The sequence below is a fragment of the Limanda limanda genome, chromosome 3 (genome assembly GCF_963576545.1).
Source record: "Limanda limanda chromosome 3, fLimLim1.1, whole genome shotgun sequence".
In the NCBI taxonomy this organism is placed as follows: domain Eukaryota; kingdom Metazoa; phylum Chordata; class Actinopteri; order Pleuronectiformes; family Pleuronectidae; genus Limanda; species Limanda limanda.
Genome location: NC_083638.1, coordinates 30416417 through 30488505, shown reverse-complemented (window position 1 = coordinate 30488505; position 72089 = coordinate 30416417).

The window sequence follows — 72089 nt, the reverse complement described above, 5'->3', positions numbered from 1 at the left end:
ATCTGGGTTTATTCAAATTATGAAAAATTAAAGATGACAACTCACGATATTGGACTTAGAGCTCTATTATTGTCCATACACTATTAAAAAAACAGTGTGTCACAGTGTTTTAGTGGGAACTCCGGGATCAGGGAAATCCATTGGTTGGTAGTGGATGAGAGGTCTTGAGGTGAAGCAGGATTCACCGTCACCCTGCCCTAGCCAGAGGCTGAGATCCAGGATATTTAAAAACTGATCAATATGAATTAATATCTGTGGTAAACGGGTTGAACACACTTATATAATAAGTGAGTCATAGTTTCAAGGTCCTCAGGTACATGCACTTAGTCTTTATAGCATGTTTCTGCCCTAATTGACAAAAACACTTTACCCATTCACACACAATTACAAACAGTCACTAGGGGTGTGTGTGATATTTATCGTCTACGATAATATCTTCATTGTGGGCTAGGGACGATATGCAACCTCACGGTATTGGATTTTTAATGTAAATATTGAATCTGTTGACCGGAGGAAATGTTACATGTTACTTTGCTGCTCTAAAGTCTGATGCTTTAGACAGGCTGGTGTTTTTGTCAAGCAACATGAGGTAAACGTGAATCCCCCTGCACACAAAGTAATACCTCATAGAAGTGAATATTTATCCAGATTCTAATGTTCAATTATGAGTGTTATAATTATGATTATAATTTTGGGGAAGTGTCTGTTTGAAATGCTTTACTTTTTTGTATTGAATAAGTAGTAAATAAGACCTGCTTTCCTTTAACAAGTTTTCAACACTCTCATTAGTAAGCAACAGTTAATATTAGAGCTGTCAAACGATTAAAATATTTAATCGCGATTAATCGCATTTATGTCATAGTTAACGCAATTAATCGCAAATTTGTATCTATTCTAAATGTCCCTTCATTTATTTTTTTTCCATAATTTTACTTTCGTTTTAATGCTCTTATCAACATGGAAAAGCGGATTGGCTTGCTTTATGCAAATATTTTATTTTATTGAAAAACAACATTGCCAAACAGGGTGGTACAAAATAAAATTATAAAGTGCACATTTCAGGTAAACAAGGACTCAGCCTATAGTGCAGTTAAACCATGGCTTAATATTTAATTTTTTTCAAGTTTGCTGTGAACATAGCAGTCAGGCCTCTTATTTCAGAAACAATGAACCATAACAGTTAGGTTACCAATAAAAGGTAAGCGTACTACTTCTTTGCTTTCAGCTAGCTACTCAAACAGACAAGCAACAAAATAACAAACAAACAAAATACGCAGGCAAGTGTCAGCCTACTTTGAAATAAATTAAACACAGAACTTTGTAGGGCTATTTGAGTCCTCCCCATATTTGTGGAAAATGTATGAAATAAGAATTACCCTACTTTGAAATAAATAAGAACATATAGCTGCAGCCTAATAGTGTAACGGACTGGGTTTATGTTTATGTTTGGTTTTGACGTATGTTCAGTAAAACACTGTGTTGAAGGAGCGCTCTGATATCCTAAGGGTCAGTGAAGGGGTCTGGGTGGGACATGTGACTGTTTGGACCAATAGGATGGGGTTTTATTTCGGGATCGTGGATCAATGAGGAAGTGAAATGTGTTGATGTGTGCGAGTGACGGAGTGCACATGTCTGTGTAGAGGATAATAAAAGCTACTAAACCACAAAGAAGTTCTGTGTCCTGTGGAAGCGGGGACGCTACGATAGCTTCAAAATCTATATTTAAGTTGGCGAAATATTAAAACAAAAAACGAGAGCAGGTCAGACCAGAAGGCGAACACAGATACTGAAGCTGCAGCTGCAGCTCTGCTTTAACTCGCGTTAAAAAAAATTGACGGCGTTAAAATGGGTTTGCGTTAACGCCGTTAATAACGCGTTAAACTGACAGCCCTAGTTAATATCCTAACTTAACAAGAGCAACCTAGTATAATACCTTTTACAAACACTTTTAAAGGATGCCAAATATCATCTTATCGTTATCAGCTAAATCCCAGAATATATCTATTAATTTGTCAATATCGCACAACCCTAGCACTCACACATCCACAACCTTGACGCTGAAACGAAAGGCACTAGCCTGTCCATCAGGAACAATTCAGTGCCTGGCCCACCTCCTCAGCCACAGCTGTCTGAAGTCATTATTCTGGTTTGAGTGATTTGGCTGCTTGATACAAACCATTAACATTACTTGGCTCAACTTCGATATATTTACAGTTAATTGTTAATATGGCGAATTACCAGTGTGTTTGATGCCTGATAGCGGCTGACATGTATTTTTGAGGACATTTATTGCATAGGGCAGAACATAAGTCATTATTTCATTATGTGAATCTTCTTTCAACAAAAGAGTTGTTCATAAAGTTCATAACATATTCTAATGTCAGCAGCAGTGAACCAGGGAGTCCAACAGGACATAGTGAAAGTGTGAGACACAAATGTTTCTTCATTTTGACCATCAGACAGATATTTTATGTTCAGTACTTTCCAACACCTGTGGCTGGCTCAGGGAGCACCTACAGGCTCATATATGTATATTACATAATATTGCTATACTTTTCATCGTAATTATTTATTTTTATATAGTTCAACTGAAGTATTCAATCATTAAAATAGATCTATTTTGTATACGTTTACATATTGTGCATCGCCGTACACATATTGTCTACAGTTTCAATAGAAAACAGTAAGGTTTCCATTTCACTGTTACCTCTATGAATAACTCATTAATTTCCACAATTGTGTGTTCACGTTATATTTAGCTCAGTTACACAGAGAGTGGTAGATTTCAGGGTACTAAGGGTAATAAACGCCTGCACAGTGTTAATGACAGTTATTGTACCTGCTGTGTGTCGGTTGATGTTTTTGTGTGACGGAAATTGTGTCTGAGGTGGCGATCAAAATATAGCAAACCAGGGTCTCCACCCATCCCCATTTGTGGGAGTGAACAATCACCCTAGTTTGTCATCCTCCCTGAAACAGTGGCAGCGTTGCCTCTGGTAAAAGATGAGTCTGTGAGATCTCACCTCATTTACACACTACCAGAGAAGCGTAGCATATCACAGCACACACTCCAACATACTGCCCCTCGGTACAGGAAAAACAACAGAACTTGAATCTCAGCAGCCAGCGTGAAGTGTCGGTTGTCTTGGACTGATGCATGACAGGAAGGGTTTTTCTGTACATTGAACATTACAATCAAATATTCTTTCATATCAATTTATTAGTATACATGGTAATAATTTAGGTCTCATATTATCTTTCATTAGACAATAATGGCTTTGATTTCATAGTTTAATTATTTCTTGATTTTAGTTTATTCTCTTTATTTTGTTAACCTGCTTTTGTATGAGCAAGACAAATAATAAGAAACCTTATGTAAATAGCAATATCACAGCTTTAATTTATTGCTAATTCTTAATTTAGATACTGTCATTATTTGGTATTGGTCCCTTTTGTATTCCTCTTTGATTTGTTGTATCTTTGGATTAGTCACTTGATTTATGTATTTTCCTCTTTTCAAAAAAAGAGAGAAGAAATATTTCTTTAATGGCATATATGTCACAAGCATTTGACATTTCAAGTTTCATGTGGTGTGGCTTAATCTGTACTTTCATACTCTTTACATACACTTTGACTGCATGTGTTATTGTGATAGGTAACATGCGGTTAGATATGAATTCCTGGATGGTACACTCAAAAAGGTCAAAAAGTTAAGAGTTAAAGAGTGTTAAACTTCTCTATCTCAATCATCAAACATCTTAGCTACATAGCGGCAGTGGAGGGACCACCAACATCCATTCAAATTTGTGGAAAAGGGTGTCTGAAAAAAAAACACTGTCATGTCTTCCACCAGACCCCCAACTAAATTTTTGTTCTTCTTCTTATTGGGTCCTGCCATCTTCTCTTAAATTTTAACGTTTTTTGTTTTACCCACAGCATTAATTTCTGACAGATACTCTCCCATATTGCATTTCTTTGAGTTATATTAATATTTCTTTGCTGTAGCTCAACAACATGTTTGTTTGCCTCTTCCACTAACACCTCAAATTCCATGGCAAAACTTTTTTGCTTTGTCTTGCTGTCACTCTGTTCTCCGTAATGCTCCATGGCGGAAACCAGTAACGTACCAAAACACTCTTTGAATAATACTGCCGCTACCATGTTTTCACCTGTTATCATTTTCCCAATTATTTTTAGTAGATCAGCTGCAAAACGCACTCAATCCAAACATGCAATCTGTGCACACGCAATTTAGCACTCTTTATTTGGGATCTTATTAGATCAGGCCCTTTGTGTGCTCAAAGAAAAGTCACTCCACTGACTGTGGTAATGTGTGCTCAGCATACAGGCTTCTGAAATCAAAATACTTTTAGCTTTAACAAAAACTGTTGTGCTTCCAAGTGGGTGTAAAGTGTCAATGCTAAAGCACCACAAAGAAAAGCTTTCAGGTATTATGTAAGTACAATCATGAAAGCTTTGATACTGAAACAGAAGCAGGGGGGTTCAGGTAAATGGATGTCACATTGATGGAGCCGTCTGAGGGGATTGCATGGTTGTGTGAGCTTTGATCAACCTGCTACTATTGATGCTGAACTTGAAAAGATGTTATTAAATTTAATACAGCCTAGAACGGATATAATAATCACAAGTGTGTGTCATTATACAAATACGTATTACAGTTATAATCACAAAATATCCTGGGGTTGGGGTTAACTCACTTTCCTATCTCTGTCTCCATGTCTGATTGGAAGAGATTTAATAAAACAAATTAACAAGGGATTAAAATTTGACCTGGATTTACCATATGACTTAAAAATATTTTTGTACGTTCAGTATCCTGGATCATCTTCAGACTGAAAATGCAGACATGATCACATGATAACCCCATACACTCGGTCGGCTCCATATTAATGATATATGTATCATTATTAATGATATATGTATGACACGTTAGGTTCCGGGTGCTCAGCACAACTGCATTTTGTTTCTGTAGTTTGTAGGCAGGTAGCCAATTCATTTCATAAGCATATTTGCGATTGCAGTTTCCCTGTATATATTTCAACATCTTTTTTTCCGAGATTCATATAAAGTCACTGTGACCTCTGACCACTGAAATGTAATCGCTTTATCTTTGAGTTCATGTGACAAGAGATCAAAAGTTGAAGAAATTCGCTCAAGATATCACAAGAGGCCAGATGTCCCAGATGTAATGAAATTCCCTACTGGCAGTTCTAATATATCAGATTCACAGGGATGTGAGGTCACTGTGACCTCGACCTTTGACCTTCAGGCACCTACATCTAATCAGTTCATCTTTGAGTTCAAGTGAAGGTTTGTACCACATTCCCTCAAGGTGATCTTAAGATATCAAGTTTTAGAAAAACAAACATACTTTGTTTTTACAAACATACAGGACCTTGACCTTTGGCAACCAAAATGAAATACAACTTCAAGTGAATGTTTGTGCCAAATGTGAGAGAATTCCCTCAAAGCGTTTCAGAGATATCGCCTTCACTAGGGGAAAAAAGGTGCTTTGTGAGGTCACTGTGATCTTTACCACCAACAACAGTTAATGTTTGGATCTAGTGAATATTTGTACCAAATTTGAAGACAGTCAGTCCCTCAATCTGAACTTAAGATATCATGTTCAAACACTGTGAACTTGACCTTTGACCAACAAAATCAAATCAGTTCAACCTTGAGTCCAAGTGAGTATTTGCAACAAATTCAAAGAATTTCCCTCATGCCATACTTGAGATATCTCATTCATGAGAATGCGACATACAAGCTGAAAATATAATGCCACTGGCTCAACGGCGCTGAGGCATAAAAATCTGTCATCGTTTGAAGCAATAGGGCTGTAAACACTTCCTCCAATTGTTTAATTTGTAGCAGATGAAATGATTGGATAACCTACCTTCCTGCTAAATCTTTTTTGTTCAGTTGCAAAGACAGACTCCGATTCATTGTTAGCCATGTTGGTAATGACTTGGAGCTATCATGTCTGTCAGTACATTCACTGTTTGGGGTGAATAAACACAGGCTGAAGATCACTCCAGTTGTCAAATTAAAATGAATAAATTCACAAGACAAAAATGCTCTTTGTGCTCAAAAAGAATGCATGCACCAAACAGGAGCAGGGCCAGTGCAAGCCATATTTACCATCTCCCTGTGTTTTTTTTCATAGTGTTTCAAGTGGCAAAATCAAGAATAAGACCCTAGCATAGCCAAATCTAAACAAACCAACCACACCAAATACTAATTAATGTAATACAGAACATTCTGAATAAGATACATATCAAACGTGCATCTACTTTCCCAGTTATGTTGTCAAACATCGTTAACCTCACATTTTATCCTTCATTTTCTTGCTACCTTCATCTCCCAAAAAAAAAAGATATATCTGCTGTTGCCCTCTTTTGCTTGTGTATTTCCTTGCTGTGCCCCTCACTCTACCCAGAGTCTACCCCCACCCCTCTGCCCTAACAGCTCTGAAGGGCACCCAGGTGCCCAAGAGGTTGCTATAATGAGCGCTAATGAGCCCATTGACAACCTTAGTACAGGCTGATTGGTGCTGCAGGCTCTCACCATGTGCTTTACAGAGAACTTCCTGGCACAGGCCACCAGCCTGCTGGATCTCTGCCCTGCCATGCCCTCTATATTTGCTTAATGTTGTTACAAGAGGCAGGGTAGTGCTCTGATGTTGAAACTGTGAGGGTCACACATTTTTTTGCTGCAAATAATTGTGCTTTAAAATGTTTTGTTTGCAACTATGTCAGGAAAGTACGCACTTAACGACTTGCTTAGCATAGTTCTTGAAATGCAAAACTCCAATAATGACCGTGGGCGTGGTCAACACAAAGAAAAAGCCAGGAAAAAAACAAGGGTGGATAAACTTCTGGTTCCTGTCATATAATATGCATGTCTGTTAAACATAATGTACATTTCTTCCCCTTGTTATTGAAGAAATTCAACAATACATAATTTTATCTTTAACAAATTAGTTCAGCATTGGTATTATTGTTCTATTTCATGTTTATACCTTTTTGTTTTTTATAAGTAAAGTCAACTTTTTAGAGTTCACAATGGGAGTAATTAGCTCACGTGACATTCACACATTTGGGGTTAACAGAACATTGTGCAGCCAAATGTGTAATCAAGCAAACGAAGAATTGCTTGGTTACTAAACTATTGCTAATGATCTGTGAGTTACATGTGGAGCCCTTTGAGATAACGTCTCGCCATATATATCACTGTTATTACTCAAGAACATATATCTCTGTGGTAATTACAACTACAGTGTTTTTGATCAGGTCAGTTAAATTTATGTTGAGCAGCACAGGACATCGAAGCAGCACAACGTAAGAATTACCATGTGTACTTCCAGGCTCCCCCTACAGGTGGGAGGCGTTTTCATGGTTGTCGTAAAGTCTCAGTTGGAAACTCTTAAGCGTTTTTTGTGCCGCTAAAATAGATTAAAATAGAAACTTTCCATCTGAAGATTATTTCAATTGCTTAACAAACCTCTGAAAAAGGTTGACATACAATGTGTGTAAAAATAACACAGTTTTAGTAAATTCAATCTTACATTTAAAGGTTCAGTGTGTAGAATTTAGTGACATCTAGTGGTGAAGTTGCATGTTGCAGCTGACCTCACCCTTCCAAACATGAAAGAGAACCTATGGTAGCCCTCAGTTGTCATTAACTTAAAAGGTGTTTAGTTTGTCCAGTTTGGGGTTCTGTAAAAACACCCGCTGCCAATTTAAACATAAAGTATTTCCATATAAAGGGCTCATTGTAGAATAAAGAAAACAACAAGTCGTACAATTTAGATGAAACACACTAGGGAAACATCGGTAGGAATATTTTATATTCAAGTTCTGCCAAAAGATCCCTTTCACCTGAAACTTGCATAGTCGACTTTTAAACCACACACATAAACAGTAATAAAGCAAAGTCAGAACAAATTTCAAATGGGTGAAGCACTACAGCAGTTATTTCTATTAAATAAATAACATAAATTTATTAAGTGAATCTGCAGGTCAGTAGGAATGCAGTGTCTGTTTGAGTGGTGAGGAGTGAGTGCATGGCTACAGAAAATACAAACAGAAGATGTCAGTAGGCAGGCCAGCGGAGGAGTGAGAGCAACTTGCAGGTTTGTTTCACAGTCTCACCACGTTCAGGTGTGCTAAGCTTAATTTCCCTAAAATCTAGAACATACAGAAAAACTCAAGTTAGGGTCACCCCTAAGGCCGTCACACTGGGCAGAGGGAGATCTTGGCCTTGTAATTAGTTTTTACAAATTTTAGATACCCATTGGAAAAAATGAGCTTGTTACAAAGGTGGATCCATTCTAACCATTCGTTTGTATGTTTTTGAATTGCCTTATTTAAAAGGTTGCATTAGTTGTATAGATGTGCACGACTATGGAAAACCAGCTACTTAAAAAAAGGTCCTTTAATCATCTCACAGTTCACATTTTGAATGTGAACAGTTCACATTTTGAATGTGAACTGTGTGTAGAGATTTTGCAAAAAATACTAAAAGTTAAAAGGATTGCTGCTAATTTTACTGCAGACTTGAAATAAATGAAAAACACCTCATAAACACCTCATAACTGCAGAATTTGACTCCATCATGCGTCATACTGTAGTATTCCTGTAAGCCCTTCACACCTCCTGACTCCATTTGAGTTCTAGTGCTAGTGTCGTACAGGCAGAACAGGTTCACTCTGACTCTTTCTCATTCTTTCACTTTTTAATATTGTTTGATATGCATCTCAGTATAAAGTAATGGCAGGTTTCAAATTGTAACAGATTAGAATGAAAACCTTTTTAAGTCTTCACTGGCTTTTTATGGAGTTTTCTTGCAGGAGAGCTGTGGATAGTTCAGAGGTAGTTGTTGAGAGTTTGTTCAAATTGAAAGGATCATAAAACAGAAGTAAATGTGCAAAGAAAAACAACACAGGAGTTCTGCTCCAACAGATAAGCTGACCAACAGGCCAGTCTCTCACAAACTTTGAGAATTCCCAGAAGTCCCACAAGCATGGAATCCACTTTATTAGCGCTTGTCAACGTGGGTTGTTGTGTGCTCTGAATTTGATTGCTCCCAGTTATTCCACTGTAGTGCTTGTCAGATGAGGGATATTCCTCTCTCTCCATCCCTCCACTCCTCCTCTCCTCCTGTCCTTCCTGTCATCGTTGTGGCAGCAGGAGACATCTGGACGACTGTCACGGTTGACACGGTTGGTTGACGAGCACTGACAAATCCCCATGGACCCCAGAAAACAGGAGGAGAGGACTCTCACTGGTGATGATGGACTCTGTGTGTGTGTGTGTATGTGTGTGTAGGTGTGTGTGTGCGTGTGTGCAGGGAGCAAAATATGTGATTTTGCAATAATGGTAAGATTGTCCCTGTTACAGGAATTTAAATGGTCTTAATGTGTGTATACAATCAAAGACGTTTAATGGACACACTGTTAAACACAGTGTTAATGTAACTGGTTAAGTTTAAAATTACTACCTTCTGGGAGGACTGTCACAGCTGGTCCTGCCTCTGATTGGCTCCTCAGGCTGAAGAAACACTTAAGTCCTTTCAGACAGACCGATTAATGCCATCAGTTAAACTCGTAATATATTCAGTTGCAGTTCCAGAGGCTGGGCAGTCTTGCAAGGTGCTATTTCTGAGTTCCTGGGACACTGGTACCACCTGATTGTTCACTGTGGGTATCACAGTGAACACGGTCCCCAGACCAACCACACTGCGTGTAGACAAGTTGCTGTTACCGGCAAAAACCCAGCAAACAAACTGTCCCCTAGGGCCCAGGCTGAGGACTGAGGTCGACCTGGCCTGTTCATGAGGGTTGATAGTTGTGATTGTTCACTGAGGATGCACATAGTTTACTCTGATGAGCAGCGGAATGATTAGAGAGGAGTGTTATGCTGCTGATGGACGTTCCCACTTTGACAGCAACAGGACAAAACACCAAGTTAAGAGTGGGGTTACGTACAGTGTTGGGAAGGATACTTTCAAAACGTATTCCGTTACAGAATACAGAATACATGCCCAAAAATGTAATCTGTAACGTATTCCATTACATTAACTAATCTGAGTAACGTATTCTGAATACTTGGAATACTTCCGGTTTGTATTGCATTTTTTAAGTGTATGATTGCGGCGTTGTTATAGTCAGTGGAGCAGCAGCAGTTTAAACTCTCTCTCCGCCGATGCGGCGGGCCAGCTGAATGTCCGGCTCCCATCCTCTCCCACCTCTGTGCGGGTCCCACCGGAGGCTGAAGGACCCCCCCCCCCTGCGCCAAGGCTGCCTCGCGCCGTGCAGCGATCGTTTCGGCGTCGAGTCTATTTTTTTTGCGCTTGACGCGAGCGTATCGCTCCAGGAAACACACTGAAAAATGATTTTAAACGATATTGATGACATTTTATATGATATAAATGATAAAGTATGCATCCCATAGTTTGTATTCCCCTTCTGTTGTCCTGGAGTTTTAATTTTACCAATTTTACCGATCACATTATTAAATGCCCCCCTCTGCCCATCCACTACAGACACACAAGCAGTCATAAAGATAAAAAGAGAGGGGGGGGCGGAGAATACGTAATTTACCCTCGACACCCGACATTGAACGGAGCAAACAGCGGAGAAGTTCTTGAAGATAGATGACATTAAATTGGGACGCTGTTGCAGTTAATGTTGGAGCAACAAGTGACCATATTCTTTTATACTACTGGGTCAACGGGTGATATTATTAGCGCTGCCCGGCGCTTCAGCGTCCGGTGTGAACCCGGCGTGCCTCGCTGGCCTGATGAAAGCTCTGGAAGCGCAGGTCGGTCTTCTCTCACCAGGTGCTGGAAGGGCAGCTTGCGGATCAGCAGCTCCGTAGATTTCTGGTAGCGACGGAACTCTCTCAGAGCCTCGGTCCCGGGCCTGTAACGGTCCCGAGCCGGTAGCGGTGAGGCTCCTTCACACCGCCGGGGCGCTCTTACGGCAGCCCTGGTCTCCAGCTGCTTCCTAGGGGCTTTGCCGCCGGTGGATTTACGAGAGAGTGAATAAACTCGAGAAGTACCGTCATGTAATCCACTGATTTCAACAATGTAACTGTATTCTGAATACCATCTATTTATTTTGTAACTGCAACGGAATACAGTTACTCATAATTTGTATTCTAAATACGTAACGCCGTTACATGTATTCCGTTACTCCCCAACACTGGTTACGTATTTGTTTTTTTCCTTGCTGCACATCCCAGTGTCAAAATCCTCTTGTGTGAAACACAGCCACACTATCGATCTTTAAGCTTGTTGTTGTCGTGTGGAGGTGGCTACTAGCTAACTGTAGGCTAACATTATGTGCTGTCAGAGCCATGTAAGTGTGTTGCCACCAGAGTTATGTTAACATTAAGCTCAGGCACCGAAATTAGGCACGCTAATCTGATTGGGTCTGGGAGGTACCGGACGTGTCTGATTGGCACCGGATTCCAGGGCCAATCCCTAGTTAGAAGATCTTTTATGTTATTGGAAAGTATAGGAAATATTTCAATTTGGAACAAATGAGACAACATAATTAATGGTGGGTGAATACTGTTATATTTTTCATCTTGCTATTTGCACACGTAATAATTGACTGACTAACTGATGCTTGGCTAAATTACTGACCCAGCTCATCATTCTATCAGCTTCTGGGTTCTGAATACATCCTCTATCGTATGTCTGGTATCAATCAATCAAATTTTATTTGTATAGCCCATATCCGAAAATCACACTTCGTCTCATATGTGCTACAGTCACAAAATTACATGTCATGCCACGTGGTAATTTAATTCTGCTGTGCTTAATTGGTTTATAATACAACATTTTCCATTAATCCAATACTTTTGGCAACCTTTTATAGAAATATTTTATACAAAAAAATATCTCTTTAATAGCAACCAAAAGAAAACATTTAAATGTGAGAAAATTAAAACTACTAACGCACAAATTTGCTAAATATCTTCCTGTAGCCGTTGCGTTGCTCAAGAGACATTGGCCTACATGGAAAATCTATTCATACAATAATTTGAAATAAAGTGGTGGAGGTGGAGCTGCTTTGAGTGTAGCTGTATTAAACCCTCCCCCTGTGGATTTACTGAAATACCCCTCAAAGAAACAGTGTTTGTCATTTATAGCTCTAGGCACAGAGTAATGCTGTATAAAGTTGCATTGTAATGACATATAGAAACAGTGATTACAGCCTAATTCAATTGCTCCATAATCTCATTTCCATAATGGCCTTTATTTGGAACCTCAATTTATTGTTTTCCCAGAAATCATTATACAATTTAGACCTTCAATCCATTTTGAATATGTGTGCCCACTGTAACGGGCAGGAATAAGAGGAGATGCACAAATATCACAAGCCGTGCACAGACGTACAGAGCAGTGACGGCACATGTGAACATTAAATACAGAGAGAGAAACACACCCAAATCTCATACAAGAAACTACACATGGCAAGACGTACACAGAAACACACACACACACACACACACACACACACACACACTGATAGCATTATGGTAATGCCTAGGAAGGCCCAGCTGGTATATCTGGTGGCAGCAGTGTGAGAAAAGAGGAGGGTTATAATGTGCAAATATTAATGATCCTGGGTCTGGGACTCTGGACACGCATGCATCTTTGTGTGTCTATCTGTGTGTATGCATACGCGTGTATATGGTCAAGTGCCAGCGGGTGGGATCCAACAGCCTGGATTTAATCACTGGGACCCCTCTCCCTAAGATGACTATCATGATCTGCCAGCTTCACTGAGCTCCTCTGATATGTCTATCCCTGGTGACACAGCTCGATCTGGGCTCCAACGTTTGGCCAAGTCACCAAGATCACCATAAGTCCGTGGTAGGCATCGGACCAACCCTGGTCTTAGAGATTGAATGCTGCCTGTAACCCTGTACAAAGCTTCAGTTCAAATAACCCCCAGTCCCCGTGCAGGGGGCTGAGCTGCTCTTCGTAGGGTGTGTGTTGGGGATTTCAGCGACTCCGGGATGAAATATCGTCTTGGTACTTTTTCCAGCATCTTTGTGCATGACGGAGCTTGTTGTATGATATCTGCTGTGCAATTTCTGCAAGGATAACCTGCGCTCTCTCCCTGCCCGTGAGGTACTATGAGGAGCAATCATGCGAGACTGATTCCTGTGCTTTGTTAAGAGGATATATAATATGGTTCACCTCTGCATACTCATGCTGCTGAGAACCTCCTGAAAAGAGTCTTCAACAGCCGCCACCAAGGAGGATCGTGTTATCGACTGACGCAAAATCAAGCAGAACTAAGTGAAATAATATAGAAACTGGGCAAAATATCAGAGAATAGAAAGGAATAAATGATTACAGCAATATCTACTGCTTATCTTTTACACACAGCTGTTGCGCCACCATGATATAGGTGGAAATTCCATAACTGTATAAAAGCCAGGTGATAAATCACTAGCTATTAACTGAATATAGTCACATTAGCGTTGTAGTAGAAGTCATATGTATTTTTATATCAGTGATCGTGACATGACAGAACTGTGAAGTGTAAGCCTCTGAGGGCCCCAGCTCTGCCTTCGTGGGTCGAACATTCTTCTTAGATGCATTAGGCACAGATGTGGTAAAGCTGAGCGCATCAGTAAACTGTTCACAGGCTACTTATTTCTTTTCTGCCAACATATTTTTGAACAATATCCAACTGAAGTGACTACAGAAATATTAATCTGTCTGAAGTTCATGCGGTAAAGGTTAGGCAAATATCATGCTAAGCAAGTGTCGTAGCTAGTGTCAGTCCAACACAGCTGTCATTTTCCAGTACAGAGCCCATGTTGTTCCAGTAGTTAATGCATCCATCTGAGCATTCATGGACGTGTTACATTATGGGTGCGTTGCTATCATGACCAACAAAACATTATTTCATTGTGATTTTAAGTGCACATTATCAAGATCGTAATATAGACCTACATAAATGGGTGCACAAGGGTTGAAACACGTCCTCAATGTAGACTATGAGCTTTGATTATATATGGAGCCCAAGGTGTCTACTTACATTTATCCAAAAGTCCATGTGCTCCTTCCAGTGCAAAGCACCTCTTTGTGAATCCTTTAATAAATGGAGAGCTCGTGTATAAAGGCAATTTGTTGGAGACAGGGATGAAATACAGGGATTATGGCCCATATGTTCAGACATTCTCCTCTGGAAGGAATTCATAGTGTACATGAAAAGCACCGGAGCTGAGAGTCATGTAATGAATGAAAACAAGGGAGCTTGAGAGAGCAATTCAAACTCAACTAACTTTCTCACCCCCCACATGGCTAATCACTGTGTGAAGTGGGCATGGATGTCGCATTGTCGGTTTAATTTAGTTTCAAACCCGTCCTTCAGACAGATACTGGATAGGTAGGTCTAGCTCGTTTGAAGCAGATTTTGGGAGGTGCATATGTTGACTCCTCTGCAGACGTCATGCTGTCTCTTGGTAGATCTCCTTTCAGCTTTACCGATAAAAGGTCAACCTTACACGGTGAAATGTTGTCATCCTAGAGACAAAGATGACAAGCAGGGTGAAGGCTATGCTGAAAAAATAAACAACAGAAAGAACAAGTGCAAGACCGTTCAAGATGACAAATAAGTGTTGTTACAATGCACAGAATATTGTTATCCCATTCTAGGTAGAATAGAGTGAGTACACATGTCCTCCAGCATATTTGATCAGAGATGGTAACAATTAAATGTCCTGGCACACACAACCTCTCACACACACACATACACACACAGCAGTGTCACAGACTCAGATACCGCTTGGCCACCAGACGTGGGCCACTGTTGCTGCCGACTGGTTGGAGTTCTGTCAGATAGCCAAGCTCTAATGGAAACGCTACAATGCAGCCAAAGTATGGAAATCATTTCAGTGATAAAGTTATATGTTCAGCCTCGAACAACCGGCGGAGATAATGTTTGGCCTCATTATAATTCCCACCATGTTTAAACAGGCGGCCGCAGAACGCAAACAAAAGCAGATGAAATTTGAAAAGTATTATCAATATTGCAGATAGTGGATGCCCTTTCCAATCACAAGCTGCATATCTCTTACGGCAAATATATGGTTGAGTAGTTCATTCATTTCTATTAGGCTCCTTGTATGTTTCCCCGTGGCTCATATATATTTATGCAGAATTGATGAAAAGGCCAAACAAGCTACCATTAGATATGGGTTGAATACACTAGCCCGGCTACGCTAAAGGTACATTTAAAAGGCATTACTTCGCAGTGACGGATCTCTCTCTTTGTTCTGCTCCTTCCAAGGGATCATTCTTCATACGTTCCCGGCCACAAGTCCGCTTTTTGTTGCTTTATAGTACAGTAAGTGTAAGCTAAGATGTGTGTGTGCCTGAGAAACGGCGAGAGAGAAAAAGAGACATAAAAGAAAGCTGTACAGTGGCTGCATATATGCATGGCTTTTCATGTGTTTTGGTTCATACTTTGTGTATGCAGTATTTACCTATATGATTTCTATATATCCATTAGTGTGTGTGTGTTTGTGTGAGTGTGTGTGTCTGTATGCATGCATGCGTCTTGCACTGCACGCCACTCCATGTATTCTTCAGCTTTCTTAATAGCTGGCTGCTGGAGCAAAATAATTGTCATTTTCCAGCCAGTGGGTCTAAAGTCATACAACATAATGAAATGTATAAAAAAGAGGGGGAAATGGTAGACAGGAGGCATGCTAAATCAAATGTAGAGAGATCTGAATAATTTAAGGCACAGGAAGCAGGAGGAGGAGGAGGAGGTGCAAATGGAAAGATGGTGAAAAGTATCATTTAGGTTGACAGCGCTATGTGCTAATGTGTGTGCATCTATGAGGGCAGCGCAATATCCCGGGTAATGGTGAATAGAGAAATAAATATGAAAATATCATGTGGGGTGGGCTGTGTAGAGTGATCACCGCTGGCTGTTAAGCAAGTACAAATTTGATGAGTTGTTCTCTGATTGATTGATCGATTTGCTCATTCACCTGCCCTCTGTTATCTGCACTCCCTGATGGTGCTTTCTTTCACTGGCAGGTGTGTCTGTAACTAACACATTAACTAACCAGGCCAGAGCACTCAGTGTCCTCTGACAGCCTGTCATTTAAGCTCCACAGCCGCAGAAAGGTGGAAAATAGTGGGGAGGGCAGGAAGGGTGAAACAGGGGGAGGAGGGGCGCGGATTAACATGTAAAAGAGAAAGACGGGGGAGATTAAGAAAGGGAGGGGGGGGGTGTGTGAGGAGGAAGAGTGTGATCGGCTGTTATGGGGGTGGTGGTAATGAGGTGGGCGTTGAGGGGCAGTGAGGACGGATGATGTTGACCTTGTCCAGACAACTCAGACACACATGCACAAACACACACAAACACACACACACAGGCACACACGGGCACAAACATGCACGACTGGTGATCAGGTAGGTTGAGTCAGATACAAGTTTCTGAGGTAAAAAATATCAAATACTTGGCTCCGTCTCTCTTTGGTTTTCTCTCTTTTTTCTTCACCCTCTCTGTCTGCCCTCCTTTTATTAGCACACACACACACACACACACACACACACACACACACACACACACACACACACACACACACACACACACACACAAACACACACACACACACACACACACACACACACACACACACACACATACACACACACTCTCGTAAATCCCTGATTACCACGTTGTACACCTGTCCAACATTATGATGGTATCTGGCACAAACTGCAGTTGTCTCTAGGAAAGGTACAAAGCGCCCTCACTGGCACAGACAAGCACACACTCACACTCACACACAAAATGGCAATGGACACACTACCTACATAGACATTTTCTGCATGTGCGTCCATTTGTACATTTATGAGCATGTGCCTGACTACAGTTGCGTGCGAACATGGCTGTATGTTTGTGTTTGAATGTTATGTGTGTGTGTGTGTGTTTGTGTGTGTGTGGGGCCTGCAGAGGCCGGCCTAATGAAGACACAGTTTTATTGTGTGTCAGGCAGGCAGGCAGACAAACACTTTGCCAGTTTTTCTGGAACTGAGCTGGGCTGCAGCTGGTGATGAAGTGGAGCCAGCATGTGGTCAAGGCTGACATATACTATCTACTGGTGACAGCAGCGTCATGGATACACACAGAGACAGTCCCACCGAGGCGGGTCTGCACCTTACACACCACAGACACACATCTATCTACCAGAAGCACATGCCATATGCAGAGGCATCGTTTAGATATACTTATCAAAAATATTCCAAAGTGAGTGGAAATCACAGATGGTGTTGCTTCTAAATACTATTACAGCCACAATATATATATATATATTACTTAGAAAAAATATTAAGTTTAAATATTCAGGTTGATGTATTATTATTATAATACCCCAAAGCTGAAGTGCAGTTTAAGCATGCTGACGTTAAAGTTTTGGTTGTATTTTTTCACCTTGCCTTGTGGTTTTAAAGCTGATTATGGTTTCTTGCCATCATGAGGAGTTATGGTCATTCACCACTAGCTTCAGCCATTGTAGTGTTAACAAGACAAGAGGTTAGAATTCACCCTCTGAGCAGAAATACATCTCCAGGGTAGACAGACACTACAGTTAATCTCTAGTGGAAATTGACAAACTAATGACCCGTCCATGGGCTAGTTGGTTAGCATGCTAACTTCAAAAGTGAGCAGCATGTTAAAAGTAAAACAAACACACGGGCACACCATCGCGTGGCTACGTCAGCTAGCATCACCACTTTCAGTGGACTTTTAGGTTTGAATGAATATGAATGTCGGGACTTATGGACACTTTGATGAAACCCCACATGAGCAGTATGGAGCTGTTTTATGTTTTTTCTGTTGTTTTATTACGTCTGAAGTCACCGGTTACTTCAATTGTATTGGATTCGTCTCCAACACTGTTTACCCCTGAGACTCCAGAAGTGTTTTGTGGACTCAAACACTTCACCAACCCTCCATCAGCATAGTGGTGAGGAGATGATGAGTGAATTTAAATTTTGGGTGAACTTTCCCTTTAAAAGTTAGATGAGAAGATGGATTTCTCTTTTATTGGCCAGGTGGAGTCACTTTCTGGAATCCAAGTCATCTGCATAGATCAGTTGTTTCCTACTATTATTAAACATGAACCTAAAGCTATGCTAACTTTGCTTTGTTCAACTTGTGCACCCTGACCTCCTCCCAATAACTCAGTACAGAATCACCACTTTTCCTTAATTTATAAGTTGAACCAAAGAACATTATACAGAGATAAATTACTTTCTTCTAGTCTTTGAACACATATTGTATTTTGTAGAGACTAGATATAATGTGTGATGTGTGTTGAAGAATATTGTGAAAGATGAGAAATGAGAAGCTCTTTATTTAAGTCTAATTCCATTTCCTCCCACACTCAGACCTTGATGACCATACAGTGAAAAACCATTTATTTTTCAGTAGCTACATGGAGAAAAAAAAATCAAAGCGAAGACAAAAGATGAGGACTAAAATGATTATTCCTGTTAAATATGTGACTGTGTGAATTACTGAACTACTTGGATCTCTCAAAATAGTCCCAACAGGCTTATTTGAGATAAAAGAAGGGTTGGGAGGGTATTTCCACTTAATTGTGTTCCCTTTCAACTGTTTCTTCAGCTTGACAAAGCTTACAAGAGTATCACAGTTTGTAAGGTCCACAAATAATATTAATTGACATATCTAGGAATACCAACATATCCCTCAATAATTCTTCAAAGGGTAAATACAAAATTTAAATTGAGCTCTTCAGATTATTGAAACATTTCAATACCTGCATGTTGACAAAGAATTTCACTCAAATAACCCCTAACATTCTGACAGAATCTGCCTGTACAAATAGTCACTTTCCAACCAATGGTTATCAATGACAGGGTATTAGATGAGGAACATTCTTCTTGTAAAGGAGATATGAGAGGATAGAAGCCAAATGTACCTAATGACCAGATTCACACCACTCCTGCAGTGCTGCAACACACTGAATATATATCTATATATCTTACACACAGCAGGGTTTGTATTTTCTCATATTCTCACCTTTAACAATCCAAATGATATTGGTGAATCAAAAAGCTGTATTTGACTTTGCATTTTGTTCATAGGAATTTAGTTTGATTTTATTTTGATTTAGTTAATTAAATGTGTTATTCATGCAGTATAGTTGCACAACAATTATCCAATGTCAGTCCCTAGATGGATCTTTCAAACAAGACGTAATCATGTTCACTAAACAAATTTTGAGTGAGCTATTTTAAACCTTTAAAATTTTAACCATAGTTAATTATAATCTGTACCAAAAACTCAAATAATTATCATTCAACAGCTCTACACCTTTTAAGTCTCTTTTAACTAACTTTTTTGTTTTGCAGCCAACCAATGAATTAATGTTTAATTAATTAATTTCATCAACCTACCAACACCAGCCCTGTAATTTTGGCAGCTGTTGGCATTTTAAAAGCTCAGCGTTTAATACGTGGGTTTGCTCCAGTACAGTCTGTATAGAGATGCTAGTATGAGGTTGTTATTAAAGTACACATGGACTTCTGACTGATCTCAGAAATCACCAGGGACTTAAGTTGGTACTGTTCCTTTCCTCCGGTCACTCTCCTTTTTCCATTTGTCTCAATACACCTCATGACAGCAGCCATAGAGCCCCGGCCCCCGGGACACAAAGCTTTTCGATCATGTTGAAGCCTCGAAACTAATGTGTCACTGCCTCATATTAGCATGGTGACTTCAACACTGTTGATGTCCACGTTTTCTACATGAATATGTTATATGTATCAACCCACTAAGACCAAAGGCGCTGTATAAGAAGCATTCAATAATCTGAGCATGGTTTGAAAACAAGCTCCTTAAACTTGGAGCTTTTCTGCTAAACTTGACCTTCACCAAAATCTTTACTTCTCATGCCCTTTTTTAGATCAACAAAACGTTTTAACTGCAATGGCTGGTTACTAGTGGTTTGTAATAGTTATAACTGATCATGCCTGGTGTACTTTGTGTATCTTTTAAAACTCTTTGGCTAAAACCAACAAAATATCATTGTTACCGTAGAAAGAATATATGCTGTCCATCACACTTCCTGAAATCAGATTCTTTTTTTGTTTTTGTGATGAAAAATGATATGTTTTCTATCCGTGGGTTCTTCTTCTTAAATATGTATATATGTATATGTATGCCCCCAGTACAAGTTAGTATGTTTTACAATAGCAAACCTCAGAAAGTACTGCAAAATTGCCCTTACAAGCTTATACACAAAGTTGAACTTCTCAGTGGACAGCTTCGGTGCCCCAGCTGCAATCTGGATGTACAGTAACTTGGACAATCAACTGGGAACATTTAGTGAGACCGACAAGTAATCAGCCTCAGTAGGGGAAATGATCATTATCAGCAACAGAGGTATCTGCTGGCAGGATGAAACAATAAGCTTCATGTGGTTGTGATTTCAAAGTAGAAGTGAACTGTCTGCTTGCCTGTCATCCATCGCTCCCTGGGTGTTCCTGCAGATCAGGGAGAAGTGGGAGAGGAAAGGAGGGGGAAGGGGGAGAGCAAACCCTGTCCAAGAAGAAGTATTATTGTCCAAGAAGTATTAGTTCTCTTTTTAATTTTAGCAAGACGAGGAAGTCGGAATTCAAATGAAAGAATCGGTTTCCATCCAGCTAATAGTAATCCATAATCCCACAGACGTGTCTAAAGCACAATGTGGTCGCTGTGATTAACGTTAATGCCTCCCCTACTCAATTTATTGAAATGTTGGAATGAACACATTTGGTTTGGAACCAATGCGCTGGCTTGTGTTTAAAAATGTGGAGGGGTCGGGGTAGGGGGGCTGGAGGGATGAGACGAAAGTGATGGAAACACTGTAAAAGTGAGAGAGGGGGAAAGAAAAGAGGAAGTAAGGAGAGGACAGAGTGAGAAAAAAAATCTGTGCTGGATACAGAGGAGGTGGGAATGATTTCAGGGGGAAAAAGGAGAATGAGAGTGATAAAAAAAAAGGCAATGTACAAGCAGAGAAGAGAGATGAGATGGCTGCGAGGAAACAAAATAACTCCACGGGTGAAAATTGGTCCACCCTGGTCTCATTTTAAGGCTTGCCTGATGATTTTAATTTCTCGAAATGGCACACTTTGCAGACAGACACCAAAAAAAGAATGAGAGCAAAAAGAAAGTGGTATTAGAATAATTAAACGCGGGAAGAGGGTCGCAGTTTCATTTTCAGCAACACTTCAAATGAATTCCTGTAATGATCCTGAAACCTTGAAAAGGCAAAATCCAATCAAACAATATCTACTGGGCTTCATTTTCTGTGCTGGGGGAATGACCCCTCTTTGTCAAAGGGCGAGTCATAGAGGATGTGGGTCGCCATAGACATACAAATGAAGGGCGGACAATTTGGTCTTGTTAAAGCTATTATGCCTACAAGTGCGCGTGCGATAATGTCGAGGCACACACGCACACGCCAGGAAACACAACTTTGTGTGTGTGCCTGCAAGCATGTGTGGGTAATAAAAGAGAATGATTATCTATGTGTTTGAGCATGTGTGTGTATGTGCGTGCGTGCATGCGTGCGCTGCAGCTTTAACACTTTGCGGCTGTGATATGACTCATTGTAAATGATGCCATGGAAGGTCAATTGTGGAGATCAAAATGGATGTTGATGGAGGGGAAGGGAGAAAATGTGTCATGTTTTTCCCCCTCACTGCATACCACTGCAGAGGCATTTTGATTTAAAAGAATAAATGGATCTGCTCAGGGTTATTTCTCTCTGACTGGCGCCATCCAAAATAACACCCCTGGCCCATATTTCTTGGAGGAGCCTCATGCCTTGCACCCATTGTTTTTATTCCCTCCCCTACCTTTGACCATTGGAGAGGTAATCAGGCATGAGTGCCGTGGATTACGGCACGAGTGGATGAGCAGCTGCAATGCTCCAATGACCTTTTGTTACTCATTACTGGACCTCCAAAAAAGAAGGGAAAGAGGAGGGAAGAGAGAGAGTGATAGAGAGAGAAAGAGAAACATAAAGGAAAATCCCAAAAAAAGAGAGGAGGCCCTCTGAAATCTTTAGGGATATTGAGTTCAATGACCGTGATGTGTTATTGTCTGCCTCGCCTTACCCAGAGCAGATGTTAAATGGACTGATTGACAGACAGTCATAATCTGGTCTGTGGCAAAAGATGAGGGGGGGGGGGGGGGGATTTGTGATGGAGAAGGATAAGGGTGTAGAAGAAGGGTAAAAATTGCGAGGAGGGTAACTAAAGAGGACAATATAGAGGATTGGCTCGGCCAACTTGGAAGGAAAGAGAAGTGGAGGGGAAGAAAGAAAGGGAGGGAGGAGAGAGAGAGTGGGGAAGGTATTTACGCATGGTAATTGCGTCACCGGAGGGGGCAGTCTCGTATGTTTGACCTCCAGGTCCTGCAGGTGTTTATGCCCTATGCACACACACACACACACACACACACACACACACACACACACACACACACACACACACACACACACACACACACACACACACACACACACACCTCCCAACTGTCTTGTCTCCTCACCACAAAGGAACATAGCAAACATTACATGCATTTGGCAACACTCCTGCTATAAAGTGCAGCAGCAAGGACAGCTCTGGCACATGCATGTTCCTAAAAAGACACACACACACACAACACACAAGTATGCACACATACTGGGAGTTATGCCAAACTAACTTTAAAAAATAACCACTTAAGAATTGGGTGGTGCTCTTCCTCTGATGTCATCCACGCAGATGCTTTGAAACCTTCAAGCCCTCAATGCTGAAAGCAATTCAGATGTGAATATTGAGTGATTGAATGCATGCCAGGAGGTGGAGGCGGACCCCCACACCCCCACCGCCGCCACTGCCTCCGCATCCAACCCTCCCCATTCTCCGCACCCCCCCAATGAAATGGTTTCTCCTACAATTAATGCAGAGCACCTGTGATGCTCGATAAAGAGTGCCGCGCTGTGCACAGGTGTGGAACATTAGTTCTGGGGGTGTTCCTTGAAAAAGACAAGCTTCTCCCTCTCTCTCCTGTAATAACACTCGATGACACACACATTCACTGGCGGAGTGCGCGTGCACACACAGTTAGCACAGAGACTTTTGCAAGGGGTAGGTGGAGAGCTGTGCTGATGCTTTGAGAAAAGTAAAAATATGCAAATGAACTTGTTGCCCAGGAACCAATCCTGTCCTTCACAGTACTGCACCCATCAGAGCTAAGGTAGCCATCTTTGAATGTGTGAGCATGTGTGTTAACATGAGTGCGTGTAGAGGCCATACGTTGTGTTTGTGTCATCGAACCCATTTGGAAAGTGGGACAGAACTGCCCTGAAAAGTCACTGTGCTCTCTTAAAGCCCCGCCTTTCATCATGCTGGAACATTTAAGTAGGTACCAGTTATGGGCTTTCATAGATTGGATGTAAAGTTCAAAGAGGAACTCTTACAGAAGGGGAAAATAAGACTTTACACTTAAAATCTGACTCGAAAGAGACAGAGGGAGCGAGAGAGAGATGCCCAACCTTAGAAGTAGATCCTTGAGAAGAACAAACGGACTAACAAACATATTAAAACAGAGGAGCAGCAGTAAGGAACATACTAAAAAGTAATGTGCTTGTATTTCTAATGTCTGTTTTGATGCTCTTAGCTTAACCCACTCTCTAACAAGGTCATTAAGTATAGCCTACCAGACACAGTCCCAGATAATCCCTTAGAATTAAGTGTTTCTGCGTGTTCGTGTTGAATATTCAACGGAGTAAATATAGCTGCAGCTCACTGCCGCTGCTGTTCTGAACAGTAAGGAATAACAGACTTAAGTAGTTTTTCATCCTTGCTACTTACATTGTATAGAAAGAGCAATTTTGAAATGAAGGGAATCACAATTTGTGGCAGAAAAGAGATGAAAGGATGGAATCAGAATAGATGTCTTCATGAGGAGACTAAATAGAGAATTAAGCCAAAGAATAACAGCTTCTTTCTCTTGTGACCTGTTTCCATCCACTCACCTGACCTCTGTCTTTATTGACTCAAGTTGAAACATGAACGACTTTAAAATCATGTTCAGTCCTTACATACCTCACTGATGACAGTTAAAAAGTGGTGCTACTGAGAAATGTTTTGATGAGCAGGTCCTTATTGAAGTTGTGTTCACGCTGAAAAGGGTGTTGGGTATGAACATTCCTGCCAGTGGTTCTACACTATTCCAGCTATGGATAGGTGATGGGAATACACAAAGAAAAGTAAGAATGTGCCAGTAGACTGCAGAGAAGAAGATCTCGAACATGGAGGGAATGTTAGGTTACTGCCAGTTGTTGTCAGAGCAAAAGTTTTTTTTTTACCGTTAAAGTATATCAGTGTCTTGGAAAATGATACTGTTAGGATAGGATCCACTTAAATTATGACCTCAGTGCCAACCCCTAATGAGCTGTCCTGTCAAATTAATTATTGATCAAGTGAAGAGACCCGTTACCCCACCTGGGTTTCGGACAGATGGGACCATATTTCAAAAAAAAAATTCCAAAAAGCCTGTTCCAAGTTTTGATGTGATTCAAGTGATTACTAGTTTGTCAAATAACAACCAAAACCACCAAAAATAATTAAGTACGTTCACGATAAAGTACATTAATTGCTATTGTGTCACAATCATGTTAGAATAAATTGGAGCCTCAGAATCCATGTGTTTTTTTCATGTATATTAAGGAAAGCAACATTCTACTTCAAATGTCAGCAATCATTTTTAGAGCAGGTGTCACATTTTTCAAATGGAGAAATAGCTCATCTGGGTACAAAACACTTCCTTTATGTTTTCATTGCTGAAAATGAGTTTAGTGCCTCAGAGCTACATCATTAATTATGCACTTGACTTGAATCTGGATAAGTACAGACTCTGACCTTGGGCTGTGACAGTCCTGTTGTGACCTTTTTCCCTCTCTGTGAGAACAAGGGCCCACACACAGTATTCCCACATCGTCATCTGGAAACATCATTGTCCTGTCTTCGCTTTTTAGTTCATAAGAAGAATGAGTGTATTGTTGCATTCACGTCATATGGAAATAACTTCTTGAACAGCCTAAGAGTTTAAAGGAATGGATTTACATTGGACGTACTCTCAAACTGGTGCCAGGATGCCACGTTTTCTATGTAGTTTTCTTTGTTTTCACAATATTAATATGGAAATGACGAATGTGAAAGCATTTGCCAACATTAGGCAGCATTCCCATGCTAATATTCGATGGATCATTACAGTGACGTTACCAGCTGTGGTAGTCAAATGTACTGTCCTTTATTTGCCTTATTTGATTACATAATTTCGATTTTAGGATTGTAATGTGAACACAGAGCAAGAATATCGGAATCATTGAGTGTAAAGAGCTTTACAAAACAGCCTCTTGGGGGCAGCGGAGCAACCTGAAAACAACGCTCATTTATTATCACCTTTTAAAGCAATTGGCAAACATTTGCCTATTTATACAGCAGATAATATTAGCATTCCTTGTGAGGTTTTTACCTACCTAACAAAGAAGTCCAGTGTTCACTCCAGTTTTACCATCCTAGTCTCTACTAACTCCTGCGGAAAGTGTCTTACTCTTAGGAACTAAATGCTCCTCTGTGTGTATACAGTAGTTGCTAACTCTGTATACTGTTGGGTCGGTAGTGTACAGTGGGTTTAGCTGTAAATAGCTGCCAGCTGCAGCTGGAGAAAATTTTAGAGGAGAAAGTGGGGGAAGCTTGAAATCTAAACAATAAGGTGCTAAAAGGTCCTAAAAAGTCACATGGTAAACCTCTGTGGATTTGAGATTAATGGTCCCTTTACACATAGTACAAATAGTAATGGAATAGTATTTAAATGAAAAGAAGACAAATCCCTAATAGATTAAAAAAAAAAAGTTTAACCCATCTGTGAGTAATGAATGCAAACAAACATTCATTAGGAACAGGGAGCATTGGGCAGCCTCTAGGAAAAGGTTGGCCCAGATAATAAAATGATTTAACAGTAAATTATCAATAAATAAATTATACTGGGAATAAATAAGTAGATACAGAGGAAACACAGAAACCTAAATACAAACCATCAACAACAAGAACAGAAAATAATCCTGAATATAAATTCCTGATTATGAAAATTGATAACAGTATCAGTTACAATGGACAACCCTGACTTAGGCCAACACCAACAGAAAACGTGCTTGGCTTGCTGCCGAGAATACAAACACAGCTCTAACACCAGGACCAGATGGCTGGTACTAGTGGTCCTGGTACTCCATATTCTTGAAGTACCCCCTACAATACCCCTTGAGAGACATGGTCATAAGCCTTCTTCTTCAAGTAGGCAAAAAACATCTAGATCTGATGAGCAAATCCCAAGCTTGAAATTCACATTCCATCTCCCGAATCGAAGGTTTGACAATAGTCTAAGCCTCCTCACAAGCACCCTAGCGTAAGCTTTCCTGTGTAGGCCGAGCAGTATGATACCCTGGATCACACTCTCTGGTCCCTTTTATTATGTATGGTAACAACCACCCCAAACAGTGCACACGTCAATCCATGTCCAGAGCCTCTTCATCTCAGGGCAAAGCCCATCCATACCAGGCACCCTTCCAATGAGGAGCTTTTTGACTACCTCAGTGGCCTTTGCCAGGTTTGAGTAAAGGCTCCTTTATGCTTCTGTGTTTTTTAGGATACGGACAGATAGGACCGCCCTATCCGCCATGGAACACCCTCCCCGAGCGCCTCGGAGAGCTTTTCGTGCACCTCTGATTTTTCTATAAGGCTTCCGCCGAGAATTCAAACTCTGCCTCTTCTTCAGCGGATATGTAGTCCCTCAAAGTATTCTTTCCACTAGTATCTCCTGTCAGCAGTTCATCTCCCCTACTGAAATCAGTTTGGGCCAGGCCCTATTTTCCTTTCCTGAGTTGTCTGAACCAGAACTTCCTCAAGGCCAATGGAAAGTTCTTCTCCCTAGCCTTCCCGAACTTCTCCTACAACCAATTGCTCCACTAATGGCTGTAGCCACAGCCATTCTGGCCAACCATGCCCAAAATACCCTTTTCACCCTGACAGCCTCCCTCACTCCTAATGTCCACCAACAGGCACCTGCTCTGACTACAGTGCCAAACTCATTTGTTTTCCATGTTCCCAACCTCACCTAGGATACTTAAAAAGTTTTTTTCAGGGGTGGGAGTTTAAGACCTCGATTCCAGGGGCCCCATCCAGGTGTTGTCAGGTCACTCTTACTACATGTTTGAGTTTATAAAATCTGGCACTCTCCCTCACCATTTTTCCAAACCCAATACCAAATAATGACAGCTCTGCTCCTCTTTTCATCCGTGTAGAAGATATGCGCTCCAGCTCTGTTGATATGACCACAAAGTCAGGTGTTCTGATATCAAATACACTCATGAACCACCGTATGCTTGAACCCCCCAAGTCCGATCACCAAACATCATACTGGTGTTTAATGATTGGACTTACGTCTACATAAGTTTCTCCATAATTTCCCATTGGAACATTGAAATCCCCAAGGAGGACTGTAGAGACCCAGGGTGGTGTGCTTTTCAGAGCTTTCCTCTCAGCAACAGCACTTACATGGAGATGACACTCTCATTCTCCTGGAAGAACTCTAGCAATCGAGCACAGAGCTTGAGATTCACGAGTATCTCCACACTTGCCTGGTGCCGCAGACCCTTTGCAACTCCAGAAAATGTAAGAGCCCAGCTTCTCTTTAGGATTTGGTTCTAGATCGAGCCAGTGCTTTGCAGGTGACAACATTATCTAGTTCTAGTTCACTCCACCTTTTGCACCAACTCTGTCTTATTCTTGCCTAAGATGGTGATCAAGTCCTCAGGACCAGTCGATGGTGCTAGGGATCAGCTCACCTAGGGAAAGCCCTTGCCTGCCACCTGGCTTGCATTGCAGCCAACCCTGGTACATATCCCTGGTATGGCCACCAAACACTTGTCAGTGAATCCCCTGGCAGACTCAAGGAGGAGGGCCTGTTTACCTGGTCTCAGTAAGGTGACACTTCCTGCACCAGTTGTCAGTAAGGATTGTATCTGTCACTGTATGTCTGGTCCCTCAACTCTGACCAACTTGATTTGGTAAACTTTACCAAGGGTTGGTCTCAGCAACACAGTTCCCAGGATCACCCGAACTCCTTCAACGCATTAAGGTGGCAAAGTTTTACGCTTACATCAATATATGACTGCCAACTGCATCATAACACTCCCGTGCAGTTTCTACATCAGACCATATACAGCTACTATAGTACTGCTACAATTTACTGAAATACAGTCATGACAAATTTCTCCTTGTTGTGTGTTTTCATTCATGATAATTCAAAAAGTAGCAATTGCTTGATTTGAAGACAGAATGTTTGTTTAGTGATCACAAAAAAAACAATGCTGACCAATAAGGTAACATTATTAATCTTCTCCAGCTGTCAGCTTTTAAAGATTCAATTTCCATTATGGCCTTTTCACTTACCCATTATTGTCCCAAAACAGCCATTTTAATTTAATTCAAAAGAAGAAGCCTGTTTTGTATTTATACAATACGATATTTGCATGTAAGACGAGCATTTGAAACTGTATGTTTAACCATGTGCAAGTCTGTCTTTGAAGTTTCCTGCAATCTCCAATGGCACATAAAAAAAGAAACTTGAACCTGCGTCTCGGTTTTCTCAAGCTGTCTGATACATTAAAAATGCTAATATAAGACTAAACTGATTAATAATTAAACAATTACGGTCATGAATCAATAACTTCTGCACATATTTTTCATTAGTAAATTGCACAGAGTAAACAAAGAAGCAGTATTACCAATTCAAATGCGGATGAAGAAGAGGGAGGGGGGGGAGCATTCTAATCGTCCTAACTTTGATGAAAAATAAACATTCGAGACAGTCACTCAAACAGTGAGGCCTCTGGTACAATTTTCCAAAGTAGATCATGTTGTTGCCTTCGATACACTTAGTTGGTTGATTATTCAAGTAAACATGGTTGGAACATTTTTAATGAAGTAGTCCAATATGAGAAATTCATGATAAATCTGGTGCGCATAGTCAATGTACAGAACATTTGGCCAGATTTGATGCCCATCTGAGCCTCTTGAACGTTGATCTGATTCCTCTGGCAATCTGTCTCTAGTTGGAGGAACTCAGTACAAAGGATAAAGGGTATTTCTCTCTGCAAAACCTTTGTGCTCCTGTCACGTTTATCCATTAATGTCAAGGTGACACATTCATGGATCTCTCTTGTCTGTGGCTCGACATGTATATGCATCTTACCGTCTCCCCTACCAAAATGCCAGTGTGGTAATAGCTGATGCCATGGCTGTAAGTGTAAAGTCTGAGAAACAAGGATAAAAGCATAAACAAATCTGTGATAAAAAATATGACATGGCTATCAGCATGCAGAATAAGCCCGGCCCTGCGAGCACAGGCACCCAGATTAATGATAAATTACGAGGACCTGGGCTTGTTTATAGCACTCATTTTCCCCGCTGCACCTGCTCATATTCTCTTGGCCTAGAGCAGCCCCCTCTCTCGTTTTCTATTTTCTCTCTCCATCTCTCATACTCCTTCATCTTTCTTTCTCTCCCCCCCGCCCCCTTTTTTCGGTTCTCTGAGTAGGTGCTTATTTAAAATGATCCTGTGTTTCTAAAGCAGTCTGCCAAAACCGGTGGGACACCCCATGAAAACATAATCTGTGGGTGTATAATTGATGTCTTAAAGGAGAGAGGAGGGCAAAGAGAGAAAACAGAGGGATATCAAAAAGGTAAGTAAAAGAGAAGGGAGAAAGAAGGACTGAGAGAGGGAATGAAAGACAGGAAAATACGAGCAGGGAGGACACAACCTAGAGATGGAATAACACAGGAGTGGGGACTAATAGTTTGATGCATAACGAAACAGAGCGAGGAAAAAAACAAAAAAAGAAGCCAGAATGAGATGAGAGCAGTGGGCAAGCGCAGCAGCCTTTTGGTAGCAGCTTTTGTAATACACCACCCAGCATCAACGCAATGCTTAATTTTAATATTAATTACAAATATCTCTCCACACAACAAGGAAGTAATTTGACAATCACTTTGGCCCCGAGTACTGTATTAAATGCAAAGTGGGGCTAAGGGCGAGAGCAGTCAATATGGAGAACTAAAGTCTGAACCCCCCCCCCCTCTTCCCTTCCCTCTGTCTCCCTCCCTCCCCCCTTCCCTCACCTCATTACATGAAGTGTGAATGTTAATTCTAGTGGGTTTATTAGTTAGAATCAAGGAGGGAAAAATGAGAAGAGGTTAGCATTTTTATTGTTCATTACAAGTGGCTCTCTGGTGGTACCTGCGAACTTTTGAGGGGGCTGCTGTTAGGCCATGGCTGGGTGTGTGTGTGTGTGTGTGTGTGTGTGTGTGTGTGTGTGCGTGCGTGCATGTGTGTGTGTTTGTGTGTGCACGCTTGCACGTGTGTGTGTTTGAAGGTGGGATGATAAAGGGAAGTGGGTTGGTGGTTGGCGGAGGGGGTACTACGAGTGGCTATTGTCTGATTCATAATTATATTTTTATTATGACTGAGCTCGGGGGCCCCCTCACACTGTACAAAGCAATTTCTAGTAGAGAGCGCTACGAGGGCAAAGTGTTTACATACCAAATTATAAGAATATACTGACAGCGTTTGGTTGTTAATAAGCCGTAATCACTTCCCTAATTTAATCCGGTTGCTATGGTAAACAAATGACACTTGAGGCTGATGGCGGTGAAGGAGGAGGCGGAGAGGAAGAGGTGTGCCCAGCTGAAGGAGGGAGAGAAAAATAGCTGATGAAAGAAAACTGACATGCAGACACACACACACACACACACACACACACAGAGACATTCCTCTGACAAGACACCTGCTGTCCTCTGTGTATCATACACGTTTGGAGGGTTGTGTGTGATCTGTTAAAAGCATGAGAGGAGCGTGTGAGTGAAAGAGTGTGTGTACCTACATGTGTGTGTTGGTCTGAGACAGCTGCCTGTGCAGTCAGCAATGCTGCTCTCCTCAGAAAGCAGAAAATTGTGCGGCAATTGGGCTAATTGTACGGAATGATTGATGCTAGTAGAACCTACAGTGCATTAAAACACAAAAGCACAATCATAAGTGTACACACACACACACACACACACACACACACATGCTTACTGGCTGCTACACATAGTCCATTCTTGCAAATCCCATAAAAATTTGGTTTTCAGATAAAAACAATAGTTGAGACAGAGCTGATCTTGTTTTCTTGTTTTTCCTTTCTTCCTTTTTTAAAGTAAGTGATAGAACCATAACAGAAAACCTGTATTCAGAGTTGAAACATGTTGCTGTTTGTATTGAAGTCTTAGAAAGTCTTTTCATGTTTCCCCTCCTGCTCTTTCCTGTCTTCTAAACAAATCTCTGGTTCTAGATCCTCACATTTGGCAGTCCTCTGCTTTTCTGTCGTCCTTGTACAAAACGTGCAATTTGAAGATGTCACCTTGGACTCTGGAAAATCCATTATTTAAAAAAAATAAAACACCATGAAAAAATATCAATAATTCAAGGCTGATTATCTGCAAATCATTAGTCACAGGCTTCATATGATCTATTCCCACGGTCAATTAGGACCAGAGATGCTTTAAAACCCAAGTGCAAAGAGAAGAAAACCAAGACAAGTCCGACTTTACACACGACGAACACAGCAGGGAGTTGGTTTTATTTGGTGAACAGCTGACACGTCCATAAAAGACAATGAGGATGTACTGGGGACTGTGAAAATGCAGTGAGAAGCATGATGATGGTGACAATAAGTGGGGAGGAAGATTGTGATAACAATCAAAATGTGGACAGAGGAACACCCTAGTCACTCATCACAACCCCCTAATGCACACACACCTTTTGTCTCAGGTTGAACTTGCTTACAGCAAAACATTGGAGACTGTCTATATGACACCAGACGCTGATTGCTTGGAGATCTGTCTCCATCAAGAATGATTATTTATTAGAATGTTCACTGCTGTCAGATGCGGCTGTCTGCTTCAAAACACGTTCCAGCGACGTCTTATTCACCACAAGTCAGGACCTTCTTTCTTTTAAGGGGTATAGCACAGAAAGTGGAATCGTGGTAGTCTGCCCCGCCGGCTTTATCTCCTCACAGCCTGCTGATTAAATGTGAAAACCTAAAGGAAAATCTCCACTTCTGCACTCTAATCCAGCAAATAAGAGGGACCGAAGAGAAAGGGGATGAATGGTTGACAATGGCTTTCAATCCAAAACCCTTGCAGAGGAGAAAATCCTTTACCTGTCATTCTTTAGTCTGTGTAGCAAAAGTACAGATGATTGCATTGCAATAGTGTCACCGTGCTGTAAATCCACTCTCCAGTGCGACACTAAATAGTACAGTCAATCTGTACCATTTCCTTTCATTCATCTTTTTGTCTTCTTTTTTAGCAAATAAGCATTTGTAGCTGGGAAGTTTAAATAGTTTAATGGTGGCAGTCTCATTAGGGAACGAGGCTCTTTACAAACTGGATCCATTGGAGACTAGAAGGAGAGAGTGAAAGAGAAAAAGAGACAGAGAGAGAACAGCCATCCTTGTGGCTCTGGTAATGATTTTCTTATTCTCTCTATCTTCTCTTATAGATGCATATCAATATATATCGTGGTGTCGGCGTTGAGCCCGCCACATCCAATATCGCCTGGACATTTTACATAATTATTATTTTCAGGAGTCACTGAGGTCTCATAGAAGGGAATGTAAGTGACAGGCGTTTAAAATGGTTTTTAAATCATGCGGGATAACCAGGGCCTTTCAGAAATAATTGTGTCAAACTGCTTTTCACCTTTTTCGCCAATCAATATGCACACTTATTCATGGGCAGACGACTATCCATCAAAAGGCAACGTTGCTCTTTAATATACATGCTTGCATTTTAATGGGCTACTTTCACAACAATACCAGAGACAACAATGAGTTTCTGTGTAATATTCCCATAAAAAAAAAAAAATGATGATATAGCCACTTTCACATAAGGCATAGGGCTCACTTGCCTTTCTTGCACACACACTCACACATACACCTGCACATGAGGCGTGCGCACACTCAGACCCCAGTTTGTAAAGTGGTGGCCTAAAAAGACGTAATCGCATTCGCTCTTCTGCACGGCTCGTACATGACTTAAAACTAGATTTCATGCATGCTTTCATACTAATTCACTTGCTCATATTTTTCATTTTGCCTGTAAAAAACTCTGGGAACAATCAAAAATTATTCCATTCTCCAATTAAGCTTATAAACAGGACCAAGACAGGGGGAATCTATTCATTTTCTTTTGATTAAAATTATCGCCACTTGCAAGGAGCTTTGGGGTTTATATATTAAATAATGCATCATTTCATAATTATATAGAACATATAGATTTTTTTAAATAGGATACTGGGCAAAATGGTAACTTTAATTAGATCGGTGTGTAAGATATCTCGGGGGTATGATAAAACAATGTTAAATATCTCACAATGACTGTAAAATATGTTCCAACAGATAATGAAACACAAATAGGGTCTCGCTTTACCGTGGCTCCTATTTGTTGAAACATCCCCACGCGCATTTTGTGGAATTTCATAATTATATTGAAAATGTGATCAGGGGATAACGCAGCTAGGTGCTAAATATGATGCCGCAAGTCCCCCACCTATTCACAGGCATACATTATCATGCTATTACTATAAGAGTAAATTAGTCGCAAATAACGTGCACCGAGCAGGGGGGAGAGGGGAAGTGAATTCAGGGCAGAAGACTCCCTCAAGATGCTGTGTTTCATCTCCTGTCGCACACACTCTCACAGACACACTCAGTACATCTGAGCTAATAAACAGGCCCAGAAAGTCATGGGTGGCGTAATATCCACACTAAGATGAGCTAAGGCCGAAGATTAGCAAAGAACTAAAGAGCACTTGGCAGAGTGAGAGGGGGTAGAGACGCTTTTACAATTAAAGCAGAATTAAAGATGCACTATACCAGCAACACTTTGCCAAGCAAACAATGCCTGCAGCCTCTTTCAAAATTGCAGCAGGCTAATTTGAAATGAAGGACAAACAGTGGCTCTGTGCGTGTGTGTGTGTGTGTGTGTGTGTGTGTGTGTGCGTGTGTGTGTTTGAGTGTGTGTGGTGTGTGTGTGTGTGTTTCCAGAACTTTCTTCTATTATGATTGCAGCCATACAGATTGGTCTATATATAAAGTATGTAAATGTCGTGTGGCTGCGACAGTCAGAAGCGTCAATAGAAGTTGACAGCTGAATTATAACCGCAGCCGAATCCATCAGTCTTTTGTTTTAGCCGGAGAATGGAGAATTTTTAAAACTCAACAAAGGCCTTTAATCAAATTCTCAAGGTTGTAGGCTTTAGCATTGTATTAGTTTAATAGTTTCTGCTGCACCATTGACGTTAATGACACATTCCTATGTAAATATAATGTGGCTCCCAGAAGCCATCAAAACATTTTAAGGTCCAGTGAATACAGTTGCATTTTTTTTCCCTTTCAGCCCCCCCTCCTCTTCCCCATACAGAAATGTCTTTTTATTCAGCAATCTCTGCACAGAGCATGGTGATACAATAAAAAGGAGGGGAGATTGATTAATGGAGACTTTAAGGTAGTGATGCGCAGCACTGATACAAATAACTGTGGAGAGACAGAGAGGAGAGGAGATTGTGCCTCGCTCCCTTCTTTCCTCCCTCACCCCCTCACCACATACACACACGTCCTAATCTACACACACAAGCGAGCACGTGTATACACAGTCTTTTAAAGAATTCACATATGGAAGCACACATTTGCCACAGCTGTGACGTGCACACACACACACACACACACACACACACACACACACACACACACACACAAACACACACAAACATTCAAATCAAAATCACATGTACAGTTTAGAGGCCTTTGGCATAGATTAATCTCCCGCGTTTGAAAGATAATGAATCTGCATATTTTCTTACCACCATCAGACACTGATGAAAGCATTTAAGGGTAATATAGCTGAATACATTAAAAGCGGCTACATGTTCTAAGAGGCTTCATAACACGTTACTGTATCTCGACAGAAAGAAAAAGGAACTGGGGACTTATTGGCCCATATCTTAAGTACGGGTGATAGGCTGCCTTTTGTATGTATGATTTGCTTAATCAGCTCTTTGGGGGATGTGCTGTATTTAAGTGGTTGTTGGTAATTTTAAAGGGGGGGTGCGATCAGATACTTGAGCGCTGACATTGAGATCACACCACATATGCAAATGCAGAATGCATGCAAACACAGAACTGTGTTAGAGGGAGACAGAGAGGGAAAGAGAGATGTAATAGAGATTTTTCATACCAGACATGTACATATTAGCTAAGAATAAGCTTTCAATTATGACTCCATGTTTTGTCTCCTGGATCTCTGCAGTGTTTTCCTTCAGCCATTGTTTAATGGAATTATCATCTATATTATATGTCACATATCATGGTCTATGCCACACATTCTCTCAGTATTGATACGTTTACAAGACGAAATGTCTTGTAAACGTATTAATAGTTTTATAGATAACTATTATCAACAAAAAATACTTAATGTTCTGCGAATCCGGCTGAACATTTACTTTTATTATTATCATCATTATATTATTATTAATATGTAATTAAGAATTAATCTTGTAACTTGTTGCAAATCTGATTTTAACTACTGTATATGTTGTTTTTGTAGTTTAATCTATATCTCTATATTTTTGATTGTTGTGGGGTAAAAAAGTACAATATTTTCCACTGAAATGCATGTAAGTAGCATTAAAAGGAAATATGTTCCACTGCTACAATACAGAAATGTAATGAATTCATTAAAAAAAATGAAATTAATTACAAAAGTTTAAGTTTGACCATTAGAAAACATTTGTAATTATATCACATTACAGTTATTTCACATTCATGTAGATGTTGATCACAAATAAAATCCATATCTACCTGTATCATGTGATTTCTATATCCAATAATCTCACTGGCCTATAAGTAAAGTGATATAAAGTGTAATTATTTTCCCCCATTATATCTTTGTGTTTTTTTCATAATTCCCATAACATGAAATTAAACTACACGGCTACATACCATAGAGAACAAATTGAATAAGGCGACTTCCAGCAACTTTAACTGGGTACTTAAGCAACAGAAAGGAACCAATCACAACATTATAAAGTCCTCTACTGTACTACAACAGGTCATGTGTTTCATTCATTTTTTGTGAAGAAAATATTTAATTTGCATTTCATGCATTGTATTCGATCGTGGTTATGTTTTGAAACTTATTATCCCAAACGTCCCTCAAAATATTACCCAGTAGATTTTCATTGTTCACTGTGTAATGCAGTTTATATTATATGCAGATTATCATGATTACAGTTGGCTCATAATCCATTTAGAAAGTGCTTACAGTGCCTTATAATAGCATGTGAGCTACACTTGGAGAAAAATGCCACCAAATAAAAGATCAAGTGCATTTGAGCATTTCCATTACACACATACTCATACACACACACACACACACACACACTCACACTGACTCGTACTCACACAGATTCATACACACGTTGCACAGATTTCTCATGCATCGTCTTCCTGTGTGCTCTGGGCTGTAACATTTGCCTTGTTAGTCAAGGAGAACAATCTAATTTGCAGGCAAACAAATAAGAAAAAAAGATGTAGCTGCAACAATACCTCAAATTCCTTCCAACTAAAATCCCCCCCTTTCTTCTTCTTCTTCTTTTTTAATTTACAATGCAAAGTGTAAAAATAAACATTGAGGGTTCAATTTAGTGTGGTTTTCAGCCGTGGCATCTAATCCCCCACCCCACCCCTCGTCTCAGTGTGCTGGAGGTTGGAGAGTTTCCCCAGGGTGGGTGTGTGGCGGGGTTCTCATCTACTGAGAGATAGGTGGGCAAAGAGGAAGGTTCTCTCACATTTCACACCTTCTCACACACAGGGTTACACACACAGAGGAAGATGTACCCTCAGGCCCTGAGGGAGGCTCAACAATACTCGCTGTACCGTAATCTCACACACACACACAGACATACACACACACACACACACACACAAACACAATACTAGAAAATGGACACTCAAAGACACTTTTTTGCCGCACACCACTGTAACTGTTACACACACACACACACATATGAAGAGTTTGTTTAACAAGTTTGTCCAACCCACACACACAAAAAAAATGGGGGAAAGATAGAGGTGAGGGAGGAAGATAGAGTGCTGCTGTGTTGGGTCCCTGCCTCATATTAGAGTTCTTCACACAGTGTTTGCTGTCAGTCACAGTTCGGACCCAGAATAAACAATCTAATTTTCTCTACATGTACTTTTGCGTGACATTTACACTGGAACATATACTGGCAGCAGGAAATAGCCGTTTGCCTGCTATCTACGAGTGCCACTGACAAAAGGACTGGCGTCTTCCCTCCTGTTTCTCTTTCATATGTCACCAACTAGCTGCCAACCTTAATCCTACTGTACACAGAGCAGGTAGTGACTGACTGATACCTGTTCTCCCCTCAGGGTCTACAGAGCTGTGCAGTTGCGGCTGAGGGTGTTAAGTACATCAAATCTGTACACGACTCAACTCAGCTGCTGCTGATACCAGATCTTGTACATCGCTGAACCTTGACACTTCCTGTACCTGCTGAGCTGCACACCATATCTTGAGGAATGCAGACGAGACTGTGTGGGACATTCAGGGCTTACACAACTCGCTCCCAGCAGACTGTTAGACCTGTTAGCCAGTGACGACTATTCCTGCTTCTTAGCATGCAAACCTTTGAGAGACTTGCTGCTGCAGTTTGGTTTTGTTAATGATTGTTTTATAGTTCCAATGAATACATCATCGATAGGTTACAGTAAGTTAAATAAAATAAAAACTATTCCACTTGTCAAAAACCCACTAACACCCACTAACCTCTGCAATTTTTCTGCAATGGGAATAGATACAATCAGCATGCACTGCTGGGTCAAGTGACTCTGCAGTAGACACAGGTCTAAATCATCTCCGACCCCAAATGGTTGAAAAAAAACGGCCAATAACCATTCCTTACAGTGCAAAAGAGGTATAGATTTCAGCTATATGTATTGTTTATATAATACAACTTAAGTGTTAAGTGTTTTATCCTATGAGTTTAATGGTGAGCTCCCACCGTCCTGCACACCTTGAACACTACGCTGTTATGAGGCTACCAGCTGATAAAAAGGCCCTAACAGTAAGAGGCATGGCAGAAGCAACTGGAGAAAGAGAGAGGGTGGGCATGAGGCAGAGAGAAGTGCGTTTTATATAATTTTACTTGCTGTTGGATCATAAAATGTTTGTTAGGTCTGCTGCCATGGATAAATGACGGGTGCAACAGCGTGAGCGAGCTGATTAAAGCCCTATCTTCTTCAGAGTAGGAGGATTTTCACTCTGACATTTAAAGAACAAACATTATGCTCAGTTGGGTGGCATATTTGCCTATTGTTCCTCTTTAAGATAAAACTTATGTCCATGTGGAAGTTTAAATCTTCTTGGGAAGCTGTTGTATCTGAGTGTTTTTCTTTATGTCAGGGCGGCTCAGCGCCTCTCTTTGTGTCCATGTGTTTCTATATAGTTCTTCAAGGCTGTTCGTGTGTGTATGCGCGTGTGTGTGCGCCCATGTGTGTTCCTGCTTATAAACCCTCATTTAGATAGACCTCGGTCCAACTTTGGCGGTGGCCCTCGGCCACATGGACTGGTCTGATAGAGCACCAGGGTCTACGGGAGTCACACACGCTGCTGTTGTGTGGCGGGGCCTCTCTTATCGGAGCCGCCAGCACGGTAAGCTAGGATTAGCATCTAGATCTGTGAAGACTGGACGTCAGCATGGGGGACAATGGTGACGGAAGAGAGAAGGGCGCAGGATGAGAAGTTGGATATAGAGGGGGTGGATAGAAGAGGCGGGTTACAGCAGATAGAAGGATGTCATACTCACTTAGAAGAGCAGAATGAAACAATTCTGCCATCCCCCACTAACTGGTGTGAACAGTTGTTTTCTTTCTCTTCTCTGCTATAATGCTTTTCCCCTTTCGTTTCACTTCTTTTGTCCCCGAGGACAAAGTGCACGAGAGCAGCATGTGTCCATGCCTCCTTGGACAGTTTTGGTGGTCTGATGTGGAGGACGCACTTCAAAACCACAGAAACATCACACTCATGGAGCAGGCTAAGTGGGCCCCGTTTTTGAAGTCTTTCTTTGAAATAAGCAAGGCAATCCCTTGGCCCAGGGATCATATTCTATTTACGTTCCCTTTGCCAACGACACAGGCAACGCTGGCCAAATTCACAAAAGAAGATCCACATTGGAAAATCCGGCTAATCCCTGATTGAAAGTTCATGTGTTGGCTTCGATGGATAAGCTCTGGCAGATTTTCCCAGGAAAGGGGAGTAAAGAAAAAAAAAATGCAACAAAACTGGGATCCTTTTCGGTTAAAAAGTGGACTCAGTGTCAGTGGCAGGCAAGCAAAGCTCATGTCCGCATGTCAAGAGCTGCCTTTCATGCTCAAAGCTGCCGCCGGGTCTGTTTCCTCGCCCTGAAGGGGGAGGTTATGTCGTTGTCTTCACAAGTGATGGTTGTGAGTCGGTTGTTCACAAGGTTGACTTAAGAGAAGGCAGTCAGGGATGATGCTACCTTTGTTTTTTTCATTGCTCTTCACTTTCCCCGAGTTCTTTGTACATTTCTTGCTTCCTCGATTTCTCACCCACTCCTTCCTCGCTCATGTTCCCAGTCTGTCTCCCACTTTTCCTCCATCCTTCCCTCCCTCCCTCCTTCCCTGGCTGCCTCTCTCCTCTCTCTCTCTTCCAGGGGTGGTGGCTATGGCTAGAGAGCCTGCACAGATGGCAGGCCAGCTTGCCTTCAGGGGAAGGGCTCCACAGCTTAAACTTCCTCCATTTTCCCTCTTTTCTTCTTCTCTTTTCTTCGGCTCAAACTTTTGGCCTGTAACTTTTCGTGCCTGGCGAGCCTTTATCTCGCCGTGCATGATGGGAGTGGGGGGAAGGCCGGGTGATGGAGGGCTGTGTGTGAGGTGAGGTGGGTGTCGCATGAGCTGTCCTCAGATCAGAAGGGGCCATCAGTGTCAGTGAACCCAACAGAGAGGGCTGTAATAGTAGTGCGAGGTCACTGACCAGCCAATAATCTCACACTTCAGATTGTCCCACTTTAGAAAGCATTGTATTGTATGTCTGAGTTGTGTTGAGAGAGAGCTGCAGCTGATGGTTTTCTGCTAATATGACTTTTTTGCTGCTTCTTAAAAAGCAAAGGATTCACTTAGACAGCAGAAACATTAACAAGCACAAGTGTTATAACAAGTCAGAGTTTCCTACTTTGTGCCAACAAGAATCCTCAAGAATCCATCGCTGTCTTCCCAAGATGACCCTGTGATAATGATATTATCACCTTTCCCCATCTCTCCACATGTCATTTCACACTCGAGTCAACGCGAACACTGTTCCTCTAGTGGTTTGCTGTACTTACAGCCATCACCACCATAAGTGGTCTTGTTAGCCGTGGTCCCTTCCCTCTTCATGGGATCAGCCCAACAACTTGACCTGTGTCAAGTGATTTCCTGATAGCCACCGCTCTGTGTTTCACCTGCTCCCGTTCAGCTCAGCAGGACTCTCCAGACTCTCACAACTTATGACAGTGTTCAGCAAATGTTTGAATACAATCCTGCCTAAGATTCTGTAATACAACATATAATGTTTGCGACAAAGAAGATACATACCAAAGGTTGCTTTAAGAACCATGGTTCCTAGAGTGGGTTCCCCCCGTCCGCTTGCAGGGTGCCGCATGACAGCATGATTTATTATATTTCTTTCAACCATTCTTTTATTACATTATTTAATCAAATTATTTTGACTTTAAAAACATGGCCACAATTACCTACGTTAACTAGATTTTTCACATAAAAAACTGAGGATAACTTAATATAAATAATATTAAATAATAATAACAATTTATGCAAGATCAGAGAAGGCAAATGAAATGAGAGTAAGACCACATAAGAAGTAAAAACTATGAAGTAAATTAGGTCAAATAGATGGAGCAGAATAGAATTTAAAACATTGACGAGAAGACAGCTGAAAATTGACAAGACTCAAGTATTGAGATAATAGAGATATAATGAAAATGCTGTTAAATATACAGTCTTGTCACAGTCGAGGCTGATGTTAGTATAGTAAATTGCTGGAACACAAGCTGTTGAATTACACAGCACTCAAACACAGTACTGACAGTCAGAGCATGTGATAGAAAGAATTGAGGGCTTAGATGCTTATTCGCATCTCACTTAAATGTGACTGTACGGTGAAAGCTACATGGCCTCCTGCTTCTCGTGGTGAGGGTGAGCTACCTGTCTGCTCCTGGAACCCTCTGTCCACCGGGGGAAACTCTCCAGTGCAGCAGCAGCACTGCTACACTCTGGACACAGATTATAACACTGCTCAACAGGAAAATATCCATTCATTATAGGATAATATTAATTATGGAAGAAATGTTATTATTGAAGAGAAGCAATGAATATTATTAATATTAATTAATAATATTATATTTCACCAATTAGCATACTTATTATTTTAAGCAAAATATTGACATCACTTCATATATGTCATATGTGACATTTTTGAAATTGGAGGAGGCGCATAGAAGGAAGCCATGAATGAAACGTTTAATATACAACTTTAACATAGTATATTGAAAGTTATCTGTTGGTCACAAAAATTGTTACAGTAAAAAAAAAAATTAAGAACAAAAGTCTGCAGGAGTCAGATGTGGATCAAATCTGGTGCATAAATGTTTTAGAGAATTGGTTCACTACAGTCCCCTCACCCCTTCCTGAATCTAGTGGAATCAAGTCATGCAATATTTTTAGTTTAATGTGCTCAGGTTTTGAGCTACTTTGCTCAAATTTCTGCCGACACTCAGGGACTTTTTGTTTGTGTGGCTTGCAGAATTAAAGAACAACACTTTGATTGATGCACAAACGCAAAGATGAATGTGTGTATGTATTAGCCATTTGCTGTGGGGTGAATGTGAGAATAAAGCCGTGGTAAAGGAAACCAACATTTAAGGAGATTTTGTTTCTGCTGTCCTGTTTTTCACAGGAGAAGATCTTAGGCCTCATAATAACAATAGTACTTTTTAGCACTTTTCATTAATCTAACAGTGGTCGTGTTGTCATTGTGCAGCAGATGAGGTTTTGTGTGAGAATTAACACTCACCTTGACCTGTGACTTGCACTCTTAATTATGCATAAAATTCTAATTATATAGAGAGATTATAACATTTTTAAATATGATTGGAGCATTTAATACACTTTAAAAGTTGTACATGCCGGTAGACTGGCTGTTTTTTTTTTTTTTTACAACGCTCCTAATTAAAGATTAGAGAGGATTTGTCATCACTCTGCTTTAAGCATGTCCTAATTCTCATTTTCATAAAACATCTGTGAAATAGTCTATATTTAACGCATGTGATGGCTATTTTATGCACTTTTTTTATGCGTGTCTCATGGACATCTTCATGTGCTGAATGTGTACAATCAGCACGGCCGAGGGACCCGGGCGGAGGGGGGGAGGCGAGCCTTGATATATGAGGGAAAGACTGACAGAGAGAAACATATAAAGAAAGAGGGCGACAGCGAATGGAGAGGAAGGGGATGAAGGAGAGCTGAAAAATGATTCCGGACTTTGTCAGAGAAATCAATTGAGAAACACATAGACACGGGCAGCAAATTGGGTGATAAGGCCGCCGTGTCCTCCCTCTTCTTAACGAGGAGCACTGAAGCATGAGGGTAAATACAAGAGACATCTCTCACTTTCTATCTTTCTTACGTTTTCTCTCTTACACACACGCTTGTTCTTTGAGCTGCTCCGTTGCTCCCTCTTGTCATTATCTGTGTCTGTTTGTTTCATTAGACTCTGTCGTTTCTATCTCTCTCTCTCTCCCTATCAATACATTTATGCATGTTAATAACAGCTGACAGGACGACAGGATGCTGCTGTGACTGCAGTCTCTGGATCACATGTGTATGTGTGTGTGTGTGTGTTTGGGGGGGGGGGGGGGGTGTAAGGCCTATCCTCTGTTCCCAGGTTTGTGCGAGGGCGACCAGAGGTTACAGCAGAGTCTGCCCGTACTTTGAGTCTAACAATGCACGCAGGCAGGCAGTGGGAGCTTGGAGGTATTCTGCAGGTGTCGCAGAGAAGGACCCTTCTGTAGCAGTGTGTCTTGGAGCCGATCTCCACAAAGCTGCCTCTCCCGCTGCCAGATGGACCCATGCTTTTCCCCACACTCTTGCTCTCCCAGCTAAGACCTAGGCTTTTCTCCCTCCTTTTTTTCCACTCCGCTTCCCCTCCCTACAAAAGAAAAGCGCTTTGGCTGAAAGAAAACCACAGCTGAATTTTATGGTGCCGCATCTTTTGCCAAGCTGATTCCACAATTCAAAGGGACAGAGTGCATGGAAATGCTGTTTTTGAGCCGCGTTGTCGCTACGCCTTTTTAAAATGCGAGTTTGCATTGGCGGATATGTTTGCCACACTAATATTTCCCTTCCCAGTGTGAAATCTTGATAATATCCAGAGTTGTTCAGAGGAACACAGCTCAGAGTGTGTTTGGAGTGCGCTTGCAGCAGATCTTCTGGGGTCTAATTCCTGCAAAACCTAAAGAAGGTGACAACAGTGTCAGCGCTAAATGTGATCACACCGTCTATAGACATCATGCTTTACATGTCGGTGTGTGTGTGAGTGTGTGTGTTTGGTAGAAATTTGTATGCCAGAGAATATGTGCCAAACACACACACAAATACTGGCACACATTCTTTGGCACATATATCTCCAAGCACAAAATCCATTAAGTTATAACAGCGCCCTCCCCGCACCTTAAATAACTGAACGAGATGCAACACAACTTCAATCGCACGACCCTGATACTGCAATACCTCGCACTGAGCGGAGGGAGCGCTTACTTACTCCGGGGACAGAATTAACATCCAATTTCCCACTTCTCATTACAATTCAATAAAAGCCAATCTGCTTTTACCTTTAGAGCACTGTTTTGGGTGGATGCTTTCAGGGGGCCCACTCCACTCTGAGCCCAATTAAGAACATTTAAACATATTAAAATCTCCCAAGCTCTTCACTGTCCTGATTACTGCTTAAATATAATCTGCTTTTATATCCCCTCTCTGCCTCTTTGACTCATTTTTCCTCTAAAATTATATCCATCAGTGAGGATTTTTTTTTTTTCTCTACAGGGGATTCAGGGTCGGGTGAGTGAGTATCTCTACCTTTTATGTGGTATATTTAGAAGTGCCAAGTTTCTCATACATATTCTGCCTTTTTCTATACAATCAGCCACTTACTGCAGAGGACGCAAATAAACACGTCGGTGACTTAACACCGCTTAGCCTCTCGCACTGTTATTCTTAACCACCACCAGCCTTGACAAGGGTATATAGTGTGTTTCGAGAGGCCTGTGGTTGAATATTGATGTGTATAAATGTTTCGGATAAAATAAAGGCCCCACGATTGCTCTGTCGTTCTGTCACATCTATCAGCGAAAATCCACTTTGCTCATCTCCATCACCAGTATGCCATCATGTGGGCATGGCTAAATGGGCCACAAGTCATATCCGAGTGTTAAGTCAAACTGAGTGCTTACACCAACATACGCTAACCTGATATTACTCAGTTGTTGCTGCCTAAATTACGAGATTTCAATGCAGCTTAAAAAATAAGATGTCATTTGTTTTGGGAAATTAAAATTCCTAAAATTGTTAGATTCTGTTTTTTTTCTAGGTTTATTACCATGTGTGAACATTTTGAGACTTTTCCCCATTTGCTCCTCTCCTTACACACACACACACACACACACACACACACACACACACACACACACACACACACACACACAAACAAGCAGCATGTCTTTATTACTTTGAGATTTATACAAACTAAGGCAACCGCCAACCTTGCTTATTTAATCTAGCTCATCTGGATTTTTCCAGCACTTGGATCTGGATGCAGGAGCCTCTTTCATGGTGACTTGTCTGTTATCTACAAACCATTCTCCAGGTGTGTGTAGAAAAGTGTTTGTCAACCGATGACTTTCCCTTGTTTATGTTCCACTACACAAACACCACATTGTACAAAACAATCTACTTCTGCTTTCATAAATGAGTGCAGCCCATTCGGGTACTTTGCCCTTGTTTCATGTCCCCACTCGCTTTTGGGTGAAAACATACCTCTGGGTTGAGTGGTGGGAATATAATTCTGAGGTGTTTGCTAGTATAACAGCATTAAATAAGAAAACCTCAATTCTTTTTTATGCATTAGGAGACAAAGTCCTATGGCTTGTGAGCCCTTTGCTAACCTACTAGCTTGTGTCTGTGTATGTATATGGTTGGTTGGTTTTGTATTTAAATAGCGCTTTTCTAGTCTTCATGAACACTCAAAGCGCTTTACAGTACAGTTTTTACATTCACCCAATCACACACATATTCATACAGTGCATCTATTCGCAGTGCTTAGTTATTCTATGGGGGGCCATTCGGGGTTCAGCATCTCGCCCAAGGACACTTCGGCATGCAGATGGGTCAGACTGGGGATCGAACCGCCGACCTTCAGGTTGGAGGACGACCACTCCTGTTTTCCTAAATAGGCCAATGATTCCATCTTCATCAAATCATGTTAGATCACAGTATTAAGGTTGGGTCACACTAGAGGGCGACAAGGCCAAGATTGTCAAATAGGATTGTGGTTGTGGGGACTACATGCAGGGTAAGATGGTGAACTACTGCAGATAGCGAGCTAATGATTTACTTGTAATCAGGTAGCTCACTTCTTTCTTTGCTGTGCTGTGAAATCCCCTTGTTGTTTTCCTCAAATTATACATCCTTTTAGATCAAACTATATGGTGCAGCGACTGTATTACATTGATTTGAATGTGAATGCTCAAGAGATTTGGAGATATTTGGTATCTGAGCCAGATGTGAAGCCACTGATTGGAGTAACAGCCTCAAAAGAAAACATTTGGATTTAGCACTTTTAAAAAGACCAAACAAAGCCTTCAAAACCTTCTCACCGTATAACTCATAATATCCATCCACTTTTAAAAGGTTGCATTTAGCACACTGTGGAAATTAGAAATGACCCATTTTTCTAACCCCACTGAGACTAAAAAGCACATTCTGCAGGTACATCTGCTCACTTAAGACAGCTGAACTTCAAATTATTCACAACGCATAATTCAAAAGCGTGTGTAAGTCAGGCATGTAAAAAAAGACACCTTAAATTATACCATGCAAACTCCGGTGTCTCATTAATATTACAGGGACTATTCTTTGACTTCATTTCATTTCACTTCTCTGTCTGAGTGAGGACAAACGTTGTAGGAGGGGGGGAATTAAGGTGTGCAAATCACATTTCAGGGTTCAGTGTACCAAAAAACTACAAAATTGTTTTAACCTTTCCTTCTCCACTGCTCCCGCCTCCTCTGAGCTTTTAAAAAGTATATACTTATTTTTTTTTAATGACCATGCCTCTTTTATCTGGGTGAATTAGTTGGGGATTTTCAGGGTTAGTTTCATGCTAGCAGGACAAAGCTTTGTTTTCACTATTCTCTCGTAGGAAACTCATACCGGTAGTCGACACTAAAACTGAATTGTTTTTATTTAAAAAATGTACATAAATATATATATATTGTAATTATAAAGTATAACTTAACAAGATGGTCAACATTTCTCATTTTAACACAGACTGATATTCTGATATTCACTTTGTAAAATGATACGTGGCCTAAAGTTATGACTTGATCATTATTCAAGTATTACTTTGTTCTCATAAAATCAAATCTTCATTCACACAATATTACAAATTGTTTTCTTAATATCACAACTTTGTTGTAAAAATCTCCAAAATCTAAAAAACTTTAACATAGCCATACTACTCTGTTGCAGCAAGTGTCACCATTGGTCGGTTTAGATTCTAATGATGTGGTCCTTTATTTGCAATACTTCTGAATGCTGTCTGCACATTGCCTGTAAGAACTGGTGGGGAGTAGTAATATTGTGTTGCTACAGCTCTCCCACATTCAGACTTTTCAATTCAGTATTGAACTTTTTTCCCCCCATTTATTTCATGTTTTGAATATTGCTCAGTTTTCATATCACAAGAATGCAAAGTTCAGTAATGGGAAGTGTTGGTGCTGAGTCGAAGCGAAGCAATTTCAGTTTCACCATCCTTCTAATATGTTGAGTTGTAGGCTACATAAATCTCATGAATTATGAGATCCAGTTGTCATTTCCAAACTCTGGCTGTTTGAACAGAGCCACTCTCTCTCCATCATTCCTACTCACCAAGCTTTACTGCAGCTACCTGTGCTCTGCATCTCAGAGTGGTGAATCATTCAGCAGCAGGATTTACTCACTTTGTCACAAAAATACTGTCTGACTTTAGCTTGAGAGGAGGAGAGAGTTAAAAGTCAGCTAAAGTACGTGTAGTTCTTTACTCAACATCTAGAGGAAGTTTTGGATGTGCCATTACCTTAAAGCTTGGGTTGGAAATCCTGGAAAATGTATTTTTGAAAAAAATACAAAAAAATATTCGGCCACAGACACCAACTTTTACAAAAAATAATTCAAATCACTATTCATGGAGGCTATCAGGACATGAAGAGGATTTCAACAAATCAGATAAAAAGTATTTCAGAAACAAATGACCAACCCTACCTATTCTTTTTTTTAAAACTCACGTTGCTAGCCTGAATATTTTGTTGAGAGGAATGTGGATGAATCTTTTTCTTCCAAGATCTGCTCATGTCAGATAAACACAGTGACAGAGCCAATGTGTTACAGATCGCAATATGCCTTTTACTAAGCGTAGTGCAACAGGTCAAGTGGTTGAACAAGACTGGGGATATTTTGAGCGATGGAGGATAATAATCAGGAGGATACAAGTGTTTTTCCACAGAACATGCATGCAGGTTTGCATTAAAACAGTAGATAAGGTCTGTCACATTATCATTTGTTTTTTTAATCTATTGACGGAAACTGATTTTGTTAATTTTTTTATAGCGGCTAAAACAACCTCAACTAAGGAGGTTATGTTTTCACCCTGGTCCATTTGTTTGTTGGTTGGTTTGTATGCTTGTTTTTCCACGCAATTACACACACAAAATATCCACAAAACTTGGAGGAAGGATTCAAGATTCTTTTTTGTCAAATACACAGTAAAAACAGGCATTGTACGATAGAATGAAATTCCTACTTTGCTTGTCCTACAATAGCACAGAAAGAATGATTTAACACGAAAATAGAGATTGAACACAAAAAAATACAGACAAAACTATATATAAAAAAAAAATTGCTGAAAAATAGACTCATATAAGTTTCTACAGAATATTTATTAAGCACAAACAAAAAAACTTATTTAAAATTTAAAATATATATTTCATATGTATATTTTTTAACATAACTAAAGAGATAAAACAATAAAAAATGACCGCAAAAAACAATAAGATGATTAATGACTGGAAGGGTAAAGATGTGTCTAAACATTTTACTCATCAGTATGAAAAGCTTTTATTTCCTCGTAGCTTTTACTGTATATATCAAGGCCGAGGTCATTGGCTCTCACATTAAAGATTCATAAAACCAGTTCTAGGGATATGGAGAATTTATGAAACACTCACTCCGGCAGCTTATTACTGTAAAATTGCTGATATGCCGGTGGGTGAGTGTATAAGAAAACAATGATACATTCTTCTGCATACAGAAGCCACTGAAGATGCAAAAGAGTTGCGTGGAGCTTTCTGTAATGGAGGGCATCAGAGTAAGCAAATAAGTATTTCGATGGTAATATCGCCAACCTGACGATCTCTCACATACAATACCCGTTTTACACTCCCCCACCACCACTGTCTGTGGAGCATCATTATGCATGGAAATGACTGGTGACTTGGAGAGCTTGTTTAAACTGAGAGAAAACAGAGGAGCGGCTACACTGAGGAGAGATGGGAGGATGGGATAGATGAAAAGACTTTAACTGTTTACTGTCGATGAGGTGAGATAAATCCGCTGTGAATTTAGTGGAGAGAGATGGATGGATGTAGGCAGGGAGGACGTGGGCAGAGAAGTTAAATGACCTGTATATATGTGTTTACTTACTGTTTATGAAATGGAACTAATGGTGTCGGAGGTGGGATATTCTGTCTTCTCCTCAATTTGGGAAATCTCTATTTTCTGTCCGTGTGCAAGTGGCGTAGTGGTGTGTGTGTGTGTGTCCATTTCCATGTACTCTTACAATCTGTAGGTGTGTGTCCATCATGAGCATAGTTGTGCCCATTGTGTGCGTGCCTGTGTGTGTGTAAAAATTAATGAAAGCGGGGGCGATGATGAACAGTTTCTGTAGAATTCTGTCAAAGGTTAAGAGCTAGTTATTTTTAAGAATGACATGAATCTCGGGGAGACAGTGATTGCCTAAATGACCACTGTAATTACCAATTACTTCTTGAAGCAGAGAATATATTCACGGCATGTAGCCAGCTAAATACAGACAGGCATTAGCCCATTTACGTACTAATGCACATAATTTAGATCCTGAAAAGGGCAGATGGGAACACAATGGAAGATATAATAGATACCATCTAATATCATTCCAAAAAGAATATTGGATTCATGGGAGATGAATATTACTTTATGTCAGATTGTTTTTCCATAAAACATTCAAAATACATTTCATCTTTCCTGCTCTTGTTCTTGCTTTTCTCCCTCACTCGTTCCCTTTTGAATCCTAGCACTGCCACGCTGCGATCGCTAACGAAGGGTACTGCAAAGGAGACTTGTGTGGATTCACTCGCCTGTTTGGTAGGCTATTATCCCCTTTCTGCATTAAATGACAATGAGGGTTTGTCACGTTTCACGCAGCTATAGCCCGGCATCATGCGCTAGTTACCTGACCTCATCTGTGGCACGCAGTTCAGAAGTTAAACTTTTGACGCCCACAAACAACAAAAGGGGTTTGAATCAGAGAGAATATATATGTACAGTAAATGTATCGTTTCCAGGCTTAATTTCTCTGTCAGCCAGCGTCTGCAGATGGGGCAGACGAGGGAAGGAGGAGAGGAGGAGATGGAGATGGGAGAGAACACAAGGAGAATAACAATGGCTGACAGGCCTGACTGGCAAAAGGATATTTACTAAATTAGACATAAACTGCAACGCTCTGCATCTCTACCAAGGAACTTGTAAAGTCTCATAAATAAGTAAAGCAAAATGACAGAGACAGAGCACGCAAACAAAGTGGTGTACAAAGTCAGACTGAAAATGTGAGTGCATACTGTATGCATGTGTTTGTGTGTGCTTGGGATGTTTTTTTTGAGTTTGGGATAATGAGTTGTCATTTTGCTGCTCTTCCCCACTCAACAACAACCTTTCCCCCTCTCACTTACACTACATATTGCTCTCTTCCTCTCAACTCTCATTTCTAACCCTCACTCTGTCACCTCTGTTATTTTCAGTCTTGTGAGTCGCTCCTTGGCAGGATAATAGGGACACATATTTGCTCTCGGTGTAATCTTGTCTGTGTTCTATCTGATAAATACTTGGAGGAGAGGCTGATTGTTATAGTTGGCGCTGGGGATCAAAGGGAGACGCGCCGAGAGAGGGGCGAGTGTTTTGAATCCAAACTTTGAGCGTTATGACCTCACCATCCTCCTCCTGCTCCCCGCGCCGCGCTGCTCACTCGTGGCAAAGTCATGTCCGAGCCGGCCGCGACCCGTTTAGAAAGGGATTAGCCTATTCCATGTGGGCTTTTTCTTTAGCGAGTGCTGGCACTACATGGAAACCAAATCCATAGGGGCCCTGGGATCCACATACTAATTGTAGTAATAGCTATAGGGGGAAAAACTGTCTTTCTTCAGAGCCATTTGAAAAGCTAGCCCTCTCTCTGCCGCCAATATATTATCCCCCCCCTTTATCCATGCACAGCCCCATCACAGAATGTGTCAAGATTTAAAACGGGACAGGATATTTTTAAGTAGCAGAAACAAAGTGTGTTGACTGTTTATTTCTTTCTCTTGCCTCCTGTCATCTCATGCCAAAGCTGTTTAGCAGCAGTATTGTCACTCCTCGCTTTGCCACCGGCTCCATACTCTCACTTCTTCATATTCCTCTTTTTTTTTTCTTTATCTTAAAACAATACCTGCGTTTTACAGTGGCAGCACTTTTTTAGCAGTGTCTTTATTTTCCCTCCTCTTTTTTTTTTGGGCATCATCACTTTTGTTGGCAGTTGTCGTCAATAGTTAATGCCTCAATGAAAAAGGTTGACAAACAAAAAAGCGTTGGGAAAGGGGGAGTTTATTTGTTACATTTTGGAAGTGGATTTGTCTTTCTGCTCCATGAGCACTTACCTTACAGGATACTGAAAGCCCTTTGGCTGAGAAAATTTAAAGTGATTATTATGTTAATCATGAGGCCTTCTGAGGCCTCAGTCTTTCGTCTCCACTCACTGGCCTGGGCCTTTATAAGTGACAGTATGTCTAAACATTAAAACAACACACTCTTCTTACAATGAACACTGCTCATTCAACCCAGACAGGATTTACTAATATATACTGTTGTGTGGAGCAACCAGCTGCTCAATGTGGCTAATGTTAGCTCATGCTACCTTTTGCAGCATTACCTGACTTTATTGTTGTGTCTTACTGTTGGACTATAATTTACCAATTACCAACATCATGCATGTGTCACTTGTGACTGTTATTCAGCTACATGGTTTTGCCTGTGTGCACTTTGCTCGTGTCAGTGGAAAATGAGTGTGTGAAACAAGTGCTATCAAGAGGGATTTCTTGGACAAGATGACACAAACTGTCAGTGCTCTGCTCCTTCTGTGAGGACATTCGTTCTTCTAGCATTTCAAAACGAACTCCTGGATCCATAATTTAGCAGCAATTCAGATTTTCTCACTCTTGTTCATTTTATAATCAGATTAGCTCAATAACATAAGGAAACAAGACGGTTTACAGTTTTTTCTCAGCACAGAGAAGGATGTGTGCACTTTAAATGTTTGCTTTCTGTTAACCAGCCTCAATTATGCAATTAAAACTGCAGACATACCCCATATTTATTAGTTAGGTGGATTCTGCTGTAAATTCATGAAAAATTATTTTGATAAATAATTTATCATTCAGGTCATTTATAAAATAAAATTCACGGATTCTATCTCAGCTTCTGCTTTTCTTCTTCTTTGGCTTTCTTCTGTTAAACTCACTTGAAAATCTATATGTTTTAAACTGATGGTCACACAAACTTGTGATTTTTCCACAGATTGTTGACATTTTATCGACCAAATATTAAAATGTAAAATGAGTCACTGAAGGACATTATTTAATTGTTAGCTGCAGCACCCCTATCATTTTTTTAATCAAATCTAGTTATATATGAGACATGATACATTTTTATGTCAAATAAAAGTGTGGTGATTGATTATTAAGATTCCTTCCAACATTAACCATTTAAACTCTAATACAGTATCTTTAAAAATATTCTACAATAACTAAACACACAGTCTTTAAGGCATGCATCTCACATTGATAAGGTATTGAATTGAACAGTAGATTATGTCAGCATCAAAGCTATCTGCCCCTTTATTTTAATAAGAGTTTATAACCATCCAGTGATCATATCGCGTGATCATGTAATTATTTTATCAGCTTTATCAGTTATCTGTAATGTGGCTGATCCGGGACTTGAAGCTGAACCTTTTTTATCTGTGATCAAAGGTAAGAGTGTCTAATAAATGTACATTAGGTGACATGAAATGGAGTAAAACCATCATTTCAGTGCTTTATCTGCAAATTAGTGAAAGTGAGAACTCTGTTGCCACAGCAGATAAGCGTGTGTACAAAATGCTAACCCTGATATACATGCGCATGCAAGTATGTGGTGGCTGTGAAGCCATGGCATTTGAATGACACATTGATGGCCGCGGCTCGTACGTGGCATGCCAAGAGTCCAGAAGATGGAACCAGTCTGGATCGGAGCAGGCCAAGAGCTTAGTGGGGAGTCCACAAACTGCTCAAAGCTGACATTTGTGCCTCCAGGAGGTACGCAAACAGGGATAGACAGACAGTCGGATCCAACACCCCCCCTCCACCAGCACCACCCCACCTCCCTCCTCACCCCCCTCCCAGTTGTCTTCATCTCTCCATCAATCTCATTTAATTGTTTTTCCATTGGAGATGTTGTACATAGATAACTCACTGTACATTATTCCTCCTCCTCGTTCGCTCCAGCAGCAGTGCCATTTTGAGAGCAGGCCCTGTCTTTGGCTGTCTGCGGGACGGCAGGGAAACTGCTGATGTGCTGTGGATCGTTTTTCTCCAATAGCGCCGCAGTTCATTTAATGGGCTCAGGTTCTTGTTAAATCATGCAGACTGATTGCTTTTATGTACTACCGCACCGACTTTTCTATTTCGCCACAGAATAAACAAAGTGTTTAAATATGCAGAGTACACGGAGGGGGCGAAAGTTGCGCCTGAACGTTCAAGCATGGACAATCATAAAATCACATTTTCTGAGGAGAACAAAAGGAATCAGACATGTATATTTGATGATAGCAACATATCCTCTAACCCCAAAGTAATATCTGGTATGAGTCCAGGAAAGAGGGATTAATGAAAGGGATTATGTCTTACTCCTGATGCTCAAGGTTTTTCATGCATTACTACAGAAACCAATTAAGCATTGTGTAACAAATAAACAAAAGCAGATGTTTAATGTCAGAGCAGCTATTTACACAGACTCTTAGATTTAAATTCAAGCCTGCTTGATTGAGTATTGATCAAATCTGATCAGTTGCAGTAAACATTTGAATCTGAAGTGGGATGCTTTTTGGATGTTCGCTTAGGTACTTTCTTTTTGCTTCAACAGACATTGTGAAAAAGCATCACAGCACTATTGATTGTCATGAACTACAGAGAATAGTCAAGTCAAGTTAAAGTGTAGTTGACCAGAGTACTGTACACATACAAAAAAATAACGCAAAATACATGAATAAAATCAAAGAAATGCTATGATGTGGAAAAAAACAACTTAAGGACACTACAAATCCCTGGAGAACATGAGGCTCTTCAGTCTTATCTTAAATGAGTCGACATAGGGGGAGCACTTGATTGTAAAAGGTTGAGCCAACGCTTTGGGGCAGCTACTGTGAATTACCCTTATTACCCTCTGTCTCAACCAATGAAGAGCCAGGAGCACATGATCAGAGCATCTGAGAGATCAAGGAGAAAAGGGAAAAGCTGAGATCTGTATTTAGGGGGCAGGTCATGAAGTGCTTTAGTGACATTAAGAAACAAAAGAAACGCTCCTGCTAAAACAGAAAAAGACAATAGACCAAGTATAATTTGAAAGCAGAATTTTCCGTTATTTTCTGTACAGTAGAGACAGAACATCTGTCCAGTTGTTCGACTGACTGTTAATAAACACAGTGGATCAACTGTGCAGTGGTGACATTTGAGCAACTAATGCAAGATGAACTTTTGCTTCACGTTCTGTATTAAAACACCTCACTGTGTTGTTGTGTGGTCTTTCTCTGGGAATGAAAGAGCTGCGTCTGTCGCACATTCACAGTTTAAAAACGACTGGGAGAAATATCAGTCATTTAAAAGGAAAATAAATACAGACACATGACCAAAGTGTAATGAAGATGCCACGAGAGAAACCAGCATACAAAGTGTAATATATATAAGTATGCATACGTTTCTGGCATAGACTTTTCATTAACTTGTCAGTATGACTTCAAGTTGTGTGTTATAATTTGAACACATACATTTGAATTTGATTTCACTCATTTGAGAGCCTACAGTGTCATGTTGTCTGCTGCACACTTAAAAGCATCAGTTATGATTACGTATTTCAAGATTTCTGTCCCATTCAGCACCGAACATCTACAGAGTTTAAATAAATTCCCCTCATTCTACGTCACCTACTGTACACTCTTTATTCCTGGTCAGTGTGAAGACATAGCATTGTGCGTTTCCACTGTCCTGACGTGACACAGTCAAACCGTGGACTCAACAAAGTGAGATCTGTCAGATCAATAAAAAAAAACCTCTCTGCATATAGTGCCAACCAGCACTGATGACTTTCATGAGGAGGCTTTCCAACAAAATTATGCAGTGCGCCATCAAAGTGGTATGCATCCACTTTAACAAGGACTCTTTGTTTTATGCTGTTGCTCGCCATGTGTCATTGACTTTAATGCCTTATAAATACCATTGATATATTAAATTGGTATTACACTGCCATATTTTTATCATCTCTGAGCTTGTTTCTGGCAGTTTTATAGCAAGCGATAAGAGGAAAAAAGAACAAAAGATGAAAAAGCCTCAGCCTTTTTTTTGGAGAACACTGATGGTGAGTTCTGTTCATTTCACTCAGGGCACTTTGTGTTGATAGCTTACTGCGCACATAAGAAGCGTGCGGTGCTAGAAATAATTGTTCTTTTCATGGTAAGAAAGGCCATATCAATTAAGGGTAAATAGTCTCCTTAGTTATTGCACTACAGCTCAGTGGTATGCCGTCAATTGTTCCCCCTCCTCTTTCTGCTGTATGTGCACAAACTGTGTTTAAGCCTTGTGACGTTATCAGTGTTTAAAATGAAAAATGCTCACAATTTAAGCTTATTTGTGAGTCATCGTGTAATAAATGTGCGCCCGAGACGGACAAAATGACAATCTTTAAAAAATGTGCTCAAAGAAACTATTCATTTCCATCTTAAAACAGTTCTTTGTGGATGGCATGCTTTTAGCAATTACACAACAGTAACAGTTGGTCTGTCTGTTGAGGCCTGACTCTGCCTCTTTGTTTTCTCTCTGCTCAGAAGCGTAGGGATTTCTACTGAGGGCCTACTATTTCTCATTGCCTGGGGACTTGACTTTGAAAGGAAACAGACATATTGTTTAGTAAATAAGCAGCTATAAATCACCAGGGAATTCAGTGATATGTTTGAAATATCCACAGGTAGCTTCCTTCATTGACAAAATGAGACTGTATAATACATGTGTCTATTATTACCAAGCACATCACTTTCTCATAATCTCTATATTTCATATTAGGAATGATACCACACATTATTGTTTTATGTATTTCATTATTTAAATGCATCGCCAGCATTCTTCAGGAGCACTGTTTGATATGTTTAATGTATGTGCAGAGTGCCTGAGCTAACACTGTGTCGTAACTAAGACATCAGCAACCTCCACTAAACTCAATCCACTGTATAATTGAGTCTCAGTAGACGTAACATTAAACAAAAAGATACAAATCGTGGGGCAAATACAGTAAGCTCTCATTCTACTGTTAGATCATGAGTCATACGTCAGTCAGAGGAGCAGGGACATGATCACTGTCACATGTATAATACATGTTTTTATGTATGTTAAGTAATAACCTTTGACCCCACAAAGCTTTGTCATATATACGTGATTTGTCTGAATGTAGGATTTGTAAAGGAGTAAAAATATTTAGTTTTTATAATATTTCTTATATATTGTAATACTTGTAATGTAGTTCTTGCATTTATATAATTTATGGAATTATTAATACCAAATGCATAAACATATAAGCAGCAGTTAAATGTTGTAGCTGATCAAAGTGGTGCTCTGTTTAACCACTTTGTCTATATGACCTCATAACAGGTTATGATGTGTCTGTCTCTTCAGCCCGATGCCCTTTTATAACAAGCAGTGCAGTATATTTTACATAATTTTGTGATGTATACACATATATAATCATATTAAAATGTGATTACAGGACCTTATTTCTGCTTCACAGTTTTTTAATGTTTTTTTGAATTGTTATATTTTGAAATAAAAAAATGTGTGAACTAGTTGTTTTTTTGTATTATGTTGTGTTTTGTGATGTGAGGGGGTGCATGTGTCTGCACTGTGGGGAGAATTAAAAATATTGTGTTGCTTCAGGGACAAAACAGACGGCAGCTTTCCTGCAGCAAGGTGCGCCACTTACAAGCGCCTCCAGTGTGGAAAGAGTCGGTTACTTTCAATCCCTGCTGTTTTGCTAGACAGCACACAATATCAGCTTGCTGCTGTAACTTTACTAAAAATCTTTTCAATTCATTTACTTATATGTGTGCTTGTGTTGGTAAAACAATAAATTGCAACCTGCCTTTCAAGTGTCAGAATAATGACTTTGTTGAGCACCTCCAATGCAAATCAGATGCAGAATGTGAAAAGATGAGACTGAGTATTTTTGTCCACAGTGTGACGACGTTCCAAGTGTCCAGGGAGAAAGAAGGTCAGGGATTACAAGTGAACAAGACCTTGGTCTAATCACCATGAGCAAATGATTGACTGGTGCCATGTCTGGCCTTATGCTTTTTGTCACTATGCCAGCTGCAACATCCCGTGTTAGTCCCCAGAAAGATGCATCTTCTTTGATACATTCTTAAGTACACATCAGACACAGTCAAATATTAATCTGCCATGCTTGCCAGCCAAACAACATCTGTCTCAAAACACGAACTAACATTCTCAGTTTTTCATTTTTGGCTCGCAAGCACATACCCTTCCAACTTCAGAACATCCATCCACACAACTCAGCATACATTTATGCAGTTATTTACCAATTCATAAAAATTCAAATACTCAGAATAAAATGTAGCAAACAGAAGAGCAACCATAAGCATGAAAACACATCAGATTTATTCTGCCTGCCTTGTTTACCGGTTCACGGAACACTGCATGCAAACAGAATGCAAATGCATTTGATTGAATCAGGTGATGCCGAGGTAATTGTATTTGGAGAAATGTCCAAGATTTTTTTCATCATTATCAGTGGGGGGTTTTCTTTATGAAATCCATCTTAAACAAAAGCTATCGTCACTCCCGAGCCTTGTGATCTTCCTTTGTCACATGCGGATGTGGATGCGTCTTTAATTTCCTTTCAATTAAAAGTAAATATTCGCCTTTATTTTTCCCCCACTGTGAAATCCAAACAAGAGGAGTCAACATGAGCAGACAGGTGAGGAATATTCATTTATATCTGCCTGCCGTTTTTCTTTCCTCTTTTTTTCATTGTTGATGCAGATGATGTGCTTCAACAGGCAACACTGTGCCTGCATGCCTTCTATCAAACACACCCACGAGTTTGCAACCAAAGAAAAAAAAAGAAAAAGAAGGAAAACCTCTCCACTGGCTTGTCTTGTTCAGAGCCGGATGGGAAAGACAAACAAACACCAAACAAGTGCAACACAACACAAACTTTACTTCATCATTAAATGGCTGTTAATCCACGTCTCCTATAGCTACAGCTGCTTTGATCAGAGCAAAATTGTTACGAAGACAACTTTTTCTTTTCTTCTTACTGTCGGTTTGCTTGTCACCGTAGATATTAATGCGCTGACAGCAGTATTCCTTACTGACAGCCACTGCTGTGAATGTGTTTAAATCCATGTTACGTTCCATCAGCCCACTGTGTTGGATTGAAACTCTGATAATCAGTAGGGTTTTTTTTTTCTATTGCCCACAATAGAAATTTCTTTCCTTATTTCAAAATTATATATAGTAATACATCGACTACAAACAGTAGTAGTACTAATATTACTAGCTCTGCTGTGCTGTGAGAAAGTACTGTGTAATGTAATTACTTATTTTTAGCATCAGATTAAATTAAATAAATCAAGTAATTATATTACAGTAACCATTTTCAATAATACGTTGTCAGTCTGACATTTTCAGAGTTGACATGTTTATGTCTTGGACATGCATTCAGCCTAGGAGGTCAAATCTGGTGAAATACGTCGTAGCTCAGTTCTACCCGCTTCAGGAAGATGTACAGTAAATGCTTCTAGACTTTCAATCTATTGCTAATTGTTTTCGGTTTCTGCATTTCTAAAGCTGCCTTTATCAGTATCTATATATTAACAATGATCAAACGCCTATGTAATGTTAGGGTCACTCAAAGAGACAAACAAATCAAGGAGATCCTTATTTCCACTAGGGTTCACTGCCTAACACAAGAGAACATGAAATAACAATCGAACCAGATACTAATTCTCCTCAGGAGTCGGTGGAGACCAAAACAAAGCTAAAAGGAGAATGGATATTGGACCTCCATTTACCAGGTTGCCAGACACACAACTTTGTGTCTATTCAGTTTATAACATTTCGCTGTTTTGTAGCATTTACCTAAGTTCTACGGTATAATTTCCCTCTGCAAAGGAATTAACGTTTTCATCTGTGTTTGGTTTGTTTGTTTGCAGCAAAATGCAAGAACCACTCCACCAATTTCTATAAAATGTTGGGGTGGGGCATGACCCAAGGAAGATTCCATTCAAATTTGGTGTTGATCCGGATCAGGGAGCAAATCCTGGGATCTTTTTAACTTTCTATAACATTGTGAGATGGTATAATAAGTGGGAGTTAGGCCTAAATTCTTCTGGTTGCCGTTATAACAATAATATGAAAATAATTTAATACTTTACACACACATGAGAGACTTGATTCACGATTTCAAGTGCACACCGTAATGTGAATGTTTTAGTCTTTGGCATTTTAGACCCCTGTGTGATGTCATCATGCTTAGAAAGGGCGGAAGCAGAGCACAGAACAGAAATACCTCCCTGGGGTCTAGACACTGGTGGTGTTTCAATTAGTTATGCGACATCCTCTGCCCTTAACCCTCGACAAGAGCAAAGAGGAAAATCTACAAAAAAAAACTAAAACAAGGGAAAAACGTAGCAACCTGAGGAAGAGTCACATGTGAGGGATCCCCCTCCCAGGAAGGACAGAGGTGCAAGGGATGCCGCATATATTAGGTATATCGTGTCTTGTTGAATTCAGTCCGCAATCAGCTGGCACCATGATCAGATGCTGCCATCATCCACAATCCATCGTTGTGATCCATGAGCGGCTACCAGCACGATACAGGATTATATGAACACGATCAGTTGAGGTCGGGGATCCGGATGAGGTGATGATGACTCTGCTGAAGACTGGAGGAGATTGGTGTGGAGGTGGGTTATGCACGTCAATGAATGACTGCTGACTGTGGAAGAGAGTAGAGGGGATTTTTAAAGTTACTGACATGTACTGAATGATTGGCTGAAAGAGACCGTGGCAGATCTGATTGGCCATTTAGGATCGCCCACAATCAGCGGATCAATAAGCAGGTCAAGTCTTCCTGAACTTAGCACTAAGCTTAATTTATAAAGTCTAAACTTCTACTGCTCCTACCACTATTATTGCTACTGCTGATATGTTTATTTCTATTATTATAATTGTTGTTGTTGCTACTGCTGCTGCTAACACCAACTGCTAACCTAATCCAATTCTTGGACAGCATGTCCAAATACCTAATGTTTTCTTTGGTAAAATCGTTTTTCACAAATTTGCATTCAAAGTTGAAGCAGTAAGTAAAACTAACAACACTGTATTCAATTTTCTAATTTCATATCAGGAAGGACACTGGTTTACCTTAAGTAATACTGAGTCAAGGACTTGATTTAATTTCCCTGATATCATTAGCAGGTCACATTTCAGTGCGTAATATGATATAAATTTTGTTATCCCACCCTTCCTCTCCCTCTCTCTCCCTGCCTGCACTTCTTTGTGCTTTTAAGCTAGCCTGGTTCCATGTGCCCCACACAACGTGATGGATGGTCCCATCCTTTACAAATGTTTTATTGCAGCTGTCAGTAGCCAAAGGTGGCACAGGCATACTGTAAGAATATGCATGTGTGTGAATCCACCACACTGCATGAAATCAGAAACACAGACGCCTTCTTTCTTTCTTGCAGTGTATGTTCATTATAAAAGGGGAAGCAAAGTTATGTCTGGATGCACACAGATCCTACTTTGATATCTCACCACAACAGGGTGTCCCAGCTGTTCTTTATCAAAGAACTCTCCTGATTTTACACATGAAGTTCAGATGACAGTCAAAGGGAGTATCACTCAGCCTGTGACAAAGACTGCATAGGTTTGGAGTTTGAAAGACATGAGACAGGTCTAATGAGGGGATATGATTAAGCTGTACTATCAGAAAATGGCAGACACCCTCTCAACATTTAAGAGTCAGATTAAAACCTTCCTTTGATAAAGTTTATAATTAGAGCTGTTTCAGGTCTGTCTTGGACAGCTCTTAGTTATGCTGCTATAGACTTAGATTGTCATCTGACACATGGAGCTTCTCTTTCCTCTTCTCGCTCTTTATCGATGGAGGGGTGGGTGAAATTTTTGAGTCCACCCAAAAACACTTCTGGAGTTTCAGGGTTAACTTTGTAGAGCAGAATCCAATACAATTGAAGTCAATGGTGAGTCCTTCTTCAGATGTAATAAAACAAAATAAAACCATAACATGCCTCCATACTGCTTCTGTGGTGTCATCCAAGTATCCGCAAGCCCTGACATTCAAATTTGACTTGAAACGGCATCATTGACACTGTTTTTTAAACCTAAATGTCCTATGATATCTCCCCCCGTTGTGCATTCAGGGTCCGTTGGGAATGCTAAGTCCGCTAGCTTAACCATTTCTGGTTTGGACTTCTAGGCTTAAAACACAGTTTAAATTACCTCGTTTTGAGTCGAATTTGAATGCCGGGGCTTGCGGACACTTGGACAACACCATACGAGCAGTATGGAGGCATGGTTTTTTTTTTCTGTTGTTTAATTAAGTCTGAAGATAGGTTACTAATGTCTTCAATTATATTGGATTTGGCTGCAACACTGTTTACCCCTGAGAGCCCAAAAGTGTTTTGTGCACTCAAACACTTCAAGCAGCCCTCCATCGGTATGGGCCTGAGTAGATAATGAGTTAATTTTCATTTCTGGGTGAACCATCCATTTAACCTTCAACAAGAATAAGGAAAAACTACCAAAAAAATATCTATTAACAGGGAAAAAAAGAATGTAGATAATGTCTCCTCAATACATTTTACTGACTGGCCTTCTTTCCTGGAATCCTTGAGCCTTATCGTTGCCGATCCAAGATCTCGAGTCCGGCCACATAGTGGATTGCGATTATTGTGGCAGCTGATTTTGGATTATGACTATAACTAGACTGCTTAGATATAGAATATACCTACTCCCATATACTAATATTATCGGCTTACACTATCATTAAAGTGTATAATCATATGATGAAATCAAACCAGCTGGGACATACATTGACAATGTAGTAATGTCTTTTGAGTTCTCATGGTTTGGTAAATCCACATGTTGATGACTGGTGTGATCCCATCTCAAGGTCTCTTGTTCTCTTGAGGGCGACTTGAATGAATTTAACTATCATTTGAAAGTTTGTTTCAATGGCTATCTCCGATATTTTTTTTTAGTCCGGACCAAAGTGGTGGGCCAACTGATAAAGGAATTGATAATCCTATTCCTACTGTCACACTGCTAACATGGCTAAAGAAAATCCAAAAGGTGGCTCATCCCGACATACAATATGAATATACTATGATCCATGAACCCAAAAACACTGAAGCCTGAAGAACTTTATTGTCACTGTCATGGAACTTGGTTCCTACTTCTCTTAATATATCCATGACCTGGATTCAGTGGAAACACTGATACTGCTCAGTCTTTCTGCCTCGTGTTATGTCATTAAAGGCCTGAATAAATACAGCTTTGGTGATGAAGCTTTGGCTTTAGAGTTTACAAATCTAATCAAACCCTTAGACCTGCATTACCAGCATCCAGAGGTCCATCCTGAGGTCACAGCATTGGCCATGTGAAAGACTAGTAGAAAGGTGAAGGAAAAAAAGACAAGATGCTTACAATAGAGACCTGGCTGTGTTTGTGCAGGGAGGGGTGGGGGTCCCAACCGGAAATCTAGGTTTCGTTCTGTTGTAATGAATGCTTTTTATGCAGGGTGGTCTCTTTAGGGTGGTGGCTTGTCTTTCACTTGCCAACCTTTTCTCTCCCTTGTCCTGTTTGTCTTCGTCCTTGTAAGGCTGCTGCAGTTAGCCAAGGTGAGTTATAGAGTTACAGGGACTGCTACTTCTTCTTTGCTACTGTTTTGTTGTTTTGACCCTGCACCGTCTGGATATTTTTGAATAACAGATCCTGCCGTCCCGGGTGTTTTTCAGGGGGCCTCATGCAAAATGAATAGGGGTGGCACATTTTATTGAAGTTTGATTTAAAATGGGAGGTGGGGGCTGGGATGGGGTGGGGTGTAAAAATGGAGGACAGACAGAGGAAGAAAAGGCAGGAGAGAAAAAGAAGGCTGTTATCATAAATTATTTTACTCATATCCAGCCATGCTGATGTATGTTGGATTGGTAAATAATGTATCACCCCAGTGCATAATTAGGACAACAACACTATTCTTTTTCCTCATTCATGCTTCCAGATAACTATGTGGCTGTTGTTTGATTCCTCCTCCTCTTTAATGGATGAAGAGGCCATCTGATTGATCTTGATCTGAAAAAAGAAGCCCACTAAATGGCCTTTAAGTGCTTCTGTTGTTCTTGCACAGTATGTGCGAATGCGATCGTTATTTTATTTTTTTCCAGATTCATGTTTATATCTAGCAGCGTGTGATGTAGGTTATCATGTGGATGCTCATTAACATTTAGACACAAAATAAGCGAAGGTAATGTTTGTCGCCAGTCATGTACATGTACATTGGCTTCGCAGATTCATTACAGACTGAACGCCACCGCCGTTGATTCTAACGCAATGTGACAAAATGCAAAGCACTGTTAAAAGAAGGCGGGAAAACGAGACGGGAACGAAGAGGAGGTTATTATTGAATATGTGTGTGTGTGTGTGTGTGTGTGTGTGTGTGTGTGTGTGTGTGTGTGTGTGTGTGTGTGTGTGTGTGTGTTTGTGTGTGTATGTGTGCATGTCTTCCTCTCTCGTCTTTCTTCAGAAGGAGATAACACCTTTTGGAGGAACTGCCTTGAAGAATTATCCCCTAGACAGGATACATGGCTAATCTTCAGCTTTGAGCCATTACGCTATATTTATCTGTGACCCCCTCTCTCTTTATATTATTACAGTTTAAGTCCATAAAAGTGTGTTTAGACAAAGATGAAGGCATTACCTGCTCAGAAACCCCAAGTGCTATTAGAGGCTTAGGCCCCTGCCGATGTGCGCTGGATATTAAATATCCTTTATCTTAAACTCTCTCCCTTTCACACAGCTCTCTGGGTAAGCTGATATCTCACTCTGCCCTGCCTTATATTGCTATGGACGTAATAAATACACAGTAGTACATATCAATGGGCCAAGTTTGTCCCAGTCCCAAACGATTATGTGAGGCATGCCTCCCTTTTATGTAGTGGGAGTAGCAGGAGAGCTTTTATTTATTTCCGTGAGAGGTTAAGGACAGATATAGTTACAAAGTCAGACAGAGCAGAGGAGCAGAGCAGGTTATCTGCTGAACCAAGGGGACGAAAGGTGAACCGCCCAGGTTTCTCTCTCACAGACACACACACAGACATACACACGCACACACACACACACAAACATACACACGCACACACACACAGTCATGTCTCAATGATATCAGAAGACTTTACAATGACTCACATTCATTTTAGGCAGACTTAGTGGAACCTTAGCCATTCTCGTCCTAACCTTAACTAAAATATGTCTTTATTGTTCTAGTCTATACATCAGCTATTATTTATGTTGTAGAGACTTGGTTTAAGTTACCATTAGCAACTCTGCACAATATAACTGTGTTAATATATTTATGTCCTCAAAACACGAGTAAAACCTGAACCACACACACACACACGCACACACACACACACACACACACACACACACACACACACACACACATGCACACACATCTATATTCTGTCATAAAAAGAACTGTGCACACACATACAGATTGCGTGTCAGGAGAATACAAGAGTGTCATTATGGCCTATACTTAACATACAGATTCACATTCATCATTAACTGAATGTCTTGGAAAGGGAGGGGCCCAGGGCATTAAACCTCCACGGAAGACAAAGGGGAAAAGAATTGACTTTATCGTCTTAAGGACATTTGTAATACACACCAAATCTTCACCAGTAATGTAATATTCTTTGAAAAGGACACTTCTCTCCAGGGCACAGGAACTTGAGATCCATATCTTTAACCCCTGATGTTATCACACTGGAGCACATTTTTGATTCAGCCCATTTTTTGCTGTAGGTCTGGAGGTCTTTGTGTGGATGATATTTCTAATGTTGCTGTGACTGTGTGCAACTTTGTCAAAAACATTTCCAGCTGTCCAAACAACTGACAAAAGTTGTACCTCTCATGTGCAGAACACTGCACTGAGGCAGGTGAGTAAGTGCATAAAGCAATGCACTCAAGCGGAGTATGACGTGTGACATAACATCAGCCTGCGATGTTCTTTCTGTGGAGGCCCGCATGTTTATTTGGAGTAGTCATGTAAAGATGTGCCTATGTCCCATTACACTTGAATGTCGTTTTTAGAATTTCCTAAAATTACCAATGAAGACTTCGAGTCAATAGTTTTATGAGGAGCTCTGTGACACTGTACGAGACAGTGGCTATTTGGACTAAATGCTAACATTAGCATGCTAACGAATTCACAGTGACATTACCAATTAGCACTTAAAAGAAAGTACAGCTGTGTCATGTGGGGAGGTCATTATTATTGCAGGTATTCAATCATAACCCAAGTTATTGGATTATTTAATATTTTGAGTTGATAATAGTGCTAGATAAAAAAATATTGATATAAATGTTGGTAATAAAGTAAATAACAATACGTCAAAAGAAGTTTAACCTTTTCTCCCAATACCTCCAACGTTGATCCGCTAGAACTGCAGTTTAATGAAGTCAATGTACGATCAATGATTTGTTACTTAAATGTCCGAAAACATGACTTGAGACCCGAATGCATAAATCGGAGATAACTTGACCCATAAATATGGAAAAATACAATAATGTGCGTAGTTTTACCTTTTGGAACTGTGCCAAACTGTCATGAATTATTAATAACACAACCAGGATGTGCGCCACGTTTGCACACTTTGCAGCTGCTGGCACCAGAATAAAATGGAGAAATTACTCTTTCACTAAAAAATGATTTAGTCCATGCACATAAATGAATATATAATATATATAAATATATCCAGCATCTCACCCATTTAAGTCCCTGCAGCTGTGCAAATGATTCTGACACATGCATTACTGTATTATGTGCTGGTTCCTGCTTTGAGTCAATAAAGTAGTTTATGTTCTTGCTTGTTCTTATTTAAGGAACTTTCTCCTGTTTATCCCAGTGTCAGGGAACGGCCATCTTCACATGTCTCCACAGATGTTGGGTTCACAAGTCTGTTGTTTGGCTGAGACACTCAAGGACAATCAGAGACTTGTCCTGAAGCCACTCTACTGTTGTCTTGGCTACGTGTGGAACTTTCACAGGTTGTGTGAACTCTTTGTATCTGGCTGCATTCATCCTACCTTCTATTCAATTCTTTAAGCCAGGTGATGAGCAGCTGGCATACTTAGTGTGTGGAGCCCTGAACCAAATGATTCAAGATTTGTCTCTTTAGACTAGATAATTATTTTCTTTAGCTCTCAAAGTCCTTTAAATGCTGTCAGCCGGCTGTCACATCTTACTCAAAGTGTCTTCTGTCTAGTCATTCTGTGGTAAAGACTTTATTGATGGAGAGATGCTGAGATGTCCGTCCCTCCAGCAGCTTTTCCATCTCTGCAGAGAACTTCTGAAGCTCTGTACTGTTGGTTCTTGGTCACAGCCCTGACGCAGGCCATTCTTGTCCCTCGGTTTATCCAAAAAGCCAGCTCTCAGAAGAGTGCTAAATGATACCAAACTTTGTTTTCATAATTATTAAGGCAACTGTGTTCTCATACATGTAAAGCTTTAGATTTATTTTGCAACAATTTTAAGGTTTGTAGAGAGTTTCTGGGACATTGTGTTTTTGTTCCAAGTGAATTATGAAACCTTATATACATGGGTGTGTCTCTTTCGTACCTACGTCCAAACCATTCACATTGGACTTCATTCAAATTCTGGATATAGCTTAAGGATAAAAAAACTAAACAGGTGACACTGAAGTCTCACAGCGAATGTTCTGACCACTTTTGTAAATGTAAAAATGTTATTTTCTTTTTTGCATTGTAAGTTATTCTCTATTATTTGAGGCTAAATTACAATTGTATCTATATATTTAAGATTGAGGCTACATCCATACTCGTATGTTTTCATTTAAAACAATCTCTGTCCACACAAATATTTTGGCTCCGCATCAGTTTTAATCCCCATCCATACTAACAATCAGAAAATGCATATCACGTGTCTACTGTGCGTACTCTGGGTAAGCTCATGTTGGTATAACAGGTAGGCCTGCTGGACTTGGAAAGTACTGCAGATTACTTGAATAACACAACAGCTGTTAACAAAGACAACATGGTCGGCAACGCTTGCGATCGATTATTCAGGTCGTGTTCTACACTGGTAGAAGGGGATCCTCAACAAATCACTGAAGGTTATAATGATCATAAAGACCCTATCATAAAGCGGTTGTGATTGTCTACGTCATTTTTTCCAAACATCTCAGGTTCTACCTGTCCAGACTGAAACGGTGCACCAGTGTTTTCAAACTAAAATGGCACCATCAGCATTTCCAAACTCTTGAGTAGTGTGGACGCCAAGCATATCCGTAGCAGAGGTGTTTTCAAATGAAAGGGTAGTATAATGACTATAACATAAATGTTCAACACAATTTGACAAAAAAAAAGTGTGAAATAGGTTAATGGCTCTGAATCCTGTGTGAAGTGTCTGTATGAATCTAAATGTATACTTTGAACAGATGAGATGTACAGACACAGCAAATCAGAAGACACAAGCAAAAGGGCAAAACAACCCAAACATAATATCATCCCACTAATTAAGTCCACTTACACACACAAAAGAAAGTAAAGCAAACAAAGAAGATAAACATGGGTCTCAGGGTGATGAGAGCTGTGCCCTTTATAAAACAGAAAATATGTCAAATATGTTTTCTCGCTATCTGATTCTTACTTTGAGTTGCACATTCTTACATGAACACAAAACTAAAATGATTGAGTGGTTGTTCCCCACCAACAATTTATCTATGTGTGTTTATATCTTTGCTCTTTTCTCTGCTTTTAAATGGTGGCTCAGTATCAAATAAAAAGGTGATGTCACCTTCTTGAATCAGGATTTAGTTCACCACACATTCCACATGTAGCAAATTAAATAAAATAGTGAGCGGGTTACACCTAAACATGTGTGTGGCTCAAAGTTTTATTATGAAGAAACACACAAGAGCCACGTTTTGAGGGGCTTTAGGGTCTGAAATGAATTACAGTAAAATGACAACTAATGGTAAAAGTGTCAAAGCTGTTCTGACTGACCACACTCACACTGTCTGACATGTACATAAAGACTGCCGTGACAGCCTCCTCCTGGCTGCACCTCCCTTATCTCGATCCAAGATTTTTTTTGTCTTCCCATTGTCATTGTCGTCTGAACGAGATCAAGTTTACAAATGGAAGAAACAGTGCACATTTCCAGACAGCCCCTCCTCTTAGCCATTTATATACCCTACACGTGAGTAGCAAAGGAAGTGACTGTGTGGACAATAAAAGAGAGGTCAAACTTTCATTACTTTCTAACCTTTGCCTATAGCTGGATTCCCCTCTGATCCCCCGGCTGGTGAGAGGTTTAAGAGAATGAATTCTGAGACCTTCATTCTAAAAAACATGTTTAACAAATTTGTTTTATTATTGTTTAAAGGAAATGTAAGCAGATAAATCCTGGAAAATGAAGCTGAATTCTGCCACTGTGGTCACATTGCCAGTCATGGATCAGTTTCAGACAGTTGCAAACTGCAGTCACACATCTTATCCAAGATTATTATGGAAATTCTGTTTTAGTGTAGATGTTCATTATACCAAAGCACTAAAGCCACTGTCTTTTTCTCACTCTAATAAGGCTAACAAAGCAGGGGCCCACTTACCTCATGTTTCCTTTTCTTCTTTTCTCTGTCTCGTGCTCACGTTTGCCCCCACTCCCCCCCTGTGCACCGAGTCACTTTCACAACTTTCATTACCTCTCTGAGGGCAGGCCATGCTAGCTGGCAGGGGAGATGGTATATATCTCCTAACTATAACCCGCCATCCCCAGAGTGTGGAGGTCAATGAGATTAACCTATAGCTCCTTTTTTCCCTTCATTATGCACTTCAAATTACACCCACTTACAGACAAGAGGAAGAAAGAGGGAATCATATATGAGCTGATATCTATTTAAAATCTAATCCCTTTGGGTGAACTGTTCAGCCTTTCCATTTCTCTTATGTTTCTGCCTATTGCCTCAGGGCTCTGCTGTGCTGTGGTGTGCTGCGGCGCCGTTCAGGAAGGTGCTATAACCTCGCCCCTGTTCATGTTAACTTTAGATTCATCTGTACTAACATAGGAGACACTTAAGATTGTAACTTCCAATTTTCTGTTATTGTTGCTCGGTTAAACATGACAGACCTGTTCCATGTTTTCCAAGAAGCTTACCACCCAGCTTGCACTGATTATTTACTGTGGGTTTCAATGGTTGTACCTTGAGGAACATCATCTCTTTCTAAAAAAGAGATTATCAGTTTCCTAGTGCCCCTTTTTCTTAATCAATTCACAATCGTTAAGAGTTTGTGATTACCAAATAACTTGACAGAAATGTATGTATTTTGACGAAATAGATGTGTGAAAGGAGGCATCCATGACATAATTTGCATTCCTTGTAGCTGAGTTTTGAATGCGGAGAACATGTTTTGTTCCCAAGACATTTGGTTATTGTTGTTGTATTCTCTGTTCATGATCTATTGTATGCAGTACATCTGAATCCATATAAGAATAATCTTCGTCATTGAGTTTCACAAATATATATAAAGTGGTTGGACAAAAAGGTAAACACAAGCTATAAACACGATTTGTCAAGCAGGACTTTGATATGTGAGTTTTCAAAGCAACATGTGGAGTTCTGACCAAACCATCCGTACCCAAACTCTGAGCTTCCTTGGCCCTTTGGAATTGAAACAATGTGTAGGAATGGCTTCAGTTCAGGCAAAGAGAATGCACCTGACCACAGTTTAGACATCCACGACAAAGGTTTTTAATCTTTTTGTAATTAGAGGTTTCTGTTCACTTTATCATTATGTGTCATTGACTGTAGATTGATAGGAACAATTGGGGATTTTATTCATTCATTCAATAAAAAACTCAACACAATAAATTGTGCAAATTAAATTGACTAAAACCAACATGGGCTTTTTACCTCAGGACTAAGACGACATCTAAAAATAGCAGATGAATTTAACAAGATCTGCCCCAGTGGGCAAAAAAACTTTTTAATAATCACTTTTTTCCCAGCAATATCCGTTCACTGTATTTGCATCCTATAATTGCCTCTTTACATTGTAGTTTTAATTGTTCATGGTGGAGTCACTTGGAGGACAGAAACAGCACAATCACATATACTGTATACTGTAATGTAACGGACAAGAGTCAGTCTTGAAAAATGTCATTTTTAAAGTTCTCTTTTTTCTTTCTTAGTTTGTTATGGAATCAGACAGATTCAAGTTTATTATATTATCATAGGGACAGGCTGGTGGAACTAATCTCAGTACAGATAGGTCAGCAATAACAATAACAACAAAGTGGGTGAAGTAGGTGCAAAAAAACAAACAAGCAGTACACATGTTCCCTTATCCGATGCATGTTTATGTGATAACTGTATGGCTTTGAGGAAGTAGCTCCAGTTAAGCCATTCTGTCCTGCATCTTCTGCTAGAGGGGACACGCTGAAAATGACAGTGAGCTGAGTGGAGAGCTTCATCAGTGACCTTGACTGCTCATGAGAGGGTGCATTGTATATGAGTATTTTTTAGTTTCGTCCTTTAGTGCGGGTAGTTTGAAGCCTGTGATATTTGACGCTGTGGTGATAACTCTATCTATTTTCCTTTTTGTATGCTTAGATGTGTTTCCATGCCAGATAGTAATTAAGTGACAGGATGCTCTGGATTATAGCTGTGTAAAATTGGACCAGTAGATACGTCGTCTGTGTTTTTTCAGTTATCTCAGGAAGTGCAGCCTCTGTTGGGCTTTTTGGGTTTAATGTTTGCCCTCATGGTCCCATTTCAGATTATTGCTGGTGTGTGCCGAGGAACTTAAAGGAGACGGCTGTAACTGGTTGGTTGTTGATGAGGATATGTGCTTTTTCTTCTGAAGTTGATGATCATTTCATAATCTGTTTTTATTGTTGTCCTTTCAGGACCAGGTTATTTATCCATACACCAGACAACTGACCTTTGACCTTTGGTTTGTATCTGTTTATTAGCTCTGCCAGAATTATGTGAAAACATCTGGATGGAAACCTGGTGGAAGGATGTGGTATGAATCAGGAAAGACACCAATACATTTTGGTGCAGATCTGAATCAGGGGGCGGATCCAGGATTTATTTAAACTTTCTTTAACATGACGAGATAGGGGAATTTACGAGAATAATTCATGGATTTGATGAAAAAGTCAGACGTGTTTAGGGGAGTGAGCTTTTTGAGTGTGTGCAGATCCAAATGAATATCTGGGTCTAGTGAATTTAAATGTGGTTTCATAACTGTTCATAACTGTCGGCCTTGCTGGAGGTATGTAGGCTACTGTCCGACTGCCATTGTCATTGTGAACATGTAACCCACATCTGGCACAGTTACAGATATTCTCTAAATGTATCACCTGAGACAACATCATGTGGTTTCCAGAAGATCCTTGAATGCATCCTGTGGACACTGATGGACAGACACAGGGTCACTGCAGAGCAGCAGCTCACACATGTCTGTCACAACAGAGTTTCCTGGAGCTGAGGTGCAAGTGACTGAAGCTGGC